The 72,089-nt window shown below is 36.0% G+C and overlaps 1 protein-coding gene and 2 pseudogenes across 6 annotated transcripts; all 3 read right to left on the reverse strand.

Annotated features, from left to right (window-relative positions):
• Positions 1 to 5,376: 5,376 nt before the first annotated feature.
• Positions 5,377 to 20,565, reverse strand: LOC133043065 (NKG2-A/NKG2-B type II integral membrane protein-like; annotated as a pseudogene).
• Positions 20,566 to 35,521: 14,956 nt separating this feature from the next.
• Positions 35,522 to 40,644, reverse strand: LOC133043761 (NKG2-A/NKG2-B type II integral membrane protein-like; annotated as a pseudogene).
• An 8,833-nt stretch (positions 40,645 to 49,477) lies between these two features.
• Positions 49,478 to 55,380, reverse strand: LOC133043762 (NKG2-A/NKG2-B type II integral membrane protein-like). 6 transcript variants are annotated; one of them, XR_009689766.1, is made up of 7 exons: positions 55,108 to 55,380; positions 54,621 to 54,719; positions 54,079 to 54,132; positions 53,104 to 53,255; positions 52,187 to 52,251; positions 51,270 to 51,370; positions 50,924 to 50,950 (listed from the first exon to the last, which is right to left on the reverse strand). XR_009689766.1 is itself a non-coding variant. In XM_061124974.1 (6 exons), the coding sequence occupies exons 1-6, from the start codon at positions 55,292 to 55,294 to the stop codon at positions 50,833 to 50,835; spliced, it is 675 nt and encodes a 224-aa protein (XP_060980957.1). In that variant the 5' UTR covers positions 55,295 to 55,380; the 3' UTR covers positions 49,479 to 50,832. The 6 variants fall into 6 exon arrangements, 5 of the variants coding, with proteins under 5 accessions (XP_060980960.1, XP_060980957.1, XP_060980959.1 ...); XM_061124974.1 differs by lacking the exon at positions 51,270 to 51,370 and having other exon boundaries at positions 49,479 to 50,950; XM_061124976.1 differs by lacking the exon at positions 53,104 to 53,255 and having other exon boundaries at positions 49,480 to 50,950; positions 55,108 to 55,379.
• Between the last annotated feature and the right edge of the window lie 16,709 nt (positions 55,381 to 72,089).

Below are 72,089 nucleotides of genomic sequence, written 5' to 3' on the forward strand. Positions count from 1 at the left end.
CTTACAAGTTAAATGTCTTCAAATTACTATTAGCATTCTAGTTTTTTTCCTTGTTTGATTGCTTGTTTGACATTTAATCTTAAGTTTTCTACCACAATGGTAATCTCCACAGTCACAGAAAAAAGGAAATATGCCATTTACAACTTCTGTGTCTTGAATCCAAACTCACTTTCAATATCAAAGAATACTAGGATTTTGTCAATATCATGAAATGTGGATATTACTTACCCCAGGTACACAAAGAAATAGATCTAGGAATAAGGCAGCACTTTTTCCAAGGAAAATGGGTCATTAGTTGCAGATGTAGGTAGAATCAAAGTCTCTCAAATCACTTTTTAAATGCACCTAATAGCAGTTGGTCAAATTCTAATTTATTTATTGCCTCTTCATTTATTGTTAGCAGATTCATTTACATACACAGGAATAAAAATGCATTGTTTAAACTCTACAGTTCTTACATTATCCTCTTGGAGAGTTTGAAAATATCTACTGAAACCTTGCAGTTTTCCTTCTATGGTAGTAGCCAACCTCCTTGAGCCTCTTTATACTGGCTTATTTTTTCTCCATTATTATATACAGAATTAATAACATCACAGCACAATAGAATATATATATGTACACACACAAATAGGAAACTACTTGTACTTTCATGAAGACTCTATCCTATTTCTTGTTTGAGTTAGTCTTTGTTAAGGATTTCTGTGTGTCAAGTATATTGTTTGGCAACAGATATATATATACAGTTAAAAAAAATAAAAAGCACAGTCCCTATTATCTAATTGTTCACAGTCTGTTTATAGACATAAGCATATGGTTTTAAATGAACATGTAATTTGCAATGGTAAACACAATTGCTAGGTATTATAGAAGAGAGAATTATATCTGACAATTTCATAATGGATTACCAATATCAACTGTGAGGAAATGGTGTTCGGGAGATGTCCTGGATTAGGTGATTTAGAAGGAGTTTATTTAAAAACAATATGTCTCATATCAAACTTCCCTTGTGGCTGAGCTGGTAAAGAATCCGCCTGCAATGCAGGAGACCTGGGTTCAATCCCTGGGTTGGGAAGATGCCCTGGAGAAGGGAAAGGCTACCCACTCCAGGATTCTGGTCTGGAGAATTCCATGGACTACATAGTCCATGGGGTCACAGAGAATCAGACATGACTGAGCAACTCTCATACATACATGTTACATAGAAAGTTGAATGGGGCTAAGATATACCAAGAATTGATTATAGAAAGGATAAAGACTTAGAAGAAAGAGGCATTAAAATGAATAAAGAGAGCTATGTGTAGTCCAGTATTGTTGGTTTAAGTGAGGTTATGAATATCTGGAGATGGATGGAACATGGAACAGTCTAGAATGACAAGAATTGAGTGTGAGTCTTTGTCTCACTCACTTTACTGAGTGTGACAATCTCCAGGTCCATCCATGTTGCAGCAAATGATATTATTTCATTCTTTTTCTGGCAGAGTAATACTCCATTGCATAAATGGACCACATCTTCTCTGTCCATTCATCTGTTAATTGACATTTAGGTTGTTTTCATGTCCTGGTTGTTGTTGTATTATAAATAGTGTTGCAATAGAGTTGGGGTGTATGTATCACTTTGAATTAAATTGGGAGATTGAGATTGACATATAACACTACTATATAAAAATAAATAATTAATAAGAACCACTGTTTAGTACAGGTGGCTCTACTTAATACTCAGGAACGACCTATAAGAGAAACTTAACCTCCTGCCCTCAGTCTTTCCCAGAATCAGGGTCTTTTCCAGTGAGTCGGCTTTTCACATCAGATGGCTTCCAAAGGATATTCAGCATCAGTCCTGATTCAGCTTCAGCATCAGTCCTTCCAATAAATAATCAGGGTTGGTTTCCTTAAGGATTGACAGGTTTGATTTCCTTGCTGTCCAAGGGACTCTCAAGACTTTTCTCCAGCTGTACAACTCAAAAGCATCAATTCTTCAGGGCTCAGCCTTCTTTATGGTCCAGCTCTCACATCCGTACATGACTATTGGAAAAACCATAGTTTGACTTACGGATCTTTGTTGACAAAGTGATGTGATGTCTTTGCTTTTTAATATGGTATCTAGGTTCATCATAGCTTTGCTTCCAAGGAGCAAGAGTCTTAATTTCAGGGCTGCAGTCACCATCGCAGTGATTTTGGAGCCCAAGAAAATTAAGTCTGTCACTGTTTCTATTTTTTCCCATCTATTTGCCGTGAATTGATAAAAGTGTATGCCATGATCTTAGTTTTTTGACTCTTGAATTTTAATCCAGCTTTTTCACTCTCCCCTTTCACTTTCATCAAGAAGCTCTTTAGTTCCTCTTCACTTTCTGTCATAAGGATGGTATATCTTCATATCTCAAGTTACTGAAATTTCTCCCAGCAGTATTGATTCCAGCTTGAGCTTCATCCAGCCTGGCATTTCACATGATGTAATCTGCACACAAGTTAAATAAGCAGGGTGACAATATACAGCCTTGACATACTCCTTTCCCAATTTGGAACCAGTTTGTTGTTCCATGTCTGGTTCTAACTGTTGCTTCTTGACCTGCATACAGGTTTCTCAGGAGGAAGGACAGTTGCTCTGGTATTTCCATCTCTTGAAGAATTTTCTACAGTTTGTTGTGATCAACACAGTCAAATGTTTTAGTGTAGTCAATGAAGCAGACGTAGATTTTTTTTGGAATTCCCTTGCTTTTTCTATGATTCAGCGGACTAGGGCAATTTGTTCTTTGGTTCCTCTGCCTTTTCTAAATCCAGCTTGAACATCTGGAAGTTTTTGGTTCACATACTGTTGAAGTCTAGCTTGAAGGATTTTAAGCATTACCTTGCTAGCATGTGAAATGAGTGCAATTGTGTGGTAGTTTGAACATTTTTTGGTATTGCTCTTTTTTTAGAATGGAATGAAAACTGACCTTTTCCAGTTCTGTTGGCCACTGCTGAGTTTTCCAAATTTGCTGGCATATTGAGTGCAGCACTTTCACAGCATCATCTTTCAGGATTTGAAATAGTTCAACTAGAATTTCATCACCTCCACTAGCTTTGTTTGTAGTGATGCTTCCTAAGGCCCACTTGACTTCACATTCCAGGATGTCTGGCTCTAGGTGAGTGATCACACCATTGTGATTATCTGGGTCATGAAGGTCTTTTTTTGTACAGCTCTTCTGTGTATTCTTACCACCTCTTCTTAATATATTCTCTTTCTGTTAAGTTCATACCATTTCTGTCCTTTATTGTGCCTGTCTTTGCATGAAATATCTCCTTGGTATCTCTAGTTTTTTTTTTAAAGAAATCTCTAGTGTTTCCCATTCTATTGTTCCTCTATTTCTTTGCACTGATCACTTAAAAGGCTTTCTTATCTCTCCTTGCTATTCTTTGGGACTCTGCATTCAGATGGGTATATATTTCTTTGTCTCCTTTGCCTTTCTCTTCTCTTCCTTTCTCAGCTATTTGTAAGGCCTCCTCAGATAATCATTTTGCATTTCTTTTTCTTGGGTTTGATTTTGATCACTACCTCCTGTACAATGTTTTGAACCTCCATCCATAGTTCTTCAGGCACTCTATCAGGTCTAGTCCCTTGAATCTATTTGTCACTTCCACTGTATAATCATAAGGGATTTGATTTAGTTCATACCTGAATGACCTAATGGTTTTCCCTACTTTCTTTAAGTCTGAATTTTGCAATAAGGAGTTCATGATTTGATGAGTGTGAAGTGAGAATTGACAAAGTCAGATTTTCACTCTGTAGGTAAACAATATGACCTGTCCAGAAGATGGGAGATTTGTTATAAATGCAGGTATGATGAAAAAATCTTAAAACAAACCTAACACTTGAAGATGAAATATTGAAATGTTGTCCCGCTAATATAGGAAGGACACATATAGGATCTTTACTGTAACTTCTATTCAATATTGAAGATAAAGCCCTTCCCTGTAAAAATAAGCCAAAAACAAACCAACAATTGCACAGGAGGGAAGAAATGAAGTGCAATTGTTTATAGATGAAATAACTTTTTATATAAGAAATCCAGAGGAATATATATTCAAAATGACAGAATTAATATATAAAATCAGAGAAGTCATTGGAGTTAAGGTCAAGCTGTAAATCTCATTGTATTTCTGTTTGCAACAGCAAAATTACTAAAAATTTAAAAAATAAAGATGACATTTACAAAAACATGACTAGGAAATACCTATATTTCTGTAAGATTTCAATATATAAAAATATAAAATACAAGGGAGAAATGAATGAAAACCTAATTCATGAAAGGATAAAGCATGATATTGACTAGAAGAGTAAATACTGTAACTATGAATCTCTTTACAAAATATTTTAAAGATTAAATGAAGTCCCAAGCATAATTTCAGTTTTTAAAATGGCTTTATTGTGGTATAATTTACACAGCAAAAAATTCATCCAGTTAAAGTATATAAAATAGCGATTTTAAATATATTTACAACTTACAACCATTACCATTATAAAAATCTAGGAAGTATTCATCATTGATCAGTTATCAGTCATTTCCTATTCCCATCTCCAACACAGCTCTAGGTAATCACTAACCTGCTTTTGGTGTCTGTTCTATTTTTGATATTTCATGTAAATGGACTCATACACCATGTGATCGTTTAGAAAGTTTGATTGTCATAAACATGTTGAGCAAAAATGTCAGACACCAAAGGAATGATATCTGTACTTTTTGGTATGTATATTATATTTCAACTGTTTTTGAAAAAAACTTTTATTATTAGAAAAAAGAATGTAATTCATTTTAAACTTTATGCAGTCATAATATTATTTCTAGCATATTAAAAAGCAGAGACATTACTTTGCCAACAAAGGTCTGTCTGGTCAAAGCATTGGTTTTTCCACTAGTCATATATGGATGTAAGAGTTGGACTATAAAGAAAGCTGAGCGCTGAAGAATTGATGCTTTTGAACTGTGGTGTAGGAGAAGACTCTTGAGAGTCCCTTGGACTGCAAGGAGATCCAACCAATCCATCTTAAAGGAAGTCAGTTCTGAATATTCATTGAAAGGACTGATGCTGAAGCTGAAACTCCAATACTTTGGCTACCTGATGCGAAGAGCTGACTCATTTGAAAAGACCCTGATGCTGGGAAAGATTGAAGGCGAGAGGAGAAGGGAATGACAGAGGATGAGGTGGTTAGATGGCATCACCAACTCAGTGGACATGAGTTTGAGTAAACTCTGGGAGCTGGGGATGGACGGGGAAGCCTGGCGTGTTTTAGTCCATGGGGTTTCAAAGAGTTGGGCATGGCTGAGTGACTGAACTGAACTGAATATTATTTCCATTTCACAAGAGCTAAAGTTACCCAATAGCATCCAAACTCACCTTTTAAGTCTCAAGTTTGTTCTTGCAAGTACACTTATTTGGGAATTTATAATCATCTGATTTTAAGCCCCCCCGAGGTTAGCACTGCACAATTTTTTTTTTTTTTTTCAGGTAATAAATCTGTTGTCTTATAATGGAAAAAAATGTATAATTTTGTCATATCACTTAAGAACAACTCATGAAACAATAGCATATTTCATGTAACTGTCATAAAAGATTTTTGAAAACAGGTCATGATTTTAATATAATTTTAGCAAGAATTTGTTGTTTGGAAAATTCTTTAATATTTAAATCATTTCTTTAACATTCAACATCTTCCTTCAGCTTTCTATAATTCAATTTAAACAAATCTTTGATATTATTCTTAAAATTTTTAGTTTTCATATTTCCTTCCTCTATATAGTATTATTTTAAAAGAACTTACTGTACTTTGCAAGTTGAGCCACTTTGCCACACCCATGGAAGATCACTGCCTTCTTGAAAGACTGGAATCCATGACATAATTGAGAGGGACTTCAGGTATTTCTACACAAAAGTAAAGCATTTTCACTTAATGACTATGAAAAATTTTATTATTTCTTAAAATGCAGGTAGTGTGTTCTTTCAGAGGATCCTTAGTTTCCTGAACAAAATGAGAGTGTTAGATCCCTAATCTAATACTGAAGACATAAAGTTGAAAGTTTTAATATAGCCAAGACATTAACTAATATCTGTACTTCTGATTTAAAATTAGCTCAGTTATGCTTAGGATTTTCATTGTTTTTTTATGTAAATAAGGAAAATCTGCTTTACATATTTTGTTACTCATGTTGTAAAAACTCTCATAGCAAGATTTCAAATAAGTTTTTAGATTCTGTGTTTTTTATTTCTCTAGATACTGTCACTCTATCCATGAATTTCTCTACTATATTTTTCAGAGTTTAAGTTTTAGAAGGAAATTAAGGGGTTGAAATTGAGAAAATAAGTGACATGAAAGCCAAATTTTTGGTTGCTGGACTTCACACCATTTGTTAACTAAATAAACCCTGAATCAACCTGTTTCTGTATTGGTGGATTCTAGTGAACCAGACAAGGGGTCAGAGACTCATTTATCTCTGCTACTCCCTACTAAGTACAACTATAAACACTGTTTCTGTATTGGTGGATTCCAGTGAACCAGATAAGGTGTCAGAGACTCATTTCTCTCTGCTAATCCCTACTAAGTACAACTATAAACACTCGAATTAAGGATAGGCACAAGAGTGGAGAATTCTGAAAGAGAAAGGTGAAATGGTTGGAGACCCTGTATTAGGGAACAACAATTAGAAGCATTTTGTGTCTTCCCCCCAAAGAAGAATATGACCTAGGCCTGCTGCTTTCCAACACCCAACACCCAGCTTTTCCGTAGAAGGTGGCCCAGGTAAGCCACTCCTCTGCTGTGTGAATCCTGTAGGCAATACCAGATGAGCCTTAAAGGGGATCCATCAGGACACCTGCTCACACGGAGCAGTCAGAGGAAGTTCTTCTCCTTCCTCCACTGAGAGACACTAGGATTGGGCGGTAAGGGTGGAAATGGGACCAGCAAAGGGAATCCCATGCCTAAAAGTACTGAACCCAGAAAACCTCTTTATCCCTGAGGACATAAGACTCCACTTTTACCCAGAGACATTGCATAGAATTGATCTTAAATGTTACATTTACTTTATGAGCAGTGGAAAATAACAAATTATGCAAAAATTCAGTAGTATGGATGAACTGCAAAAACATCATATGTGAGTGAGCAGAGACAGAAAGAAAACTGCATGATATATGATTCCGTGTATGTATCCATGCGTGCTTAGTTGCTTCAGTCATGACTGACTCTTTGTGACCCCAAGGACCGTAACCTACCAGGCTCCTCAGTCCATGGGATTCTCCAGGCAAGAATACTGGAGTGGGTTACCATGTCCTCCTCCAGGGCATCTTCCTTACCCAGGGATAGAACCTCCACTCCTGCATCACAGATGGATTCTTTACTGCTGAGCCACTGGGGAAGCCCATGATTCCATGTATATGAAATTCAAAAACAAGCAGAGATTCTGTAGTATTAAGTCAAGACAGCAATTAGATAAGGAGGGAGGAGATGTGATGGGAAAATACACAGAATCGGGTACTGGGGCCAGGAAACTTCAATTTGATGCTCTGTTATGTAATCACATGATTCTATACACTTTGTGATCAATATGCTCACCTATATATTTAGTTTCCTTAATGTATGAGAAAATGAAATAACGAAGTTTATTTTAGGAAGAAAATCATTTATTAGGGCTAGATTTCCATGAAAAGCAAGAAATGGAAATTATCAAATGTGCATTAAAGTTGTAAACACAGAAATAAAACATAAAGTCACACAGTGGAGTATTAACAGACTAAAAACTACAACTATGTACAGAACATGAATGAATCCCACAAAAATAACATTGGCTGATTCAAGACTTTAGCAAAGTGTTAGATACCTTTAATGTCTTACCATTTCTTCTTCATTATCTATATAAAGCAGAGTAAAATTCTTAGAAGCGCAGGCCGTCAAACTCTCATTCCATTTTTTTCCCCCCAAAACTAGTGTAATAGCAATTGTTGGACTATGTAAACCAGCTGAGCCACAAGGGAAGCCCATAGAGGAGCTTGGTGGGCTACAGTTGGTGGGGTCGCAAGGAGTCAGACATGCCTGAGTGACTACACAATGGAGGGAAATTACCAACTGACTCTAAGTAAAGGAAATATTTAACATCTTCTAAAGAAGAAATTTAATTTAGGTTAAATTTTGTAAGAAAAGGAGATTTGAAGAAAGGAAATTATGTGACTATATCCAAATAAATATTGAGAGGTAAAATGTTAATGATAAAATTTCAAATTGTAAATATACATTTGTATTCAAATCCAAGAGAACAAATATGGCATGAACAGTGAATAAAAGTAGAGAATAAATGTTTTTTCATTGTTTGAGAAGTAGGTGAAAGCAACTTGTTTTTTGCTGAGTAGAGGATACAAACTGTAAAATGTAGGGCACTAATAAAACTAAGGCATATTAAATGAATAAGTTCCAGTAGAGGAAAGTAAAAAAATATCTATTGTGAAAAATAAGAAAAAGATAAAGCAGAATGCAAAGAAACAATACACTATACTTAAAAATTAATTATATATGCTTATATAAAAATAATATATATAAAGTTTACAGTGATTTTGAAATTAAGTTAAATACATATGGAATAGCTTTCCATTTAAATTTTAAGAATGTTTTAATTTAAAATATTGTACTTAATACAGCTATTATTGTGAGATATAAGAAAAAGATAAAGGACAATGCAAAGAAACAATATATTATATTTAAAAATTAATTATATACACTTACACACAAATAAGTATATAAAGAATACAATAATTTTAAAATTAGGTTAAATATATATGGAATAGCTTTCCACTTAAATTCTAAGAATGCTTGTAATGTAAAACATTTTATTAAATATAGCTATATATATATAAGAATTATTTTAATAACTGCTATCTTAATGACACTTTTTAAAATGAAACATAAAGAGGAAATTTAAGAAGATGAAAAATGATATCATGCAGCCCAAGCTGATAGAACTGCTAAAGTTAACTGTCAGTACATTAACTGTACTGTCAGTACTGTCTGTACATTAACTGTCACAATATAAGGCAAGAATCATGTTAGAAAAGATGAAGCATGTTTCATAACAGTGTATTGAGGATCATACCATTAACAATTAAAAAAAATCTGCATGTCCTTAATAGTACAACTTCAAGAAGGATTTGAGAAAGGTATGTAGGTTAACCTCAAACCAGGGCTCTGTAACAACCAGCAGGGTGGGAAAGGCAGGGAGGTGGGAGGGAGGTCCAAGAGGGAGGGAACACATGTATAGGTATGGCTAATTCATGCTCATACATGGCAGAAATCAAACCAATATTGTAAAACAATCATCAATCAATTAAAAATAAATAAATATAATTTCAGAAATTTTAAAAAAGCAATCATAAATGGAGATTTAAACAATTCCCAGTCACTGCTTATCTGGCAAACAGATATACCAGTAAGATTATAGACAGATCTAAACTAGAAAATTAACCAACACATATGTGCATGCACACATTTATATACTCGTATGGAATACTCACATTTTTAATTATACTTAAATTTTCCAAAAATTCACTATATATTAATATGAACTATATAGAACTGTAGTGTCATTATAATAGCCTTCAGTCAAATTTGGCAGAGGGACACTTGAAGTGTGAGTATTCAAATTTAGTTTTTAATTAATTATAAAGAAATAAAATGTAATAATTCCTCCTCATTCACACCAGCCACATATAATAGAGATATAGATTGTTTCCAGATTCATAGAAATATTCTACAATTTAAACTAGAAGCAAGACGGAGTGGGTAGAGAGGGAGGTGGGAGGGGGGATCGGGATGGGGAATACATGTAAAACCATGGCTGATTCATGTCAATGTATGACAAAACCCACTACAATATTGTAAAGTAATTAGGCTCCAACTAATAAAAATAAATGAAAAAAAATAAAAATAAAAAAATAAACTAGAAGCAATAACCAAAAATGTGAAAATCTTTATCTGGTTTTAAGTTCAGTTAAACATTTCTAAATAACATATGAACCCAAGAAAAATCCAAAGTGAATGTTCTGAATTTTTATATGATTTAAAAGGAAAATATAATAGCAAAAGGCTGTCTTGTGAAATATTGATTGCCTTAAATGTATACACCACAAACAAAAAATAAGAAATAATAAATTTAGTGAGGTTCCCCAAGAAACCAAAAATTAAAAAGTGATTAGGTAAAATTAAATTAAGGTAGTCCAGATAAAGAAATAAAAGGAAAATAAATGAAACAAAATCATGACAAAGAAAGAAACTACATTAGAAAGGAGTAAAATAGCCAAAGTTATTTTCACTTCAAAAGCAATATAATTGATAAAAGATATTTTAAGAAAAAATGAGAAGCCATAAATCTTTTACATCTATACTAAATATGACAATACCATTATGGCTTTTACAGATGTTAAATAGATAATAAGGCCATAGTATGAATTTGTTTGAATATCTGTATTAAATAGAAAATGCATAAAAAATAAAATTACCAAATGTAGTACAACTAGAACTCCAGTTGAGCTATTTCAATCCTAAAAGATGATGCTGTGAAAATGCTCCACTCAATATGCCAGCAAATTTGGAAAACTCAGCAGTAGCCACAGGAATGGAAAAGGAGAGTTTTCATTCCAATCCCAAAGAAAGGCAATGCTAAGGAATGCTCAAACTTCTGCACAATTGCACTCATCTCACACGCTAATAAAGTAATGCTCAAAATTCTCCAAGCCAGGCTTCAGAAACACATGAACCATGAACTTCCAGATGTTCAAGCTGGTTTCAGAAATGGCAGAGGAACCAGAGATCAAATTGCCAACATTCACTGGATCATCAAAAAAGCAAGAGAGTTCTAGAAAAAAACATCTATTTCTGCTTTATTGAATATGACAATGAGTGTGTGGATCACAACAAACTGTGGAAAATTCTCAAAGAGATGTGAATAACAGACCACCTGACCTGCCTCTTGAGAAACCTGTATGCAAGTCAGGAAGCAAGAGTTAGAACTGGACATGGAGAAATGTCTGTTTAGTTCTTTCGCCCATTTTTTGATTGGGTCATTTATTTTTCTGGAATTGAGCTGCAGGAGTTGCTTGTATAGTTTTGAGATTAATCCTTTGTCTGTTGCTTCATTCGCTATTATTTTCTCCCAAACTGAGGGCTGTCTTTTCACCTTGCTTATAGTTTCCTTTGTTGTGCAAAAGCTTTTCAGTTTCATTGGGTCCCATTTGTTTATTTTTGCTTTTATTTCCAATATTCTGGGAGGTGGGTCATAGAGGATCCTGCTCTGATTTATGTTGGAGAGTGTTTTGCCTATGTTCTCCTCTAGGAGTTTTATAGTTTCTTTTCTTACATTTAGATCTTTAATCCATTTTGAGAAGACCTACAGATGGCTAATAAACACATGAAAAGATGCTCAACATCACTCATTATCAGAGAAATGCAAATCAAGACCACAATGAGGTACCATTACCTGCCAGTCAGGATGACTGCTATCCAAAAGTCTACAAGCAATAAATGCTGGAGAGGGTGTGGAGAAAAGGGAACCCTCCTACACTGTTGGTGGGAATGCAAACTAGTACAGCCGCTATGGAGAACAGTGTGGAGATTTCTTAAAAAACTGGAAATAGAACTGCCATATGACCCAGCAATCCCACTTCTGGGCATACACACCGAGGAAACCAGATCTGAAAGAGACACATGCACCCCAATGTTCATCGCAGCACTGTTTATAATAGCCAGGACATGGAAGCAACCTAGATGCCCATCAGCAGACGAATGGATAAGGAAGCTGTGGTACATATACACCATGGAATATTACTCAGCCATTAAAAAGAATTCATTTGAATCAATTCTAATGAGATGGATGAAACTGGAGCCCGTTATACAGACTGAAGTAAGCCAGAAAGGTAAAGAACATTACAGCATACTAACACATATATATGGGATTTAGAAAGATGGTAATGATAACCCTATATGCAAAATAGAAAAAGAGACACAGATGTACAGAACAGACTTTTGGACTCTGTGGGAGAAGGCGAGGGTGGGATGTTTCGAGAGAACAGCATCTAAACATGTATTTTATCTATAGTGAAACAGATCACCAGCCCAGGTTGGATGCATGAGACAAGTGCTCAGGCCTGGTACACTGGGAAGACCCAGAGGAATTGGGTGGAGAGGGAGGTGGGAGGGGGGATCGGGATGGTGAATACGTGTAACTCCATGGCTGATTCATGTCAATGTATGACAAAACCCACTTCAATATTGTAAAGTAATTAGCCTCCAACTAATAAAATAAATGAAAAAAAAAAAAAAAAAAAGAACTGGACATGGAACAACAGACTGGTTCCAAATAGGAAAAGGAGTATGTCAAGGCTGTATATTGTCACCCTGCTTATTTAACTTATTTGCAGAGTACATCATGAGAAATGCTGGATAGATGAAGCCGAAGCTGGAATCAAGATTGCCAGGAAAAATATAAATCACCTCAGATATGCAGATGACACCACCCTGATGGCAGAAAGTGAAGAAGAACTAAAGAGTCTCCTGGTGAAAGGAAAGAGGAGAGTGAAAAAGTTGGCTTAAAGCTCAACATTCAGAAAACTAAGATGATAGCATCCAGTCCCATCACTTCATGGCAAACAGATGGGGAAACAGTGTAAAGAGTGTCAGACTTTATTTTTTGGGGCTCCAGAATCACTGCAGATGATGATTGCAGCCATGAAATTAAAAGACACTTACTCCTTAGGAGGAAAGTTATGACCAACCTAGACAGCATATTAAAAAGCAGAGACATTACTTTGTCAACAAAGGTCCATCTAGTCAAGGCTAAGGTTTTTCCAGTAGTCATGTATGGATGTGAGAGTTGGACTGTAAAGAAAGCTGAGCCCTGAAGAATTGATGCTTTTGAACTGTGGTGTTGGAGAAGACTCTTGAGACTCCCCTGGACTGCAAGGAGATCCAACCAGTCCATCCTAAAGGAAATCAGTCCTGGTGTTCATTGGAAGGAAGGACTGATGTTGAAGCTGAAACTCCAATACTCTGGCCACCTGATGTTAAGACCTGACTCATTTGAAAATAACCTGATGCTCGGAAAGATTGAGGGCAGGAGGAGAAGGGGATGATAGAAGATGAGATGGTTGAATGTCATCATTGATTCAATGGACATGGGTTTGGGTAGACTCCAGGAGTTGGTGATGGACAGGGAAGCCTGGTGTGCTGCAGTTCATGGGGCTGCAAAGAATCAGACACGACTGAGTAACTTAACTGTAGTGAATTACTTTACAATATTGTAGGGGTTTCGGCCATACATTGACATGAATCAGCTGTGGGTGTACATGTGTCCCCCATCCTGATCTCTCCTCCCACCTCCCTCCCCATTCCATCCCTCCAGGTTGCCCTAGTGCACTGGCTTTGTGTGCCCTGTTTCATGTATTGAACTTGGACTGGTGATGTATTTCACATGTGGTAATATACATGTTTCAATGCTATTCTCTCAAATCACCCCACCCTCACCCTATCCTACAGAGTCCAAAAATCTGTTCTTTATATCTGTCTCTTCTGCCGTCTCGCATATAGTGTCATCATTACCATCTTTCTAAATTCCATATGTATGCCTTAATATACTGCATTGGTGTTTTCCTTTCTGACTTACTTCACTCTTTATGATAGGCACCAGTTTCATCCACCTCATTAGAACTGATTCAAATGCATTCTTTCTAATAGCTGAGTAGTAGTCCATTGTGGATATGTACCACAGCTTTTTTATCCATTTGTCTGGCGATGGATATCTAGGTTGCTTCCATGTCCTAGCTATTGTAAACAGTGTTGCAATGAACATTGGGGTGCACGTGTCTCTTTCAATTCTGCTTTTCTGAGTATGTATACTCAGCAGTGGGATTACTGGGTCATATGGCAGTTCTATCTCCCCCCTTCCCCTTTTTTAAGAGGAGGTAGGAGCTGTATATCTTTTTCTTAAAATTAATTTATTGAATTCAATTGGAGGCTAATTACTTTACAATATTGTAGTGGTGCCAAACATCGACATGAATCAGCTATGGGTGCACATGTGTTACCCATCCAGCACCCCTCTCTCACCTCCCTCCCCATCCCATCCCCCAGGGTCATCCCAGTGCACCAGCTGTGAGCAGCCTGTCTCATGCATTGAACCTGGACCGGCGATACACTTCACATATGATAATATACAGGTTTCAACGCTACTCTCTCAAACCATTCCACCCTCGCCTTGTTCCACAGAGTTCAAAATTCCCCACAGACCCGCAGGTGAGAGGTTTTCCTGTTGTTTGGAAACTTCTCCTCTTTCACGACTCCCTCCCCGGGACAGGGCTCCATCCCTAAGTCTTTTGTCTCTCTTTTTATCTTTTATATTTTGTCCTACCTACTTTCGAAGACAATGGGCTGCCTTTCTTGGTGCCTGGTGTCCTCTGCCAGCTTCCAGAAGTTGTTTTGTAGAATTTGCTCAGCGTTCAAATGATCTTTCAATGAATTTGTGGGGGAGAAAGTGGTCTCCCCATCCTAGTCTTCTGTCATCTTAGGACTGCCCCTTATTTCCATTTTTAAAGGAATCTCCACGCTCTTCTCCACAGTAGCTGTACTAGTGTACATTCCCACCAACAGTGTAAGAGGGTTCCTTTTTCTCTGCACCCTCTCCAGCATTTATTTTTTGAGGACTTTTTGATAGCAGCCACTCTGACCAGTGTGAGACGGTGCCTCATTGTGGTTTTGCTTTGCATTTCTCTGCTAGTGAGTGATGTTGAGCATCTATTCATGTGTTTGTTAGCCATCTATATGTCTTCTTTGGAGAAATGTCTGTTTAGTTCTTTGGCCCATTTTTGGTTTGGGTCATTTATTTTTGTGGTATTGAGCTGCAGGAGCTGTTTGTATATTTTTGAGATTAATTCTTTGTCAGTTGCTTCATTTGCTATTATTTTCTCCCATTCTGAAGGTTTCCTTTTCACCTTACTTGTAGTTTCTTTCATTGTGCAAAAACTTTTAAATTTAATTAGGTCCCATTTGTTTATTTTTGCTTTTATTTGCATTACTCTGAAAGGTGGGTCATAGAGAATCCTGCTATGATTTATGTCAGAGAGTGTTTTGCCTATGTTTTCCTCTAGGAGTTTTATAGCTTCTGGCTTTACATTTAGATCTTTAATTCCATTTTGAGTTTATTTTTGTTTATGGTGTTAGAAAGTGTTCTAGTTTCATTCTTTTACAGGTGGTCGACCAGTTTTCCCAGCACCATTTGTTAAAGGGATTGTCTTCTCTCCATTGTATATTCTTGGCTCTTTTGTCAAAGACAAGTTGTCCATAGCTGTGTAGATTTATCCCTGGGCTTTCTATTTTGCTCCATTGACCTATATTTCTGTCTTTATGCCAGTACCATACTGTCTTGATGACTGTAGCTTTGTAGTATAGTCTGAAGTCAGGCTGGTTGATTCCTCCAGTTCCATTCTTCTTTCTCAAAATTGCTTTGGCTATTTAAGATTTTTTTTTTGTATTTCTATACATTTTGTAAAATTATTTGTTTTAGTTCTTTGAAAAATACTGTTAGTAGCTTGATAGGGAGTGCATTGAATCTATAGATTGCTTTCAGTTGTATACTCATTTTTACTATATTGATTCTTCCAATCCATGAATTTTGTATATTTTTCCATCTATTTGTGTCATCTTTGATTTATTTAACATAAAATAGACAACTTGGAAGAAATGGACCAATTCTTAGAAAAATATAACCTTCCAAAACTGAACCAGGAACAAATAGAAAATCTTAACAAACCTATTACAAATATGGAAATCAAAACTGTAATTAGAAATCTTCCAACAAACAAAATCCCAGGACCTGATGGCTTCACAGGTGAATTCTACCAAAAATTTAGAGGAGAGCTAACACCTATCCTGCTCAAACTCTTCCAGAAAATTGCAGCAGAAAGTAAACTTCCAAACTCATTCTATGTGGCCACCATCACCCTAATACCAAAACCAGACAAAGATACCACAAAAAGAGAAAGATACAGGCCAATATCACTGATGAACATAGATGCAAAGATCCTCAACAAAATTCTAACAAACAAAATTCACAATATATTAAAAATATCATGCATCATGACCAAGTGGGCTTTATCCCAGGGATACAAGGATTCTCAATACTCACAATTCAGTCAATGTGATACACCACATTAACAAATTGAGAGATAAAAAGCATATGAAGATGTCAATAGATGCACAGAAAGCTTCTGACAAAATTCAACATCAATTTATGATAGAAACCCTCCAGAAAGCAGGCATAGAAGGAACATACCTCAACATAATAAAAGCCATATATGATAAACCCACAGCAAACATTATCCTCAATGGTGAAAAATTGAAAGCATTTCATCTAGAGTCAGGAACCCACTCTCACCACTACTATTCAACATAGTTTTGAAAGTTTTAGCCACAGCAATCAGAGAAGAAAAAGAAATAAAAGGAATCCAGATTGGAAAAGAAGCAAAACTCTCACTGTTTGCCGATGACATGATCCTCTATATAGGAAGCTGTAAAGACAGTGTAAAGACACCACCAGAAAATTACTAGAGCTAATCAATGAATATAGTAAAGTTACAGGATATGAAACTAATAATTCATAGAAACCCCTTGCATTCCTATACACTAACAATGAGAAAACAGAAAGAGAAATTAATGAAACAATTTCATTCACCATTGTGATGAAAAATAAAATACTTAGATTAAATCTACCTAAAGAAACAAAAGACTCATATATAGAAAACTATAAAACACTGATGAAAGAAATCAAGGATCCTTAGTTTTCTGAACAAGATTAGAGTCAGTCTAATCTCACACTAAAAGTACAAAATTGAAAGTTAATATTTGTCAAAGCATTAACCAATGTCTGTACTTTGGGTTTAAAATAAACTCAAATATTTATGTTTAGCAGTTTCATTGCTTTTCTTATGTTAATAAGGAAAAGTCTGATTCATGTATTTTAATTGTTACCCATGTTGTCAAATTGAATATAGCAAGGTTTTAAATGTTTTCAGATTCTGCAACATTCGTTTTTCCAAATACTGTGATTATATCACTGGATTTCGCTAATATGTTTCTCAGAGTTTCAGTTTTAGAAGAAAATTAAGCAAATGAAATTGAGAAAATAAATGACATGAAAGACAAAGATTTGTTTTCTGGGTCCCGCACCATTCTTTGACTAGGTAAACCTCAAAACAATCTGTTTCTGTATTGGTGAAATCCAGTGGACCAGACAAGGGATCAGAGACTCATTTCTCTCTGCTCCTCCCTGCTAAGTTCAACTGTAAACACAGGAACTAATGAAAGACACAAGAAAGAAAGAAGGGTAGGAAGAGAAAAGTGAAATGGTTTGAGACCCTGAGGTGACGGAAAAATTAGGGGCATTTTATATCCCCTCCCCAACAGAAGAAAGTGATGGAGGCCTGCTGCTTCCCAATACCCAACACCCAGCCTAGCTCTAGGAGGTGGCACAGATAAGCCATTCCTCCTGTGTGAAGGGAATCCTGTGAGCAGCACCCGGTGAGCCTTAGAAGGTGATTGGTCAGAACACCTGCTAACAAGGAGCAATCAGAGGAAGTGCTTGTCCTTTCTCCACCAAGAGGCACTAGAAGCAGGTTGTAGGGGGAAGGATGGGGTCAGCAAAGGTGATTCCATGACTTAAAGTACTGAACCCAGGAAGCCTCTTTATCTCTGAAGGCATAAGACTCCATTTCCAGTCAGAGACATTGGATGGAATGGATTTTACATAATGAGCAGTAGAAAAGAACAAACTCCAGGTAAATGCAAGAATAGGGATGATTTTAAAAGTAGCATACGGCAGTGAGTGGAGACAGAAAGAAAAATGCATACTGTATGATCCCACTTTTATGAAGTGCAAAAACATGCAAAAAGATACTGTAATATCAAAAGTCATGACAGTGGGTAAATAAGGAGGACATAGACGTGATGAGAAATCACAGAGGATGGGGCTGCTGGGCTTCTCTTCTGACTCAGCTGGTAAAGAATCTGCCTACAGTACAGGCAATCGGATTCTATCCTGGGTCAGGAAGAACCCTGGAGAAGGGAATGGCTACTCATTCCAGTATCCTTGCCTGGGAAATTCCATTGACAGAGGAGCCTGGCGGTCTGCGGTCCACTGGATCGCAAAGAGTCCCACACGACTGACCGACTAGCACTTTCAGTTTTCAGGGCAGCTGGGTGTTGAAAATTTGTAATCTATGGTCTGATGTGCAATTACATGGTTCTATTTTTTATCAATATGCAAAATTATGACATGTATACTTTCCTTCATATTTGGGAAAATTAAATAGCACAGTTTATTTTAGAATTTAATAACATTTGTAGAGGCATGGTTTTCAAAAAAAGCAGGAACTGGAAATTATAAAGCATGCATTAATAAGAAAAATATAAATAAAATACCATTAAGTTGTATTCTATTGTTTAATGAAATAAAAAACCTTAAACATACTACAAATATGTACAAAAACACAAATGAATTCTAACAAATATAATATTGACTGAATCAAGCCTTTAGCAAAGTGTTGGAAACATTTAATATATTACCATTTCCTCTTCATTATCTATATAAAGCAGAGTAGAGTTCCTAGAAGTACAGGCTATCAAACTCCTATTCCATGTTTTTTCAAAAGTAATATAATAGCAGTTGTTGGAATATGTAACCAGCCTTTTGGACAATGACCAGAATGACATTCTGAAGAAAGATTATGAATTATTATCCAAAAAAATTATCTTAAAGAAATTAAAATTCACTTACATATTTGCTAAGTATAAAATATATGTATGTAACATAGTTATGCATTCTCACAGGCTGATACATACTCACATACACACTCACAGAGAAAGGTCAACCTCTTAATCCCCAGTGTTCCCATAGGAAGCAAACAGACAAAATATGTACTCTCTACATAACCTGATAATCAATGACACTCCTTTTGTAGAATGCAAAATTATTTATATTGTGGAACTTTAAGCCAATTGGCAGCAGTAGGCATGGTGACTGCAACTGAATATTTCTATGTATTGTCTAAGAAGGAACACTCTTCTATGATCATTTATGAATGTTCATCATTTGATTTTATAATTTATGCTTTCCTGTCAAAGACTATTATTATCTTTGTCTAACCTAAGACAGAGACAAAACTAACTGTATTTAATATCAGAACTTTGAAAATCATTATGTAACTTTTCAGAGCTTTGTTATCATACAGGAATTGTTCTGCTCTGGTATTTTAGTACCTAGAAAACATTGAAATGATCTTTTTAAAAATTAACACTGATCTAAATAAATCATAATAATTTTAGTTTCTTAGTTTAAATGTAGTGTTTTTTAGAATTAGAATTATCTGGAATAAAATTGCTTTTACCAATAAAAATTAATAAAGTAATGAAAATTGGGGGGTATATTAACAAAAGCCTAAAGGAATAGACTTCACCACCTCTTACAGTATTTGGTTTAACCAATCTCAAGAATTAACTTGTATTTATCAATAAGGTCTTTCAACTTCCTAAAGCCTGTGTTTGAGTTATGAAGTCAGAAAAAGATATATATATACATGCACACATATATACATACATATATACATATACATACATACATACATACATATATATGTGTGTATATATATATATATATATATAATGTTCCCTAGAATCATTCTCTTATTTATACTTTGGACAGTCTGAGAATAGCTATTCCACATTTAGGCTGAATGCACATATTAAAATAAGAGTTTTATTTCATCATATGATTTTTGAGAGGCACTGATGATCATTAAAGTGAAAAGTTCAATCACAATTTCAAAAATTGACTTATGTGGAATAAGTTATCACTCTCACTAGAGTATACATCAAGACAAAACAGATAATTCCCAGGATAACGGCAACAACTTCTCTCAAGGTGATGGTAAATCTACAGGGAGAGAAAAGGAAACACTGAGAAAGGAGCGATGGAGACAATTGTTTTAGAAGAACAAAAGATCCCACATCCATGAGAATTCATAGACATCAACTTGGACCCTGAATCCATATGAAACATTGTAATCCTCCTCTCAGAATATATACATTTTCAGCAAAGATAGCACTTCACAAGTTGTAGATCAAAGACTACAAATTAGAACAATGCTGGAATAGATAAGCTCTTCTGTCCATGGGACTTGCCAGGGATCCAACCCGCGTCTCCTGCATTGGCAGGTGGATTCTTTATCACGAAGCCACCAGGAAGCTCATATTAGAGTACTGTATTTCAAAGTCAAACTCTGATCCTCATAAATAAAAAGTGTGTGAGCTACTAAATTCTCACACTTGCACTGGTAGCTCCTGTCATTCCATTGAGGATAGTGAGAAGCATTTTGAAATTTTAATTCCATGTAGGTTTTCTCCTATTCGGTGGCTAAAATGGAACTTTATCTGCTCTGACCTCTCATTTGCTGTTTCCTGGCGTCCTTAGCCAGATTGGGTTCTGGGTAGTTTTTCATTTGATTGTTCATCTCCACAGCTGTGCAATGTCAAGGATGGCGCTCTATGAACACTGTACCTATGTAGTTAATAAATGGTGTATAAAATCACAAGAAGCCTGGAGTGGATGGTGTGCGAAATTAGTGACAGCACTCATTTTACAGTTAAGCAAGGTACATGTTTGGTTCTCATTTCCACAGAGTGTTTGTAAGTGTTTCATGATAGGCTAAGTTTTAAAAATAATATTCTATGTTTGAAATAATGCTATTCATCATTGGAACAATGAAATTAATAAACTGGTGAAAAATAAAGTTCGTAAAGAATAATATCCTTATCAATTTACTGTCTATTTGCATAGAAACATTTTAAAACTATTACAGCAACTGTGTTGAAATTAAAATGCCATACTGGAAAAAACAAATGCACCAATATAACAATTTTTATTATAATTTTAAAGCCCATTAATGTTTAAGGATTGAGTCTTCTAAAGAAGAGAGAATAATACTATTGTCATATGTAATATTTCCTGCACTAAACTACTTTAATTAGTGATATCATCTATTAAAAGAAAATGAAGTGCTATCAAATAATTTTTTAATTTTATTTTGACTTGCAAGTTCTTCAAAATCATTAGAAATTTAGAGAAATATTTTGCATGTTAAAATGTTACATGACATATTAAACTATCCAAAACTTGACAAACAATAAAAGAAAACAATATTAAAAAGATTTTAAAATAAATACTTTTTTACAAAAGTAGTAACTGATAATGGATGAGATATGAAATCATAAAATGACAAATAAAAGTGTCAATCATTTATGGAAGAGCAATTCTGATACAAACTTCCAGAAAGATCATATAGGTTTCAAATCAATGAGAGTAGCTTTATTTGTATCAACAGTTAAATGTCAGATAATGCACATTAATAATTCTGTCTCTGGAGACTGTAGTTAATGAGATCTAGAAATAATTCTGGCTTTGAAGTTTACAATGTGTGACCTTTAAAAATTATTTAGTATCTAACAAACTAGCTTACTAATCTAAAATGAGAATAAAATATGCTTTATATAAATCATATAAAACACTTGACATTAAATTTTGTATTTTTAAAATTATTTTAATATAATAGCCATAATGACATTCATATCAGTTAAAAAATGTAACAATTTATTAGACAGGATCTCTGTATCTGTGTCATTTATCTTTTTTATTCAATGCTTTATTCACATTTTTAAAAGCATATGATTGTTTATAATTACATCTAAATTAGCATTTTACTGAACTACATCAGTCTTATTTTTATTAAAACTAAACTGCTTTTATTGTATCTAAATCTATGAAAAATTACATTGGCCCTTTACAGTTCCATGAATCCCCTTTGAGAATCTATTTTTAAAAGCTGAGTGAAATGTTTAATGACATATATAAATATATCTCTATTGACAAAATATAGTAGTAATTGTTCCTTGTCATGATGTTTATGAGATTTCACTTAAAATCGCATTGATTCACAAGCTCATTTACAAATGCGTATATGAACTTGAATAACAGGCAAGAATTTGAATATCTTAGAAATCCTCCATAATATTTCATATCTTATGCTTACATAATTCTCAGAATTAGTCAAATAAAGCTACCAATATATCCTTAATTTGGCTATATAGCAGTTGTCCATAAACTGAATCACATCTAGGCATGTATAATCTCCTACCAAATGAGATGAGGAATTAGGAAGGAGAGGGAGACACATACCTTCCTCAGGCAAGAGTCCTGCCTCCTCTTGTGGGTGACCAAGTTACTGTAATAAACAGTATCTGTGGTTTTCACAGACTATCCTGTGAAAGCCCATCGTGAAGCAATAGTAGAAAAGGCAGATTTCTCATCAAAATGTCACAAAGTTTAAACAGGAAATTCTTACACTTGAGTATTTTGAAGACGGTTTATCTCATGACAACTCCAGAATGATAGGAGACTTTGGATATGTAATGTGACACTTAGTTTGTCCTTTGGTAAGTGCCCCTGAGAAGTTTTTTTACCTTCTAAAAGATATTGGGGAAAAAAGATGACAACAATACTGTTAACTTGTTTTTATCTCAATCACACATACTACAAACTAAGGCCTTGTTAAGGGTACTTTCAATGTTTAAGTTTTACTTCTACATAAAGTTGCTAAATCTTGGTATTACATTTTTCATTTCCTTATACTCATGATTTCATTTCTGTTGTGGAAAAAATCATAATTCTATTAGCAATATTTGTCACTAGGGCTTCCCAGGTGAACCTAGTGGCAAAGAAACCTCCTGCCAAGGCAGGAGGCAGGAGATGTGGGTTCAATCCCTGGGTCAAGAAGATCCCCTGGAGGAGAGCATGGCAATTCACTCCACTAGAATCCCTATGGAGAGAGGATACCGGTGGGCTACAGTCCATAGTGTTGCAAAGAGCCAGACATGACTGAAGTGACATAGTACATACAAGTCACTAATTCAGAAGATTTACTACTTGGCATTACATATTTCTTTTCCTTATATTATTATTATGTCTTTTCTGCTATAATGAAAAAAAAAACACATAATCCATTAACAATAATTATTTAAGGATTGTAGTTTTTCAGTTGCTAAGTCATGTTCAATAATTCAACACTGTAAGAACTGTAACATTCCAGGCTTCACTGTCCTTCACTATCAACCTTTGCTCATACTCATGCCCATTGAATCAGTGATGCCATCCAACCATCTCATGCTCTGTTTGTTTCCACAGGTTGTTGTGATACACACAGTCAAAGGCTTTGGCATAGTCAATAAGGCAGAAGTAGATGTTTTTATGGAACTCTCTTGTTTTTCGATGATCCAGCGGATGTTGAGCTTTGGTTTCTCTGCCTTTTTTAAATCCAGCTTGAACATCTTGAAGTTCACTGTTCATGTACTGTTGAAGCATTGCTTGGAGAATTTTGAGCATTACTTTACTAGCATGTGAGATGAGTGCAATTGTGCAGTAGCTTGAAAACTCTTTGGCATGCCTTTATTTGAGATTGGAATGAAAACTGACCTTTCTCAGTCCTGTGGCCACTGCTGAATTTTCCATTTTGCTGGCATATTGAGTGCTGCAATTTCACACCATCATCTTTTAGGATTTGAAATAGCTCAACATGAGTCCCACCACCTCCACTAGCTTTGTTCATAGTGATGCTTCCTAAGGTCCACTTGACTTCACACTCCAGGATGTCTGGATTTTGCTGAGTGACCATACCGGTTCAGTTCAGTCCCTCAGTCATGTCCACTCTTTGTGACCCCATGGACTGCAGCACACCAGGCTTCCCTGTCCATCACCAATTTCTGGAGCTTACTTAAACTCATGTCAATCCAACCATGTCATCCTCTGTCATCTCCTTCGCCTTCTGACTTCAATCTTTCCCAGCATTAGGGTCTTTTACAGAGTCAGTTCTCATCAAGTGGCCAAAGTATAGGAGTTTCAGGTTCAGCATCAGTCATTCTAATGAATATTCAGGACTGATTTCCTTTAGGATTGACTGATTTGATTTTCTTGCAGTCCAAGGACTCTCAAGAGTCTTCTCCAGAAGGCGAGGGTGGGATGTTTCGAGAGGAATCGGGTGGAGAGGGAGGTGGGAGCGGGGATTGGGATGGGGAAGACGTGTAAATCCATGGCTGATTCATATCAATGTATGACAAAACCCACTGAAATGTGAAGTAATTAGCCTCCAACTAATAAAAAAATTAAAAAAAAAAAAAAAAAAGAGTCTTCTCCAGCACCACAGTTCAAATGCATCAATTCTGCGGTGCTCAGCTTTCCTTATAGTCCAACTCTCACATCCATACATGACTACTGGAAAAACCATAGCTTTGACTAGACAGACCTTTGTTGGTAATGTCTTTGCTTTTTAATATGCTGTCTAGGTTGGTCATAACTTTTCTTCCAAGGAGCAAGCGTCTTTTAATTTCATGGCTGCAGTCACCATCTGCAGTGATTTTGGAGCCCCCCAAAAGACTGAAAACAGTCTTTCACTGTTTTCATTGTTTCCTCATCTGTTTGCTATGAAGTGGTGGGACTAGCTGCCATGATCTTAGTTTTCTGAATATAGAGTTTTTAGCCAACATTTTCACTCTCCTCTTTCACTTTCATTGTGAGGATTTTTAGTTATTCTTTGCTTTCTGCCAAAGGGTGTTGTCATCTGCATATCTGAGGTTATTGATACTTCTCCCAGCAATCTTGACTCCAGATTGTGTTTCATCCAGCCCAGCATTTCACATGAGGTAATCTGCACACAAGTTAAATAAGCAGGGTGACAATATACAGCCTTGACATACTCCTTTCCTGATTTGGAAGCAGTCTCTTTTTCCATGTCTGGTTCTAACTGTTGCTTCTTGACCAGCATACAGATTACTCAGGAGGCAGGTAAGGTGGTCTAGTATTACAATCAGTTGAAGAATTTTCCACAGTTTGTTGTGATCCACACAGTCAAAGGTTTTGGCATAGTCAATGGAGCAGAAATAGATGTTTATCTGGAACTCTTGCTTTCACAATGATCCAGTGGATGTCGGCAATTTTATCTCGGGTTCCTCTGCCTGTTCTAAATCTATCTTGAACATCTGGAAGTTCACAGTTTACGTACTGTTGAAGCCTGACTTGAAGAATTTTAAGCATTACTTTGCTAGCATATGAGATGAGTAGAATTGTGCAGTAGTTTGAAAATTCTTTGGCATTACCTCTCTTTGGGATTGGGATGAAAACTGACCTTTTCCAATCCTGTGACTACTGCTGAGTTTCCAAATTTGCTGGAATTTTGTGTGCAGCATTTTCACAGCATCATCTTTTAGGATTTGAAAGAGCTCAACTGGAATTCCATCACCTCCACTAGCTTTGTTCATAGTGATGCTTCCTAAGGCCTCATCCTGACTTCACATTCCAGGATACATGAGTTATCAACCAGCATGGCTATCTGGGACATGAAGACCTGTTTTGTATAGTTCTTCTGTGTATTCTTGCCACCTCTTCTTAATATCTTCTGCTTCTGTTATGTCCATACCATTTCTGTCCTTTATTGTGCCCATCTTTGCATGAAGTGTTCCCTTGGTATCTCTAGTTCGCTTGAAGAGATCTCTAGTCTTTCCTATTGCTTTCCTCTATTTCTTTTCATGGATCACTAAGGAAGGCTTTCTTATCTCTCCTTGATATTCTTTGGAACTCTTATTTCAAATGGGTATATCTTTCTATTTCTCCTTTGCCTTTTCTTCTCTACTTTTCTAAGGCCTCTTCAGAGAACCATGTTGCCTTTTTGTATTTCTTTTTCTTGGAGATGGTCATGATCACTGCCTCCTGTACAATGTCATGAACTTCCACTCATAGTTCTTCAGGCAGTCAGTCTATCAGGCTAATCTCTTGAATCTATTTGTCACTTCCACTGTATAGTTGTAGGGGATTTGATTTAGGTCTTACTGAAATGGTCTAGTGGTTTTCCCTACTTTCTTCAATTTAAGTCTGAATTTTGCAATAAGGAGCTCATGATCTGAGCCACATCCAGCTTCCCATCTTGTTTTGATGACTGTATAGAGCTTCTCCATCTTTGGCTACAAAGAATATAATCATTCTGATTTCGGTATTGACCATCTGATGATGTCCATGTTTAGACTCATCTCTTGTGCTGTTGGAAGAAAGTGCTTGTTATGACCAATGTGTTCTCTTGGCAGAACTCTGTGAACCTTTATCCTGCTTCATTTTGTACTCTAATGTCAAATTTCCCCATTATCCAGGTATTTCTTGACTTCCTACTTTGGCATCCAGTTCCCTATGATGAAAAGGGCATCATTTTGGGGTGTTAGTTCTAGAAGGTCTTCATAGAACCATTCAACTTCAGCTTCTTCAACATTACTGGGTGGGATATAGACTTGGATTACAGTGATATTGAATGGTTTGCCTTGGAAACGAACAGAGATCATTCTGTCATTTTTGAGATTGCACCTTAGTACTGCATTTTGGACTCTTTTGTTGACTATGAGGGCTACTCCATACCATTTGTCACTAATTCAGAAGACTTACTACCTTGTCTACATTAAAATAACTGTTACAAAGAGATGAATGCCTAAACTTACTTTTCAACTTTTCACCCCCGTTCTTAAAGAGCTACACATAATTTTATTATTCTTAAATAAGTTATTCAGGTTTCCTCTGATAAAAATAAATGTCTTTGGGAAGGGTAAAACATCAAACAATATCAAGCTGTATCACCATGGCAGAGATTGAAATACTGAATACTCGCTGTATCATTCATTGATGGTCCTTAAATCATAGCTTATTATTTGTATTTTTAACAGGAATATTTGTTGTAAATAACAAAAGCCCAAGTTTCTGTCAGGAGGATGATAAGCATTTAAATTAAATTTTCACTTCACAAGAAAATAGGGAAAGCAGAAGAGTTGACCTTTTAGCAAAACACACGTGAACATCCAAAAACATAAAACATTAAATAAACTATCAAATTTGCCTCAAATGCATTTTTTCATCAATTGTCACTTATATCAAGAAAAGGGTAAATGTTTATCATATCCTTACCATTCCTAAGGATATTCAGTTTCAGCATAACTTCTAGACCATTGAATTCAAACAAGCACTATTTTTTAGCTTTCTAAAATCTAGAAAGATGGAATATAAACTCAGTTATGTCCTTGTAATGAAGATTAATATTTGAGTCTTCTAAAACAATGACTAATGGCTACCTATATGGTTGCATCTATCAATTATATTTTATTTTCATAAACTAAATTGATAATTTTCTGTTACATCCTAGAATTATAGCAATTGAAACATTCATTAGAGATCAATGTAAAATGCACTGATGTTGACTTTTAAAATTTGAAGTACTTATGTCTACTACTGTCATACACTTTGCTGTTTTCAATTAAATAATGTTATACATGTCAGGTTCTTTTTTATATGTCAAAATATGGGTTTACTCTGAAGAATCTGCCTGACATACCAGAGACCCGGGTTTGATCTATGGGTTGGGAAGATCCCCTAGAGAAGGGAATGACTACCCACTCCAGTAATATTGCCTGGAGAATTCCATGGACAGAGGAGCTTGGCAGGCTACAATTGATGGGGTTGCAAAGAGTCAGGTAAGACTGCATGACTACACTTTCATTTTCACTTTCTTTGGCATTTAACTTTAATAAAATCTATGTTCAGACAACATACAGCAAAGATAAAATTATGCAAAATATGATTAGTAGTTTTACTAATAGCAACTTATGTTTTATGATATGAATTTACTTTTTATGATATGAACATATCTATTTGTGACAATGTTTATTAATGGCCATGCCTAGTGAGATAGATAAATTGAAAGTCAATAACAAGTGAAAATGTCCTTTTAACATAATGATAAGATCAATTCATTTTTAAGGCAGTTTTTAAATGGAGGGAAATTACCAACTGACTTTAAGTAAAGGATATATTTATGTTCTTCTGAAGAAGAAACTCTTAATCTAGGTAAAATTTTATAAGAAAAAATTTGAAAAAAAGAACCTGTGTGACTGTATTCAAATAGATATTGAGAGGTAAAATATTAATGATAAATAAATAAAAGTAGAGAATAAATATGTCTTTTCATTGTTTGAGAATGGGTGAAAGTACTAACTTGCACTTTATTGAGTAGAGAATACAAGCTGTAAAATGCAGGGCACTAATAAAACTAAGGCATATTAAATAAATAAGTTCTTCTAGAGGAAAGTGAAAAATATTTATTGTGAAAGATAAGAAAAAGATAATGTAGAATGCAAAGAAGCAATATATTATACTTAAAATTGATTATGTAGGATTACATACAAATAATACATATGAGTTTACAATAATTTTAAAATTAGGTTAAATATATATGGAATAGCTTGCCAGTTATTTTAAGAATGTTTTAATTTAAAATCTTTTATTTAATGCAGCTATTATTGTGAAAGATAAGAAAAAGATAAAGTAGAATGCAATGAAACAATATACTATACTTAAAATTAATTATATATACTTACATACAAATAGAAAGAGCAACATTGCATAGGAACCTGGAATGTTAGGTCCATTGAATCAAGGAAAATTGGAAGTGGCCAAACAGGAGATGGCAAGAGTGAGCATCAACATTTTAGAAATCAATGAACTAATGGACTGGAATGGGTGAATTTAACTCAGATAACCATTATATCTACTACTGTGGGCAAGACTCCCTTAGAAGAAATGGAGTAACCATCATAGTCAACAAAAGAGTCAACAAAAGAGTCTGAAATGCAGTACTTGGATGCAATCTCAAAAACGACAGAATTATATCTGTCCGTTTCCAAGGCAAACCATTCAATATCATGGCAATCCAAGTCTATGCCCTGACCAGTAATGCTGAAGAAGCTGAAGTTGAATAGTTCTGTGAAGACCTACAAGACCTTTTAGAACTAATATCCCCAAAAGATGTCCTTTTCATTATAGGGGACTGGAATGCAAAAGTAGGAGATCAAAACACCTGCAATAACACACAAATTTAGCCTTGGAGTACAGAATGAAACAGGGCAAAGGCTAATAGAGTTTTGCCAAGAGAATGCACTGGTCATAGCAACACTCTCTTCCAACAACACAAGAGAAGACTCTACACATGAACAACACTAGGTGGCCAACACCGAAATCAGATTGATTATACTCTTTGCAGCCAAAGATGGAGAAGCTCTATACATTCAGCAAAAACAAGACCAGGAGTTGACTGTGGCTCAGATCATGAACTCCTTACTGCAAAAATTCAGACTTAAATTGAAGAAAGCACATAAAACCACTAGACCATTCAGGTATGACCTAAATCAAATCCCTTATGATTATACAGTGGGAGTGATGAATAAATTTAAGGGACTAGATCTGATAGACAGAGTGCCTGATTAAGTACGGACAGAGATTCATGACATTGTACAGAGGACAGGGATCAAGATCATCCCCAAGAGAAAGAAATGCAAAAGAGCAAAATGACTGTCTGAGGAGGCATTACAAATAGCTCTGAAAAGAAGAGAAGTGAAAAGCAAAGGAGAAATGGAAAGATATACTCATTTGAATGCAGAGTTCCAAAGAATAGCAAGGAGATATAAGAAAGCCCTCCTCAGAGATCAGTGCAAAAATAGAGGAAAACAACAAAATAGGAAACACTAGAGATCTCTTCAAGAAAATTAGAAATACTAAGGGAACATTTCATGCAAAGAAGGACTTAAAAAAAGGAAAGAAACAGTATGGACCTAATAGAAGCAGAAACTATTAAGAAGAGGTGGCAAGAATACACAGAAGAACTGTACGAAAAAGATCTTCATGACCCAGATAATCACGATGGTGTGATCACTCACCTAGAGCCAGACATCTTGGAACGTGAAGTCAAATGGACCTTCAGTTCAGTCCAGTTCAGTTCAGTTGTCGCTCAGTCATGTCCGACTCTTTGCGACCCCATGAATCGCAGCACGCCAGGCCTCCCTGTCCATCACCAACTCTTGGAGTCCACTCAATCCCATGTCCATTGAGTCGGTGATGCCATCCAACCATCTCATCCTCTGTCGTCCCCTTCTCCTCCTGCCCCCAATCCCTCTTGGCATCAGGGTCTTTTCCAATGAGTCAGTTCTTCGTATGAGGTGGCCAAAGTATTGGAGTTTTAGCTTCATCATCAGTCCTTCCAATGAACACCCAGGACTGATCTCCTTTAGGATGGACTGGTTGGATCTCCTTGTAGTCCAGGGGACTCTCAGGAAGCATCATTAAGAACAAAGCTAGTGGAGGTGATGGAATTCCAGTGGAGCTCTTTCAAATCCTAAAAGATAATGTTGTGAAAGTGCTGCACTCAATATGCCAGCAAATTTGGAAAACTCAGCAGTGGCCACAGGACTGGAAAAGGTCAATTTTCATTCCAATCCCAAAGAAAGGCAATGCTAAGGAATGTTCTAACTCCTGCACAATTGCACTCATCTCACATGCTAGTAAAACCCACTCCAGTGTTCTTGCCTGGAGAATCCCAGGGGCAGGGGAGCCTTGATGGGCTGCTGTCTATGGGGTTGCACAGAGTCGGACATGACTGAAGCGACTTAGCAGCAGCAGCAGCAGCACATGCTAGTAAAGTGATGCTTAAAATTCTCCAAGCCAGGCTTCAGCAATATGTGAACCATGAACTTTCAGATGATGTTCAAGCTAGTTTTAGAAAAGGCAGAGGAGCTAGAGATCAAATTGCCAACATCCACTGGATCATCAAAAAAGCAAGAGAATTCCAGAAAAACATCTATTTCTGCTTTATTGACTATGCCAAAGCCTTTGACTGTGTGGATCACAATAAACTGGAAAATTCTTAAAGAGATGGGAATACCACACCACCTGACCTGCCTCTTGAGAAATCTGTATGCAGGTCAGGAAGCAACAGTTAGAACTGGACATGGAACAACAGACTGGTTCCAAAAGGAAAAGGAGTATGTCAAGGCTGTATATTGTCACCCTGCTTATTTAACTTATATGCAGAGTACATCATGAGAAATGCTGGGCTGGAGGAAGCACAAGCTGGAATCAAGATTGCCGGGACAAATATCAATAACCTCAGATATGCAGATGACACCACACTTATGACAGAAAGTGAAGAAGAACTAAAGAGCCTCTTGATGAAAGTGAAAGAAGAGAGTGAAAAAGTTGGCTTAAAGCTCAACATTCAGAAAACTAAGATCATGGCATCGGGTCCCATCACTTCATGGCAAATAGATGGAGAAACAGTGGAAACAGTGGCTGACTTTATTTTTCTGGGCTCCAAAATCACTGCAGATGGTGACTGCAGCCATGAAATTAAAAGATGCTTACTCCTTGGAAGGAAAGTTATGACCAAGCTAGACAGCATATTAAAAAACAGAGACATTACTTTGCCAACAAATGTCCATCTAGTCAAGGTTATGGTTTTTTCCGGTGGTCATGTATGGATGTGAGAGTTGGACTATAAAGAAAGTTGAGTGCCAAATAATTGATGCTTTTGAACTGTGGTGTTGAAGAAGACTCTTGAGAGTCCCTTGAACCACAAGGAGATCCAACCAGTCAGTCCAATCTAAAGGAGGTCAATCCTGGGCGTTCTTTGGAAGGACTGATGTTGAAGCCGAAACTCCAATATTTTGGCCACCTGATGTGAAGAACTGACTCATTTGAAAAGACACTGATTCTGGGAAAGATTGAGGGCAGTAGAAGAAGGGAACGACAGAGGATGAGATGGTTGGATGGCATCACCGACTCAATCGACATGGGTTTGGGTGGACTCCGGGAGTTAATGATGAACAGGGAGGCCTGGTGTGCTGCAGTTCATTGGATCACAAAGAGTCGGACACGACTGAGTGACTGAACTGAACTAAATTCTAAAAACATGTATAATTTAAAACATGTTGTTTAATGCAGCCATATATATAGAAAAGTTACTTTAATAACTGCTGTCTTGGTGAGACTTTTTTTAAATGAACAAATAAAGAGGAAATTTAAAAAGATGAAAAATGGTATCATGCAACACAAGATGATAAAACTGAGAAAGTTAATATACTGTCACAATACAAGGCAAGAACTATGTTAGAAAAGATGAAGCATGTTTCATAACTAAATACTGAGCATCCAAACCATTAGCAATTACAAAAAAAACCCTGCATGTACTTAATACTAAAAGTTCAACAAAGATTTGAGAAAAGTATGTAGGTTAAACAATCATAATTGGAGATTTAAACAATTACCTCTCATTGCTTATCTGGCAAGCAGATATACCAGTAAGGCTATAAACATTTTTAAACTAGACAATTAACCAACACATAGATGAACATGCACACTTATATACTCATATAGAAATACTCATATTTTTAATTACACTTAAATTTTCCAAAAATTCACTATATTTTCATAATCCTGATTATATTAATATGAAATATATAGAACTGTAGTGTTACTATAATAGCCTTCAGTCAAGTTTGGCAAATGGACACTTGAAATGTAAGCATTAAAATTTAATTTTTATTAGTTATAAAGAAATAAAAATTTAAGATATCTTCCTCATTCACATCAGATATAATCTATATAGTATATCACATATAGTAGAGATATAAATTGCTTTCATATTCATAGAAATTCTCTACAATTTAAGCTAAAAGGCAATAAGCAAAAATGTGAAAACTTTTATCTGGTTTTAAGTTAAGTTACACATTTCTAAATGACATACAAACCCAAGAAAAATCCACAGTGAAAATTCTGTTTTTATATGATTTAAAAGGAAAATGCAATAGCAAAATCTGTCTTGTGAAATATTGATTGCCCTAATTGCATACATCACAAACAAAAAATAAGAAAGAATAGATTTGAGGAGGTGCCACAAGAAACTAAAAATTAAAAAGTGGTTTCAGTTCAGTTCAGTCACTCAGTCGTGTCCGATTCTTTGCTGCCCCATAAATCGCAGCATACCATGCCTCCCTGTCCATCACAAACTCCCAGAGTCTACTCAAACTCATGTCCATCGAGTCGGTGATGCCATCCAGTCATCTCATCCTCTGTCGTCCCCTTCTCCTGCCCCCAGCCCCTCCCAGCATCAGGGTCTTTTCCAATGAGTCAGCTCTTCGCATGAGGTGGCCAAAGTATTGGAGTTTCAGCTTCAGCATCAGTCCTTCCAATGAACACCCAGGACTGATCTCTTCTAGGATGAACCAGCTGGATCTCCTTGCAGTCCAAGGGATTCTCAAGAGTCTTCTCCAACACCACAGTTGAAAAGTATCAATTTTTCAGCGCTCAGCTTTCTACTAAATATGACAACAACATTATGGTTTTTACAGATGTTAAATAGATAATAAAGCCATACTATGAATATATATTTTACTATCTATATGAAATAGAGAATGCCTAAAAAACGCAAATCTCCAAATGCAGTGTAACTAGGAACCTGAATAAACTTAACATGTGTTAAAGATATGGAGTTCATTGTATAAACTTCCTACAGAAAGAGTTCTAGAAGCTATAATGGAAACAATAGTGAATCAATTCAGTTCAGCTCAGTCGCTCATTCATGTACGACTCCTTGCTACTCCATGGAATGTAGCCCGCCAGGCCTCCCTGTCCATCACCACCTCCCAGTGTTTACTCGAACTCATGTCTTTTGAGTCAGTGATGACATTCAACCATCTCATCCTCTGTTGGCCCCTTTTTCTCCCACCTTCAATCTTTCCAGCATCAGGGTCTTTTCATAAGTGTCAGTTCTTCGCATCAGGTGTCCAAAGTATTGGTGTTTCAGCTTCAACATTTGTCTTTCCAATGAATATTCAGTACTGATCTCCTTTAGGATGGACTGGTTGAATCTCCTTGCTGTCCAAGGGACTCTCAAGAGTCTTCTCCAACACCACAGTTCAAAAGCATCAGTTCTTTGGCACTCAGCTTACTTTATAGCCCAACTCTCACATCCATACATGACTTCTGGAAAACCCATAGCTTTGACTAGGGAGACCTTCACTGGCAAAGTAATTTTTCTGCTTTTTAATGTGCTATTTGGTTGGTCATAACGTTTCTTCCAAGGAGCAATTGTCTTTTAATTTCATGGGCACAGTCACCATCTGCAGTGATTTTGAAGCCCCGAAAAAATGACATTTGTCACTGTTTCCACTGTTTCCCATCTATTTACCTTGAAGTGATGGGACCAGATGCCATGATCTTAGTTTTCTGAATGTTGAGTTTTAAGCCAACTTGTTCACTCTTCTCTTTCACTTTTTTTAAGAGGCTCCTTAGTGAATAATAACATTTAAAAATTTACCAGGTCTTTCACAAAGTCACCAGGTAATATGAAAAAAGGAATGCTTCCCAATAGAGCCTTGATAACAAAACTTGTCAGCTTACATAATGTTAAGGAACTCTGTCCTGTCTCTTTGTGAAAATGAAGAAAATATTTTAATCTAAATATGATATGAGCAGTGATTTTTAAGAGAAGGAAATACAGAATGATCATTGTGGTTTCATTTCAGGAATTCTTGACTGGTTAATATTTGAAGGAAATAGGAATATTTGAAAGAAAACTTCATAAACATTATTTTTAATTAATTTGTTTATTTTAATTGGAGGTTAATTACTTTGCAATATTGTGGTAGCTTTTGCCATATAGAAACATTATTTTTAAAAACATTTCTCATTCTATGGAAGAAAAATTAAAATGTAACACTACTGAGTGTTTACAAACTCTATGAGAAAAATATGAATAATATGGAAGTGCTTTCATAGAAAAAAGTGTGATGAAAAAACTCCTTAAACCTCATACTTGAAGATAAAGTATTCAAATATATTCCCATAATATAGGAATGATTCATATAGGACCTTTACTGTAAATTCTATTCAACATTGGAAGTAAAAGCCTGCCCTGTAAAAATAAGTCATAAAAAAACCAACAACAACAACACGCCATTGCACCTGGAGAGAAGAAATAAAATGTGACTATTTATAGTTGCAATAGGTCTTTTTATTTTAAAAATCTAGAGGAATATATGTTTGAAACAATAGAATTAATATATAATATCAGGGAAGTCATTGAACATAAGATACACCTGTAAACCTCTGAGTTTTATTTTATTTATTTCTGCTTCAGAGCAAAAATTATTAAAAATTTAAAAAACAAAGATGACATTTACAAAAGCATGGCTATGAAATACCCATATTCCTCTAAGATTTCAATATTGAAAAATGTAAAACATGATAAGTGGATTTCTTTGGCAGTTCAATGGTTGGGACTGTGCTTCCCAGTGTGGGGGGTGCAGGTTGGATTCTTGGTTGGGAAACTAAGATTCCACCCACATGTAACCTGGCATGGCCAAAAATAAATAAATTTTAAAAAATAGAAAGAAAGAGAAAACCTGAATTATTGGAAAGATAAAGCATAGTACTGATTGGAAGAGTCAATATTGCAAAGATGACTCTCTATGCAATTTATTTTAAAGATTAAATGCAGTTCCAAGCAGTTTTTTAAAACAGCTTTATTGAGGTGTAACTTACACAGCCTAAAATCCATCCATTTAAAGTGTATAAACAGTTATTTTAGATACATTTTTAATTTGCAATGATCACCACTATCAAAATCTAGAAAGTATTCATTACTGTTCTGTTAGCAATAATTTCCTATCCCCACCTCCCCACTGCTCTTGGTCATCACTAATCTGCTTCTGGTCTCTCTTTTCTTATTTTTGATATTTCATGTAAATGATGTACCATGCGATCCTTTAGAAAGTTTGATTGCTGTAAATATATAGTTGAGCAAAAAAAGCCAGACACCAAAGGAATGATATCTGTACTTTCTGGTGTGCATATTAAATTCCAATAATTTTTGAAAAAACTCCCACTTTTAGAAAAAAGAATACAATGCATTTGGAAGTTTATGCAATCATACTATTATTTCCATTTCATAGAGATGAAGCTACCCAACAGCAGCCAAACTTACTTTTTAATTCTCAAGCTTGTGCTTGCAAGTATACATATTTGGGAATTCACAGTCATCTGATACTATCATCTCCGAAGATAGCACTGCAGTTTCTTTTCTCAGGTGATACGTCTGATATCCTGTAATGGAAAGTATTGCATAATTCTGTTATGACATACAAGGACAGCTCATGAAGTTATAGCATTTCTGTATAACTGTAATAGAAAGATATTTTGAAAGTAGGTAATGGTGTTTTAATATAATTGAAATAAGAGTTTGTTATTAGCAAAATGGGCTACTGAGTAGCCCATTTTTTTATATTTCTATCAACATTTTATTAACCTTCAACATCTTCCTTCATCATTGTGTAATTCAACCAAATGTTTTAATAATATTCTTAAAATATTTATTTTTAATATTGTCCTCTGGGTCAGATGGTAAAGTGTCTGCCTGCAATGCGGGAGACAAGGGTTCGATCCCTGGATTGGGAAGATCTCCTGGAGAAGGAAAAGGCAACCCACTCCAGAATTCTTGCCTAGAGAATCCCACAGATGGAGGAGCCTGGTAGGCTACAGTCCATGGGGTTGCAAAGAGTCAAACACGCCTGAGCGACTTCACTTCCTCTATATAGTATTGTTTTTAAAAACTTACTGTAGTTTGCAAGTTGAGCCATTTTGCCACATCCACGGATGACCATGGCCTTCACGAAAGACTGGAATCCATGACATAACTGATAGGGACTTCAGAAATTTCTACACAAAAGTATTTTCATTTAATCATTATGAAAGAATTTATTAATTCTTAAAATGCAGTGTGCTCTTTCATAGGATCCTGAGTTTTCTGCACAAGACGAGTGTTAGAATCTAATCTAACTCTAAAAATACAAAGGTGAAAGTTTTAATATTTGTCAAACATTAACCAATGTCTGTACTTTTGATTAAAAATAAACTCAAACATTTATGTTTATCAGTTTCATTGCTTTTCTTATGTTAATAAGGAAAAGTCTGATTCATGCAGTTTAGTTGCTACCCATGTTGTCAAATTGAACATAGCAAGGTTTTAAATGTTTTCAGATTCTGTGACATTCGTTTTTCCAGATACTGTGATTATACCACTGGATTTTGCTACTATGTTTCTCAGAGTTTCAGCTTTAGAAGGAAATTAAGGGATTGAAATTGAGAAAATAAATGACACGAAAGACAAAGATTGATTTTCTGGGACCCACACCATTCCTTGCCTAGATAAACCCCAAATCAATCTTCTTCTGTATCGCTAGAATCCAGCAGATAAGATAGAGTGTCAGAGACTCATTTCTCTCTGCTCCTCCCTGCTAAGTACAACTGTAAACACAGGAACTAATGAAAGACACAAGAACGGAGAACTCTGAAAGGTGGAAAGGGAAGGGTGATGTGCTTGGAGACTTAACAGCAGCTTGACTTCTGTAATCTCTCATCACTTCTCCAGGATGGGAGAACAAGGTGAGGTTAGGGAACCACAATTAGGGGCATCTTATAACTTCCCCAAAAGAAGAAAATGACCTAGACCTTCTAAATGACTTACCCAGCCAAGCTGTAGGAGGGGGCACAGATAAGGCATTCCATTCTTCCTGTGTGTTGAGCGGAATCCTGTCGACAATACCATGCGAGCCTTACAAAGTGTCCATCAGGACACCTGCTAACAAGGAGAAGTTAGAGGAGGTTCTTCTGCCTCCACAAAGAGAAGTAGAGTTGGGAGGCCAAGATGGAGGTGGGGCCAGCAAAGAGGATCCCATGTCTAAAAGTGCTGAACCCAGGAAGCCTCTTTTCCTTGAGGGCATAAGACTCTATCTCCACTCAGAGACATTGGATAGAGTGGACTTTAAATGTTTTATTTACATAATGAGCAATGGAAATTAACAAATTCCACATAAATGCAAGAATATGGATGAATTGCAAAACTAGTATATGGAGGGTGCAGAGACTGAACAAGAATGCATATGGTTTGAGTCTATGTACATGAAAAGCAAAACATGCAAAGAGATTCTATAACATCAAAAGTCATGACAGTGGGTAAATAAGGAGGACACAGGATGATGAGAAATTACAGAGAATAGGCTGCTGGAAAGTGAAAGCTTCTAATCCATGATCTGATGTGTAATTACACGGTTCTACTTATTTTGTGATCTATGTGAAAATTTGTGATATGTATACCTTCCTTGATATATGGTAAAATTAAATAGCACAGTTTAACTTAGAATATAATAGCACTTGGAGAAGCATGGTTTTCAGTGAAAAGCAAGTGGAAATAATTACGTGTGCATTAGTAGGATAAAAATATAAATAAAATCACAAATTTGTATTTGTGAAATTGTATTGTATTGTATTATAAATTGTAAATTGTATTGTATTGTAAAATATCAAATTTGTATTCCATTGTTTATGAAATAATAGGCCTTAAACAAACTGCAAATACAAACAAAAACACAAGTGAATTCTAACAAATATAATATTGACTGAATCAAGCCTTTAACAAAGTATTGGAAACATTTGATATCTTACCAGTTCCTCTTCATTATCTAAATAAAGCAGAGTAGAGTTCCTAGAAGCACAGGCTGTCAAACTCTTATTCCATGTTTTTTCTTCAAAAGTAATATGATAGCAGTTGTTGGAATATGTAAACCAGTCTTTTGGACAATGACCACAATGGCATTCTGAAGAAAGATTGTGAATTACTAGCCAAAAAATATTGAATTTTATACAATAAAAGAAACTATATATATGCATAGATATAAACATATCTATGTATATACATGTTTATACAACATATCTATGCACCCTCAAGGCTGGTACATATTAAACAAACCAACACATACATTCACAGAAAGGATCAGTCTCTCATTAGCCAATTTATGTCTCCATGTAAAGCAAACACACACAGAAATACCCACTCTTTACATGTCCTGAGGACCAAGAAATGAAACCTCTGTTTTAGAATACCAAACTTATTTGTTTTTTATCATATTATAGCAAAAGGAAATTAGAACCAATTTTCACCAATGCATATGGTGATCATATTGTGGCACAGACAGAAGCATTCTCCTATAATCATTACTTATAAATATATGTTGCTCCATTTTACAATTTATGTTCTACCTTATAATCTATTCTTATTTTCATTAGCCTAAGACAGAGACAAAATACCAACTGTACATATGCCAGAGCTTTAAAATCATTATGTACCTTTCTGGAGCCTTGTTGTCCGAGAGGAGTTATTCTGTTCCTGTATTAGAGTAGCTACAAAAGTAATTATTATTAAAGTTAATATTGCTCTAAATAAATCATAATGATTTTAGCTTCTGAGTCTAAAATTTGCTTAATTGTTTAAGATTAAAATAATCTAAAATAAAACTGACTTTACCAAGAAAAATCAATTAAGCAATGAAGATTTGATGGGAAAAAAAAATTCAAAAACCAAAAGGAACAGATGCCACCACCTCTTACAGTATTTGGTTTAGCCAATCTCAAGAATTAATTTTTGTTTCTCAATAAGGTCTTTCAGCTTCCTAAAGCCTGTGTTTGAGTTATGATATCAGAAAAGCATATATATACATGTAAACCTATATACATATATATATATATATATATATAGTATTCTCTAGAATCATTGTGTTATTTATACTTTGGACAACCTGAGAACAGCTATTCCACATTTAGGCTGAATGCACATATTAAAATAAGAGTTTTATTTCATCATATGATTTTTGAGAGGCACTGATGATCATTAAAGTGAAAAGTTCAATCACAATTTCAAAAATACACTTACGTGGAATAAAAGTTATCACTCTCACTAGAGTATACACCAAGACAAAACAGATGATTCCCAGGATCACAGCAACAAACTTCTCTCGAGGTGATGGTAAATCTACAGGGAGAGAAAAGGAAACACTGAGAAAGGAGCGATGGAGACAATTGTTTTAGAAGAACAAAAGATCCCACATCCATGAGAATTCATAGACATCAACTTGGACCCTGAATCCATATGAAACATTGTAATCCTCCTCTCAGAATATATACATTTTCAGCAAAGATAGCACTTCACAAGTTGTAGATCAAAGACTGCAAATTACAACAATGCTGGAATAGATAGGCTCCTCTGTCCGTGGGATTTTCCAGGGATCCAACCCGCGTCTCCTGCATTGGCAGGTGGATTCCTTATCAGGAAGCCACCAATATTAGAGTACTGTATTTCAAAGTCAAACTCTGATCCTCATAAATAAAAAGTGTGTGAGCTATGAAAGTCTCACACTTGCACTGGCAGCTCCTGTCATTCCATTGAGGATAGTGAGAAGCATTTTGAAATTTTATTTCCATGTAGGTTTTCTCCTGTTCAGTGACTAAAATGGAACTTTGTCTGTTCTTACCTCTCATTTGCTGTTTCCTGGCTTCTTTAGCCAGATTGGGTTCTGGGTAGCTTTTCATTGGAGAAGGCAATGGCACCCCACTCCAGTGTTCTTGCCTGGAGAATCCCAGGGACGGGGGCCTGGTGGGCTGCCGTCTACAGGGTCGCACAGAGTCGGACACGACTGACGCGACTTAGCAGCAGCAGCAGTTTTTCGTTTGATTGTTCATCTCCGCAGCTGTGTAATGTCAAGGATGGCGCTCTATGAAAACTACTTAGGTAGTTAATAAATGGTGTATAAAATCACAAGAAGCCTGGAGGGGGTGGTGTGTAAGATGAGTGACAGCACTCATTTTGCAGTTAAGCAAGGTACATGTTTGGTTCTCATTTTCACAGAGTGTTAGTAAGTGTTTCAAGATAGACTAAGTTTTATTTATTTTTTTCTTTTTTAATTTTTATTATTATTATTTTTTTTCCCAGTGGGTTTTGTCATACATTGATATGAATCAGCCATGGATTTACATGTATTCCCAATCCCGATCCCCCCTCCCACCTCCCTCTCCACCCGATTCCTCTGGGTCTTCCCAGTGCACCAGGCCTGAGCACTTGTCTCGTGCATCCCACCTGGGCTGGTGATCTGTTTCACCATAGATAGTATACATGCTGTTCTTTTCAAATATCCCACCCTCACATTCTCCCACAAAGTTCAAAAGTCTGTTCTGTGTTTCTGTGTCTCTTTTTCTGTTCTGCATATAGGGTTATCGTTATCACCTTTCTAAATTCCATATACATGTGTCAGTATGCTGTAATGTTCTTTATCTTTCTGGCTTACTTCACTCTGTATAAGGGGCTCCAGCTTCATCCATCTCATTAGGACTGGTTCAAATGAATTCTTTTTAATGGCTGAGTAATATTCCATGGTGTATATGTACCACAGCTTCCTTATCCATTCATCTGCTGATGGGCATCTAGGTTGCTTCCATGTCCTGGCTATTATAAACAGTGCTGCGATGAACATTGGGGTGCACGTCAAGATAGACTAAGTTTTAAAAACAATATTCTAAGTTTGAAATAATGCTATTCATCATTGGAACAATGAAATTAATAAATTGGTGAAAAACAAAGCTCATAAAGAATAACATCCTTATCAATTTACAGTTAATTTGCAAAGAAACATTTTAAAACTGTTACAGTAACTGTGCTTAAATTAAAATGCCATACTGGAAAAAACAGATGCACCAATATACCAGTTTTTATTATAACTTTAAAACCTATTAACGGTTAAGATTGAGCCTTCTAAAGAAGAAAGAATAATAGTATTGGTATATGAAATATTTCCTGCACTAAACTACTTTAATTAGTGGTATCATTTATTAAAAGAAAATGAATTGATATCAAATTTTTTTTAATATTTTTGATTGACTGCAAGTTTGAAATCATTAGAAATTTAGAGAAATATTTTGCATATTAAAAATGTTACATGACATATTAAACTATCCAAAGCTTAGTAAACAATAAAAAGAAAATAATATTAAAAAGATTTTACAATAAATACTTACTTTACAAAAGCAATTAGCAATTTATAGTGACTGAGATATGAAATCATAAAATGATAAATAAAAGTATTGATCATTTATGGAGGAGGGATACTGACACAAACTTCCAGAAAAAATCCTATAGGTGTCAAATCAATGAGGGAGCTTTAGTTGTATCAGCAATTAAATGTCAGATAGTGCACAATAATAATTCTGTCACTGAAGTCAGTAGTTAGTGAGAGCTAGAATTATTTCTGGCTTTGAAATGTACAATGTGTGACCTTTAAAAATTATTTAGTATATAAAAACTAGTTTGCAAATCCAAAATTTTAATAAAATATGTATTATATAGATCATATAAAAGTCATATTAAATTTTGCATTTTATTATTTTAATATAATTGCCATAATGCCATTCATATCAGTCAGAAAAATGTAACATAATTTCTTAGACAGAATCTCTGTATCTGTGTCATTTATCTTTTTTATTCAATGTTTTGCTCAAGGTTTTAAAAAGCATTTGGTTGTTTATAATTGGATTTAAATTAGGATTTTACTGAAGCTGCATCAGTCTTATTTTTATTAAAACTCAACTGCTTTTATTCTATCTAGATCTACGAAGAATTACACTGGCCCTTCACAATTTCATGAATCCCCTTTAAGAATCTATTCTTAAAAGCTGAGTGAAATGCTTAATGATATATAAATATATCTCTATTGATGACAAAATTCAGCAGTAACTGCTCCTTGTCATGGTGCTTATGAGATTTCACTTTAAATTGCATTGATTTAGAAACTCATTTACACATGTGTATATGCACTTGAATAATAAACAGGCAAGAATTTGAATATTTTACAAAATCCTCCATAATATTTCATATTTATGCTTACATAATTCTCAGAATTATTCAAATAAAGCTACCAATATATCCTTGATTTGGCTACATATCAGTTGTCCCTAAATTGAACCATATCTAGGCGTGGGTAATCTCCTACCAAATGAGATGAGGAATTAGGAAGGAGAGAGACACATACCTTCTGTAGGCTAGAGTCCTGCCTCCTCTTGTGGGTGACCAAGTTACTGTAGTAAACAGTATTTGTGGTCTTCACAGACTGCCCTGTGAAGGCCCACAGTGAGGCAATAGTGGAAAAGCTAGGTTTCTCATCAACATGTCACAAAGTTTAAACAGGAAATTCTTACACTTGAGTATTATGAAGACAGTTTATCTCATGACACAACTCCAGAATATAGGAGACTTTGGGTATGTAGTGTGTCTCATAGTTAGTCCTTTCTCAAGTGTCTCTGGGAATTTTTTTATTTTCTAAAAGATACGGGGGAGAAGATGACTACAATACTATTAAATTGTTTTTATCTCAATCACACATACAACAAACTTAGGTTTTGCTAAGGGTGCCTTCAATGTTTTAAGTTCTACGTTTATATAAAGTTGCTAAATCTTGGCATTACATTTTTCATTTCCTTATAGTCTCATGTTTTCATTCCTGTTGTGGAATATTCATAATTCTATTAACAGTATTTGTCACTAGGGCTTCCCAGTTATAGTTAGTGGTAAAGAACCCTCCTGCCAATACAGGAGACAAAAGATATGTGGTTTCAATCCCTGGGAAGATCCCCTGGAGCAGGTCATGGCAATCCACTTCACTATTCTTGCCTGAGAATCCCTATGGAGACAGGAACCTGGTGGCTACAGTCCATAGTGTCGCAAAGAGTCAGACATGACTAAACCGACTTAGCACATACAGTTCAGTTCAGTAGCTCAGTCATGTCCGACTCTTTGCGACCCCATGAATCGCAGCACACCAGGCCTCCCTGTTCATTACAAACTCCCGGGGTTTACTCAAACACATGTCCATCGAGTCGGTGATGCCATCCAGCCTTCTCATCCTCTGTCGTCCCCTTCTCCTCCTGCCCCCAATCCCTCCCAGCATCAGGGTCTTTTCCATTGAGTCATCTCTTCGCATGAGGTGGCCAAAGAACTGGAGTTTCAGCTTCAGCATCAGTCCTTCCAATGAACACCCAGGCCTGATCTTTAAGGTGGACTGGTTGGATCTCCTTGCAGTCCAAGGGATTCTCAAGAATATTCTCCAGCACATACAACATATCACTAATTCAGAAGATTTACTACATGGCATTACATACTTCTTTTCCTTATATTAGCATTATGTCTTTTTGGTGATAATGAAAACAATCATAATCCATTAACAGTAGTTATTTAAGGATTGTTGTTTTTCAGTCGCTAAGTTCGATAATTCACCGCCCCCCACCCCCAAGATGAACTGTAACATTCCAGGCTTCCCTGTTCTTCACTATCAACCTTTGCTCAAACTCATGCCCACTGAGTCAATGATGCCATCCAACCATCTCTTGCTCTGTTTGTTTCCATGGTTTGTTGTGATCCACACAGTCAAAGACTTTTGCATAGTCAATAAAGCAGAAGTAGACGGTTTTATAGAACTCTCTTGCTTTTTGATGATCCAGCAGATGTTGGCAAATTGGTCTCTGGTTCCTCTGCCTTTTCTAAATTCAGCTTGAACATCTGGAAGTTCACAGTTCACATACTGTTGAAGCCTGGCTTGGAGAATTTTGATGATTACTTTGCTAGCATGTGAGATGAGTGCAACTGTGCAGTTGTTTGAACAGTCCTTGGCATTGCTTTTCTTTGGAATTGGAATGAAACCTGACCTTTTCCAGTCCTGTGGCCACTGCTGAGTTTTCTAAATTTGTTGGCATTTTGAGTGCAGCACTTTCACACCATCATCTTTTAGGATTTGAAATAGCTCAACTAGAATTCCATCACCTCCACTGGAATTCCATCACCTCCACTAACTTTGTTCGTAATGATGCTCCGTAGGCCCACTTGACTTGATATTCCAGGATGTCTGGCTCTAGGTGAGGGATCAACCATCATGGTTATCTGGGTCATGAAGATCTTTTTTGTATAGTTGTTTTGTGTATTCTGCCACCTCTTCTTAATATCTTCTGCTTCTATTAAGTCCATACCATTTTTGTCATTTATTGTGCCCATCTTTGCATGAAATGTTCCCTTGGTATCTCTAATTTTCTTGAAGAGATCTCTAGTCTTTCCCATTCTGTTGTTTTCCTCTATTTCTTTTCATTGATTGCTGAGAAAGGCTTTCTTATCTCTCCCTGCTATTCCTTGAAACTCTGTTTTCAAATGGGTAAATCTTTTTCTCTTTTGCCTTTAGCTTCTCTTCTTTTCTCAGCTATTTGTAAAGCCTCCTCAGACAACCATTTTGCATTTTCTACTTGGGGATGTTCTTGATCACTGCCTCCAGTACCATGTCATGAACCTCTGTCCATAGTTCTTCAAGCACTGTGGCTATCAGATTTAATGCCTTCGATCTATTTGCCACTTCCTCTGTATGATGGTTTTTGCTGACTGTATAGAGCTTCTCCATCTTTGGCTGCAAAGATTATAATCAATCTGAGTTCGGTATTGAGCATCTGGTGGTGTCCCTGTGTAGAGTCATCTCTTGTGTTGTTGGAAGAGGGTGTTTGCTATGACCAGTGAGTTCTCTTGAAAAAACTCCGTTAGCTTTTGCCATGCTTCATTTTGTACTCCAAGGCCAAACTTGCCTGTTCATCCAGGTATCTCTTGACTTTCTCCTTTTGAATTCCAGTTCCCTATAATGAAAAGGACATCTTTTTTTGAGTGTTAGTTCTAGAAGGTCTTGTAGGTCTTCATAGAACCATTCAGCTTCAGCTTCTTCAGCATTACTGGTTGGGATATAGACTTGGATTACTGTGATATTGAATGGTTTGCCTTGGAAATGAACAGAGATCATTCTGTTGTTTTTGAGATTGCACCCTAGCACTGCATTTTGGACTCTTTTGTTGACTATGAGGGCTACTCCATACATTGTCACTAATTCAGAAGAATTACTACCTTGTCTACATTAAAATAACTGTTACAAAGAGATGAATGCCTAAAGTTACTTTTTTATTTTTCTGCCAGAGTACTTAAAATAGCTGCATCTAATTATATTATTCCTAAATAAGGTATTTAGGTTTCCTCTGATAAAATAAATGTCTTTGGGAAGCAGAAAACATCAAACAATATCAAACTATATCACCATGGCAGAGATTGAAATATTGAATACTCACTATATCATTCATTGATGATCCTCAAATCATAACTTGTTATCTATATTTTTAATAAGAATATTTGCAGTAAATAACAAAAGCCCAAATTTCCATGGGGGAAAAATAAGCTTTTAAATTTTCACTTCACAAGAAAATGGGAAGACAGAAAATGTTGATCTTTTAACAAAACACACATGCATATCCAAAAACATAAGACATTATATAAACTATCAAATTTGCCTCAAATACATTTTTTTCATCAATTGTCACTTGTATCAAGAAAAGGATAAATGTTTATCTACCATTCCTAAGGATATTCCCTTTCAGCATCACTTCTAGAACACTGAAGTCAGGGAAACACTATTTTTAGCTTTCTGAAATCTAGAAAAATGTAATGCAAACTCAGTTATGTCCTTGTAATGGAGACTAATACTTGAGTCTTATAAAACAGTGACTAATGGCTACCTATATGGTTGAATCTATCCATTATATTTTATTCTCATAAACTGATAACTTTCTCTATTACTCACATCCTAGAATTATAAGAATTGAAACATTCATTAGAGATGTCACACAATATAAAATATACTAATGTTTAATTTTAAAATTTGAAGTAGTTGTACCTACTGCTGTCATACACTTTGCTGTTTTCAATTAAATAATGCTATACATGTCAGGTTCTTTGTTATATGTCAAAATATGAGTTTAATTTGAAGAAACTGCCCTCCATGCAGGAGACATGGGTTCGGTCCTTGGGTTGGGAAGATCCCCTAGAGAAGGGAACGATTACCCACTCCAGTAATCTTGCCCCGAGAATTCTGTGGACAGAGGAGTTTGACAGGCTACAGTTAATGGGGTTGCAAAGAGTCGGATACAACTGAGTGAGTACATTTTCATTTTCACTTTCTCTGGCATTTAACTTTAATAAAATCTATGTTCAGACAACACACGGCAAAGATAAATTTACTCAAAACACTGAAAGTAGTTTGAATTTGCTTTTTATGATATGAATATATCGATTTGTAACTATGTTTATTAATGGCCATACTTAGTGACCTAAAAGAGAGAGATAAATTGGAAGTCAATAACAAGTGAAAATGTTCCTTTGAACATAATGACAAGATCAATTCATTTTCAAGGAAGTTTTTTAAATGGAGGGAAATTACCAACTGACTCTAAATAAAGGAAATATTGAGGGTCTTCTAAAGAAGAAACTCTTAATTTAGGTAAAATTTTACAAGAAAAGAAGGTTTGAAGAAAAGAACTTGTGTGACTATATCCAAATAGATATTGAGAAGTGAAATATTAATGATAAAATTTCAAATTGTAAATATACATTTGTATTAGAATTCAAGGGAGCCAATACAGCATGAGCAGTAAATAAGAGTGGAGAATAAATACATCCTTTCATTGTTTGAGAGGTGGGTAAAAGTGCTAACGTGGACTTTATTGAGTAAAGAATGCAAGCTGCAAAATGTAGGGCGCTAATTAAACTAAGGCATATTAAATGAATAAATTCTTATAGATGAGTGTAAAAAATATTTATTTTGAAAAATAAGATAAAGATAAAGTAGAATTCAAAGAAACAATGTATTATACTTAAAATTAATTATATATACTTACATACAAATAAAATATATAAAGTTTACAATAATTCTAAAATTAGGTTAAATATATATGAAATAGCCTTCCTCTTCTAAGAATGTTCATAATTTAAAACATTTTGTTTAATACAGCTATATATGTAGAAGAGATATTTTAATAACTGTTATCCTAGTTAGAATTTGTTAATGAAAAAATAAAGAGGAATTTTAAATTGATGAAAAATGATTTGATGCAGCACCAGATGATGAAACTAATGAAGTTAATGAACTGTCACAATACAAGGGAAGAATCTTGTCAGAAAAGATGAAGCATGTTTCATAACAATATACTGAGGATCCAAACCTTTAGCAATTACAAAAAAAAACACATGTACTTAATAGTACAAGTTTAACAAGAATTTGAGAAAAGTATGTAGGTTAAATAATCATAAATAGAGATTTAAACAATTACCTCTCACTGCTCATCTGGCAGGCAGATATACCAGTCAGGCTACAGACAGATCTAAACTAGACAATTAACCAACACATTTGTGCACACACACACTTATATAGTCATATAGAATACTCACATGTTTAATTACACTAAAATTTTCCAAAAATTCACTATATATTCATAATCCTGATTACATTGATATGAAATATATAGAACTGTGGTGTCACTATAACAGCCTTAAGTCAAGTTTGGCAGATGGACACTTGAAATGTGAGTATTCAAATTTAATTTTTTAATTAATTATAAAAAATTAAAAATTTAAGATTTCCTTCTCGTTCACACCAGCCACATATAATAAAGATATAGATTGCTTCCAGATTCATAGAAATTCTTTACAACTTAACTAGAAGGTAATAACCAAAAATGTGAAAACCTTTATCTAGTTTTAAGTTCAGTTACACATTTATAAATAACATATGAACCAAAGAAAAATCCACAAAATTCTCAATTTTATATGATTTAAAAGGAAAATACAATAGTAAAATCTGCCTTGTGAAATATTGATTGCCTTAAATGCACACATCACAAACAAAAAAGTAAGAAAAAATAAATTTGAGGAGGTGCCACTAGAAACTAAAAGTTAAAAAGCAATCTGGGTGAAATTAAATTCAAGTATATTCCAAATAAAGAAATAAAAGGAAAATAAATGATGCAAAATCATGACAAAGAAAGCAAGTACATTAGAAAGGAATAAAATGGTCAACGTCATTTTCACTTGAAAGGCAGTATAATTGATAAAAGACATTTAAAGAAAAAATGAGAAGACATAAATCTCTTACATCTATAATAAATATGACAACACCATTCTTGTTTTTACAGGTGTTATATAGGATAATAAAACCATACTATGAATATATTCTACCATCTATATCAAATAGAGAATGCCTAAAAAATGCAATTTACCAAATGTAGTACAACTCGGATCCTGAATAAATTTAACATGTGTTAAAGATATGGCGTTCATTATATAAACTTCCTCCAAAAAATGTTCTAGAAACTCTAATGGTAACAGTAGTGAATAATAACACCTAAAATTATACCAGGTCTTTCACAAAGTCTCCAGGTGAGATTAAAAAAAAAAAAGGAATGATTCCCAAAAGAGCCTTGAGAACAAAACTTGCCAGCTTACATAATATTAAGGAACTCAGTCCTGTCTCTTTGTGAAAATAGATGAAGAAAATATTTTAATCTAAGTATGATATATGTACTGATTTTAAGAGAAAGAAAATACAGAATGATCATTGTGGTTTAACTTCAGGAATGCTTGACTGTTTAATATTTGAAGTAAATAGGAATATTTGGAGGAAAAAATTTTATAAACTTTATTTTTTTAATTAATTAATTTATTTTAATTGGAGGCTAATTGCAATATTGTGGTAGTTTTTGCCATACATAAGCATTATTTAAAAAAACATTTCTCATTCTATTGAAGAAAAAAGAAAAATGAAGCACTACTGATTGGTTACAAAATTTAAAAGAAAAAATTAAATAATATGGAATTGCTTTCATAGTAAAAAAAAGTATGATAAAAAAATCCTTAAACCTCATACTTGAAGATAAAGTATTGGCATATATTCCCATAATATAGGAATGATACATACAGGATCTTTACAGTACCTTCTATTCGACATTGAAGATAAAAGCCTGCAGCGTAAAAATAAGTCAAGAAAAAAACAAAGCAATTGCACCCGGAGAGAAGAAATAAAATGTGATTATTCATAGTTGCAATATCTGTTTTTATTTTAAAATCCAGAGGAATATAAATTTGAAACCATAGAATTAATACATAAAATCAGAGAGGTCATTGGACATAAGATCAGCCTGTAAACCTCTTTTTTTTGTTTATTTCTGCTGCAGCAGCAGAAATTACTAAAAATTTAAAAAGCAAAGATGACATTTACAAAAGCATGGCTACGAAATACCCATATTTCTCTAAGATTTCAATATTGAAAAATTTAAAACATGCAAGGTGAATTTCCTTGAGAGTTCAGTGGATGGGACTCTGCGCTCCCCAGCGTGGGGGGTGCAGGTCAGATTCCTGGCTGGGAAACCAAGATCCCACATGCCACCTGGAGTGGCCAAAAATAATTAAATAAATAAAATACAAAGAAATTAAGAAAAAACCTAAATTATTGGAAGGATAAAGCATGGTACTGATTGGAAGAGTCAACATTGCAAAGATGACTCTCTTTACAATTTACTTTAAAGATTAAATGCAGTCCCAAGCAGTTTTTTAAAACAGCTTTATTGAGGTGTGATTTACATAGCATAAAATTCATCCATTTAAAGTGTATAAGCAGTTTATTTTATATACATTTGCAATTTTCAACTATCACCACTATCAAAATCTAGAAAGTATTCATCACAGTTCAATTAGCAGTCATTTTCTATCCCCACCTCCCCACAGCTCTTGGTCATCACTAATCCGCTTCTGGTCTCTCTTTTCTTATCTTTGATATTTCATGTAAACAGTCCTATACACCGTGCAATCCTTTAGAAAGTTTGATTGCCGTAAATATATTATTGAGCAAAAAACGTCAGACACCAATGGAATGATATCTGTACTTTCTTCTGTGCATATTAAATTTCAACAGTTTTTTTTTTAAAAAACTGCTGTTATTAGAAAAAGGAATATAATGCATTTTGAAGTTTATGCAATCATACTATTATTTCCATTTCATAAGAGATGGCGTTACCCAACAGCAGCCAAACTTCCTTTTTAATTCTCAAGCTTGTGCTTGCAAGTATACATATTTGGGATTTCACAGTCATCTGAGTTTATGTCCCCTGAGGACAGCACTGCACAGTTTCTTTCCTCAGGTGATATGTCTGATATCCTGTAATAAAGTATTGCATAATTCTGTTACGATATATGAAGACAGCTCACGAAGTTATAACATTTCTGTATAACAATAATAAAAAGATATTTTGAAAGTGGATAATGGTGTTTTTAACATAATTTCAGGAAGAGTTTGTTATTAGGAAAATGGAATACTGAGTATCCCATTTTTAAATATTTCTATCAACATTTTATTAACTTTCAACAGAATCCTTCATCATTGTGTAACTCAACCAAAACAAATGTTTTAATAATATTCTTAAAATATATTTTTTAATATGTTCCTTCTCTATATAGTATTGTTTTTAAAAACTTACTGTAGTTTGCAAGTTGAGCCATTTTGCCACATCCACGGATGACCATGGCCTTCACGAAAGACTGGAATCCATGACATAACTGATAGGGACTTCAGAAATTTCTACACAAAAGTATTTTCATTTAATCACTATGAAAGAATTTATTAATTCTTAAAATGCAAACAGTGTGCTCTTTCATAGGATCCTGAGTTTTCTGAACAAGATGACAGTGTTAGAATCTAATCTAACTCTAAAAATACAAAGGTGAAAGTTTTAATATTTGTCAAACATTAACCAATGTCTGTACTTCTGATTAAAAATAAACTCAAACATTTATGTTTATCAGTTTCATTGCTTTTCTTATGTTAATAAGGAGAAGTCTAATTCATGCAGTTTAATTGCTACCCATGTTGTCAAATTGAACATAGCAAGGTTTTAAATATTTTCAGATTCTGTGACATTTGTTTTTCCAGATACTGTAACTATATCACTGAATTTCGCTACTATGTTTCTCAGAGTTTCAGTTTTAGAAGGAAATTAAGGGACTGAAATTGAGAAAATAAATGACACGAAAGACAAAGTTTTGATTTTCTGGGACCCACACCATTCTTTGCCTAGATAAACCCCAAATCAATCTTTTTTCTGTATTGCTAGAATCCAGTGGACAAGACAAAGGGTCAGAGACTCATTTCTCTCTGCTCCTCCCTGCTAAGTACAACTGTAAACACAGGAACTAATGAAAGACAAGAGAAGAGAGAACCTTGAAAGGTGGAAAGAGAAGGGTGATGTGCTTGGAGACTTAACAGCAGCTTGACTTCTGTAATCTCTCATCACTTCTCCAGGATGGGAGAACAAGGTGAGGTTAGGGAACCACAATTAGGGGCATCTTATATCTTCCCTAAAAGAAGAAAATGACCTAGACCTTCTAAATGACTTACCCAGCCAAGCTGTAGGAGGGGGCACAGATAAGGCAGTCCATTCTTCCTGTGTGTTGAGGGGAATCCTGTCGATAATACCATGCGAGCCTTACAAAGTGTCCGTCAGGACACCTGCTAACAAGGAGCAGTTAGAGGAGGTTCTTCTGCCTCCACAAAGAGAAGTAGAGTTGGGAGGCCAAGATGGAGGTGGGGCCAGCAAAGAGGATCCCATGCCTGAAAGTTCTGAACCTAGGAAGCCTCTTTTCCCTGAAGTTATTGCATAAGACTCCATCTCCACTCAAAGACATTGGATAGAATGGATTTTAAATGCTATATTAACATAATGAGCAATAGTCAGTAACAAACACCATGTAAATGCAAGAATACGGATGAATTGCAAAACTAGTACACGGGAGTGTGTGGAGAATGAAAGAAGAATGCATACTGTTTGATTCTATGGACATGAAGAGCAAAAACATGCAAAGAGATTCTATGACATCAAACGCCACGAAAGTGGGTAAATAAGGAGGAAATACAGGTAATGAGAAGTTACAGACGATGGGGTGCTGGAAAGTTGAAACTTCTAATCCACAATCTGATGTGTAATTACATGGTTCTATTTATTTTGTGATCTATATGAAAATGTATGATATGTATACTTTCCTTGATATATATTAAAATCAAATAACACAGTTTATCTTAGAATATAATAGCAATTGGAGAAGTGTGATTTTCAGTGAAAAGCAAGAATGGAAATAATCAAGCATGCATTCATAGGATAAAATATTAATAAAATATCATTAAGTTGTACTCCACTAATAAAATAACAGACCTTAAACAAACTACAAATACATACAAAAACACAAGTGAATTCTAACAAATATAATATTGACTGAATCAAGCATTTAGCAAAGTGTTGGAAACATCTGATATCTTACCATTTCCTCTTCATTATCTATATAAAGTAGAGTAGAGTTCCTAGAAGCACAGGCTGTCAAACTCCCACTCCATGTTTTTTCTTCAAAAGTAATATAATAGCAGTTGTTGGAAAATGTAAACCAGTCTTTTGGACAACGACCACAATGACATTCTGAAGAAAGATTGTGAATTACTAGCCAAAAAATATTGAATTTTAGAAAATAAAAGTCAATTTACATATATGTATGCTGCTGCTGCTGCTGCTAAGTCGCTTCAGTCGTGTCCGACTCTGTGCGACCCCATAGATGGCAGCCCACCAGTCTCCCCTGACCCTGGGATTCTCCAGGCAAGAATACTGGAGTGGGTTGCCCTTTCCTTCTCCAATGCATGAAAGTGAAAAGTGAAAGTGAAGTCGCTCAGTCATGTCTGACTCCTAGTGACCCCATGGACTGCAGCCTACCAAGCTCCTCCATCCATGGGATTTTCTAGGCAAGAGTACTGGAGTGGGTTGCCATTGCCTTCTCCGACATATATATGTAGATATAGACATATATATGTATATACATGTTTATACAAAGTATCTATGCATCCTCAAGGCCGGTACATATTAAACCAACACATACATTCACAGAAAGGGTTAGTCTCTCATAACCCAATTTATGTCTCCATATAAAGCAAACACATGGAAATTCCCACTCTTTACACATCCTGATAATCAAGAAATGAAACCTCTGTTTTAGAATAATAAACTTATTTGTCTCATCATATTATAACAGAAGGAAATTAGAACCAATTTTCAACAATTGTTGTATTGTTCATATTGATCATATTGTTGTATAGGCAGAAGCATTCTCCTATAATCATTGCTTATAAATATTTGTTGCTCTATTTTGTAATTTATGTTCTACCTTATAATCTATTCTTATTTTCATTAGCCTAAGATAGAGACAAAATACCAACTGTATATATGCCAGAGCTTTAAAATCATTATGTACCTTTCTGAAGCCTTGTTATCCGAGAGGAGTTATTCTGTTCCTGTATTAGAGTAGCTACAAAAGTAATTATTATTAAAGTTAATATTGCTCTAAATAAATCATAATGATTTTAGTTTCTGAGTTTAAAATTTGGTTTATTGTTTAGGAATAGAGTAATTTAAAATAAAACTGATTTTACCAAGAAAAATTAATTAAGCAATAAAGAGTTGGTGGAAAAACATATTTCAAAAACCAAAAGGAACAGATGCTACCACCTCTTACAGTATTTATTTTAACTAATTTTAACAATTAATTTGTGTTTATCAGTAAGTTCTTTCAATCTGCTAATAAATGTTTTTGAGTTATGAAATCAGAATATACAAATATGTACCCCCTATATTCTGTGTTGTATATTTTTGACAGATTCAGAATTACCATTCCACATTTAGTCTAAATGCATATATTTTAATGATAGGCACATTCTATAATATTATGAAATGTTTAGAGGACTGAGCATCATTAAAGTGAAAAGTTGCCTTACAGTTTTTAAAAAATGTACTTACAGGGAGTAACAACAATCATTGTTACCACAGTGGACATCAGGACTAGGCAGATGATTCCGAGGATCCCAGCAATGAGCTTCTCTGGAGGTGATGGTGAATCTGCAGGGAGGGAAATGGAACTACTGAGAAGGGAGTGATGGGGGCAATTGTTTAGAGACTAGACACACACTAGAACCCAAGAAAACAGAGAGTTATGTACATCAACTTGGACCCCAAGCAATTTCTGCCACTCTAGTCTTTCTCTCAGAATATACCATTTCATTTTCAGCAAATATAATGCTGCATTAGTTGTTGATTAAAGACTACAAATTTCAGCAATGCCAGAATGAAAGTAGTTCTCTGATTTCACATTAGATACCATACCCAATTTTAAGCTCTCTTCCTCAAATGAAAAATATGTGAGCTTATCCCCTACTCTTTCTCCACATCTTTGCACCCCAACCTCATATCCTAGAACAGTTTCACCTAGTGACTGGTAATGTTTTACCTTTGGAGTGGTAGTTCTCCTCATTCCCTTGAAGATTCTGAGAAGCATTTTGAAGATTTAATTCTGCATATATTAATTCCTGCTGAGCTATTGAAATGAGATCTTTAGAGCCCTTAGGTTTTATTCCCTGTCTTTCTGAGTTCTTGACTCCCTTCAGTTCTGCATAGATTACTCCTTGGTTATTCATCTCTGAAGCTGAGTGATGTCAAAGACTGTGTTCTAAGTGAACTGAGGAATGAGTGGTGTATATGAGACAAGAATCCTACTGCAATAACACGGGCGGGGCAAAGAGCTTAGTGTTCACTTTGCAGGTGAACAAACTTAAAGCCTGATTCTAAATTCCTTGGAACTTCAAACAAGGATTTCATGATAGAACACATTTTTTTTAAAAAAAGATATTTTATATTTGACAATATATTATTGTTTAAACAATGAAAAGCAATAAATCAGGGAATAATGAAGTTCATGACTGATAATAGCCTCATGAAGTTAAGTCAGATTCCACAGAAATATTTTAACAGCATTACAGTGCTTGTATTAAAATGAAAATATTGTGTATTGCAACAGAAAGATTCAACTATAATTTTGATTATTTTGAAATCCAACACTGGTTATAGACTAAGTACTTTAAAGATGAGGATAAAGTTAGTATTTCCTGCACTAAATTACAGTATATGGTGACTTACATTTATTTATTAAAAAGGGTACCAAATGCTCATTATTTTGAATGGTTGAGGAATTCTGAGAAAACTTTAAAATTTGAGGTACTATTTCATATATTGAAAAATATTATGTGACAAAATAAACATAACCTAAACAGTATTAAAAAAAAGCAATAGAAAAAGACTGAAAAATATTTATTTTACAAACGTAATTGATAATTTAGTGGCTAAGGTCTGAATCCACAAAATGATTAACAAATATAGGTCATTCATGGAAGAACACTGTTGGTTCAAACTTCCACAAAGATCTGATAGATGTCAGAGTTAGTAACGGTCATTTTATTTGTATGTGATGATAATTGCTTATAAAATGCAGAAAACATAGCTTAATAATTCAGTCAAAGGATGCATTAGTCAGAAAGATCTAGAAATTAATTATGGATTTGAAACTTAAAGAAGTGTGTTCTTTAAAAGTTATTTAGTGCCTAGTAGCCTATATTATTAATCTAAAATGGAAATAATATGTAATATATAATGCATGTTACACTGAGCACTCAATCTGGTACCTATATGTTCTATAAATATTAGTTTTTAACTACTGTTTAAGTTACAATTTCTGTGTTACTATTTCTGATTTATCAGTTAGAGCCTGGCGAGTAATTTATTAAATGAGAGTGTCTTTAATTAGTATAGTACATCTTTTTTGAAATGTTTGTTCAATATTTTTAAAAATCCTTTCATTACTTACAGTTAAGTTTATATTAGCATTTAGGAAGCTACTTCATCTTGATTTTTATTAAAAATAAAACTGATTTTATTCAATCTAAGTGCATATATAAAGATTTATGTTTGGCCTTTTTATGCAATGAATTCTTTCCCAAGAATCTATTTATAGAAGTTGAGAGAAATATATATTAACAAATTATTATACAAGAAACCTACCTTCTACTGATTATAAAATCCCAAACTAGTTGTTCTCTGTCAAGATGCCTGCAGATTTCACTTAAGATTATATACAAATCCAAATATGCACTTGACTAGCATTCTACAGACACTAATTTGAATACTTGGAGAAATCTTCCATTATATTTGATATTTTATGGTTGTTTTTTACCCTGAGTTATTTTTTTAGAAAAACTAATATACTTTGATTTTGTTGTATATTAACTATACCTCAGTTGTTTCACATCTAACATTTGCTAGTTCCCACTAAGTGAGATGGTCTAGTAGAGAGACAGGCGAGAAGGGACACATACCTTCTGTTGGCCAGAAAGTCGTGCATCCTTTAGTGGGGAGGTCAGATTACTCTCACAAAAGAGGCCTGTTATAGCTGGGTAATAAAAGGAGAAATTTAAAAACATAAATCCAAGACAAGCATTAACAATGTCTGTGACCTTTACATACTACCCCGTGAAGGCTCAGAGTGAAGTGAGAGTGGAAAAAGTTGATTTCTCATCAATGTGTCACTTCAGGTTTGGACAGGAAATTCTCACATTTGGCCTATTCTCATATTTAGGTCACCACACACCTCCAGAAAATAGGAAAGTTTGGACTCCAGTTGAAAGGACAGATGGACCTCTAAGTGTGCTATTTATATTTTCAATTTTCAAATGCCTCTGAGAAATTATTTCCATATTCTGTAAGATCTGAGGAGACTGAGGTTTAACCACCCATGCAGTTATCTTGCTTCCATCTCAATCAAATATAGTGCAAACTTAAAGTACTTCAAGTTTTCCTTTTAAAACTAGATTGCTAAATCTTGGCAGTACATATGCCTTTTCCTCACATCCATTATTACTTCATTTCCATTGTCATTAAAGAAGTTCTATGAATCATAATCCCATTTTCAATAAATATTTAAAGATAATTGTCCCAATTATTCTGAGAAATTACTGCTTTGCCAACCATAGTGTACCTGGCACAGAGTCCATTACTTTCAAAATACCATCTCTCTTTCTCTGCCTTAGTTCTTACATTCAGCTTTGATCTTATTAAATAAATGTTTTAATGTATAAATTTCCTCTGATAAAAATAAATTCCCCTTGAAAGGATAAATGTAAACAATATTAAATGCATCATCATGACATAGGTTGAGATATTAAATAACTACTCATCATATCAGATAACTCATCACTTCCCAGCTACTCACCTTCAAACTTTATATTCTCATCTTTCCTTCTCTTTTTGTTATAATGAAAGAAGTATTAGTACCTTTACTTTCTATCCACCCATTCCTACCTTTAGAGACTAAATGAGTCACCACAGGCATGTCCACTGTTGATCACCATCAGTTTGTTTTACTTTCCTAGTTTCTTCCCACTTCTGTTTTCTCCTTAGGATTCACTTTGTTAGTCCTTTACAACATGAAAAGTGTCAGTTCTTACCCCCAAACTGAACCATCTTCGAACTACTTGCAATCCAGCATTTTCCTGAGTGCTCAAACCAGAAACCTAGGATGAAATTGAGGCTGGGTCATAGAGGTTTGTGATGTGACTAAGATTGGAAGAAAACTATTGGCAATGTCAAGAGATGTCCAATATGCTGTCAGAGTAGGAAATGGAAACTCACTCCAGTATTCTTGCCTGGAGAATTCCATGGACAAAGGAGACTGGTGGGCTACAGTCCATAGGGTCACAAAGAGTCAGACACAACTGAGCGACTAACACACACATCAAATCAGTTGTGAATTCATCCTCCAATCCTCAATCATGCCTAGTTGTATATATTTTACTAGGAATATTTATATCATAATATAAACCCAAGTCAAACTTTAAAGCTCAAGAAAAGGTAATTTTTAAACATATCTAACAAAACAGTGGGAAGGGGAAGAAAAGAAGACATAAGCCACAAGATGAATGGCACATGCAAATGAGAATGAGAGGAAAACAGGTATAACAGTACTCGGATCAGATAAAATAGTCTTTAAAGCAAATTTCATAATGAAAGACAAAGGACACTATGGGATGATAAACAGATCAATATAAGAAAATGATATTATACTTGTTAGCATATATCCACACAATATATTTAGGAGGACCTAAATACATAAAACAAACACTAAAGACATAAAAATAGTAATTGAAGGGAATACAATAATAGTAGGAGTTTTAAACACTGCACTGACATCACTGGACAGATCTTCTGGACATAAAATCAGTAAGGCAGCAGAGAATCTAAGTGACACAATAGAATTGATGGACTTAATTGATATCTACAGGACATTACATACAAAAACCCCAGACTATCCTTTTAAGTGCACATGGAACATTCTCAAGGATAGACCACATACTAGGACATAAAATATGCCTTAAGAAATGTAAGGGGTAGAAATTATTTCACACATCTTTTCTGACCACAACTCTATGCAAATAGTAATAAAATGAGAAATAAAATAAAATGAAAAAAGAATGATTACATGGAAGCTAAAAACACAATACTAAAACCCAATGGGTCAGCAATGAAATGAAAGAGGAAAATCAGAAAATACCTAGAGACAAATGATGATGAAAAGACAACCTTATAAAACCTATGGAATTGAGCAAAAGCAATTCTAAAATGGAAGGTCATAGGGATACAGGACTTTCTCAAAGAAGAAAATCTCAAATATACAACCTAACCTACTACTTAAAAAAATTAGAAAAAGAGTAACAAACAGACCCAAAAGTCATCAGAAGGAAGGAAATAACAAGGATCAGAGAGGAAATAAATAAGAGATTAAAAACAATAGAGGAAATAAAAGAAAGATAAATTTTTTTTGAGAATGTAAAGAAAATCAAGCCAAGTTCACCAAGAAGAAAAGAGAGCTCGAATTTTTTAAAAAAGTTAAAAAATAAAAATGAAAAATAACAACCAATACCAGAGAAATTTTTGAAAAATAAGAAAATACTATGAATCCTTATGTCAACAAACTGAACAACCTAGAAGAAATGAACAAGTTTCTAGAAATGTACAACCTTCCAAAGTGAGGCAAGAAAAAAAGATAATTTGAACAGAATGATCACTGGAAGTGAAATAGAATCTGTCATCTTAGAAAACTCCCTATGAGCAAAAGTTCAGGTCTGGATGGCTTCACGGGGAAATTTTACCAAATATACAAAGAAAAAAAATTTATATTAGTTCTTCTTGCACTATTCTCAAAGACTGAAAAGAAAGAAACACTCCTAAAGACATTCTAAGAAGCTACCAGCATCCTGATATCAAATCAGGCAAAGATACGACCAAAAAAGAAAAAAGAAAGAAAAGAAAGAGAAAATTATTAAAGGTCAGTATCCCTGATTAATGTAAATGGAAAATTCCTCACAAAATGTTAGAAAAATGAATGCAGCAGTAAGTAAAGAGATCATATTCTATGATCAAATTAAATTCATTCCAGGGTCCCAAGAATGGTTCATCATATACAAATCAATTAACATGATACACCACAATAAAAAAAGACAACAAACACTGATCATCTCAATAGATGAAGAAAAAGTCTTTGATAAAATTCAGCATCTATTCATGATAAAAACTTTCACCAAAGTGGCAAAGGGGGAACATGTCTCAGCATAAACTTTTTATGTCAAATCCACAGTCAGTATAATACTCAACAATGAAAAACTGAAAACCATTCAGTTAAAATCTAGGACAAGGGTGCCCATTCTCACCAATTCTATTCAATATAGTATTCAAAGTACTGCTGATAGCAGTCAGACAGGAAAAGAAAATAAATGGTATCTAAATTGGGAGCTTAGCAGGTGGTGCACAAGACATAAGAGAAGCAATTTTGCTTCTTGGGTTGGGAAGATCCCCTGGAAAGAGCATGGCAAGTCATTTCCTAGGCAGGTTGATAAGAAGTCTAGGGCTCCTCAAGGAGAGAGGGGTCTGGAATTCTCAAAGAGGAAGAAAGGGCAAACTTTATTCCGCTCTACATTCCTTCAGTTCAGTTCAGTCACTCAGTCATGTCCGACTCTTTGCGACCCCATGAATCGCAGCACGCCAGGCCTCCCTGTCCATCACCAACTCCCAGAGTCTACTCAAACTCATGCCCATCGAGTCGGTGATGCCATCCAGCCATCTCATCCTCTGTAGTCCCCTTCTCCTCCTGCCACCAATGCCTCCCAGCATCAGGGTCTTTTCCAATGAGTCAACTCTTCAGATGAGGTGGCCAAAGTACTGGAGTTTCAGCTTCAGCATCAGTCCTTCCAATGAACACCCAGGACTGATCTCCTCTAGGATGGACTGGTTGGATCTCCTTGCAGTCCAAGGGACTCTCAAGAGTCTTCTCCAACACCACAGTTCAAAAGCATCAATTTTTTGGCGCTCAGATTTCTCCACAGTCCAACTCTCACATCCATACATGACCGCAGGAAAAACCACAGCCTTGATGAGACGGACCTTTGTTGGCAAAGTGATGTCTCTGCTTTTTAATATGCTATCTAGGTTGGTCATAACTTTCTTCCCAAGGAGTAAGCATCTTTTAATTTCATGGCTACAGTCATCATCTGCAGTGATTTTGGAGCCCCCCAAAATAAAGTGTGACACTGTTTCCACTGTTTCCCCATCTATTTCCCGTGAGGTGATGGGACCAGATGCCATGATCTTAGTTTTCTGAATGTTAAGCTTTAAGCCAACTTTTTCACTCTCCTCTTTCACTTTCTTCAACACGCTCTTTAGTTCGTCTTCACTTTCTGCCATCAGGGTGGTGTCATCTGCATATCTGAGGTTATTGATATTTTTCTCAGCAATCTTAATTCTGGCTTGTGCTTCATCCAGCCCAGCATTTCTCATGATGTGCTCTGCATATAAGTTAAATAAGCAGGGTGACAATATACAGCCTTGACGTACTCCTTTTCCTATTTGGAACCAGTCTGTTGTTCCATGTCCAGTTCTAACTGTTGCTTCCTGACCTGCATACAGGTTTATCAAGAGGCAGGTCAGGTGGTCTGGTATTCTCATCTCTTTCAGAATTTTCCACAGTTTATTGTGATCCACACAGTCGAAGGCTTTGGTATAGTCAATAAAGCAGAAATAGATGTTTTTCTGGAACTCTTGCTTTTTTGATGATCCAGCGGATATTGGCAATTTGATCTCTGGTTCCTCTGCCTTTTCTAAAACCAGCTTGAACATCTGGAAGTTCACAGTTCATGTATTGCTGAAGCCTGGCTTGGAGAATTTTGAGCATTACTTTGGTAATGTGTGAGATGAGTGCAACTGTGCAGTAGTTTGAGCATTCTTTAGGATTGCCTTTCTTAGGGATTGGAATGAAAGCTGACCTTTTCCAGTCCTGTGGCCACTGCTGAGTTTCCCAAATTTGCTGGCATATTGAGTGCAGAACCTTCACAGCATCATCTTTCAGGATTTGAAATAACTCAACTGGAATTCCATCACATCCACTAGCTTTGTTGGTAGTGATGCTTTCTAAGGCCTACTTGACTTCACATTCCAGGATGTCTGGCTCTAGGTGAGTGATCACACCATTGTGATTATCTGGGTCATGAAGATCTTTTTTGTACAGTTCTTCTGTGTATTCTTGCCACCTCTTCTTAATATCTTCTGCTTCTGTTAGATCCATACCATTTCTGTCCTTTATCGAACTCGTCTTTGCCTGAAATGTTCCCTTGGTATCTCTAATTTTCTTGAAGAGATCTCTAGTCTTTCCCATTCTGTTGTTTTCCTCTATTTCTTTGCATTGATCGCTGAGGAAGGCTTTCTTATCTCTCCTGGCTATTGTTTGGAACCCTGTATTCAAATGGGAATATCTTTCCTTTTCTCTTTTGCTTTTCGCTTCTCTTCTTTTCACAGCTATTTGTAAGGCCTCCTCAGACAATCATTTTGCCTTTTTGCATTTTTTTTTCCATCGGGATGCTCTTGATCCCTGTCTCCTGTACAATGTCATGAACCTCTGTCCATAGTTCATCAGGCTCTCTGTCTATCAGATCCAGTTCCTTAAATCTATTTCTTACTTCCACTGTATAGTCATAAGGGATTTGATTTAGGTCATACGTGAATAGTCTAGTGGTTTTCCCTACTTCAGTTTAAGTCTGAATTTGGCAATAAGGAGTTCATGATCTGAGCCACAGTCAACTCCTGGTCTGTTTTTGCTGACTGTATAGAGCTTCTCTGTCTTTGGCTGCAAAGAATATAATTAATATGATTTTGGTGTTGACCATCTGGTGATATCCACGTATAGAGTCTTCTCTTGTGTTGTTGGAAGAGGGTGTTTTCTATGACCAATGCGTTCTCTTGGGAAAATTCTATTAGACTTTACCCTGCTTCATTCCATACTCCAAGGCCAAATTTGCCTGTTACTCCAGGAGTTTCTTGACTTCCTACTTTTGCATTATAGTCCCCTATAATGAAAAGGACATCATTTTTGGGTGTTAGTTCTAAAAGGTCTTGTAGGTCTTCATAGAACTGTTCAACTTCAGCTTCTTCAGCATTACTGGTTGGGGCATAGGCTTGGATTACCATGATATTGAATGATTTGCCTTGGAAACTAACAGAGATCATTCTGTCATTTTTGAGATTGTATCCAAGTACTGCATTTCGGACTCTTCTGTTGACCATGATGAGTACTCCATTTCTTCTAAGGGATTCCTGCCCACAGTAGTGGATATAATGGTCATCTGAGTTAATTTCACCCATTCCAGTCCATTTTAGTTCACTGATTCCTAGAATGTCAACATTCACTCTTGCCATCTCCTGTTTGACCACGTCCAATTTGTCTTGATTCATGGACCTAACATTCCAGGTTCCTATGCAATATTGCTCTTAACAATAATGTATCCTGCCTGAAGACAGTCTCTGGATTAAACCTTCTGGCTAGTCCTGTTATCTTAAAATGTAAATTATGGCAGTAGGTCTGGTGAGGCCTTTACAACCTCCAGACATTCTTTGGATTCATTGAAGAGTACGTAACTCCATTGCTAACACTAGCAAGGGGGTACTCTTTCTATCCCCTTCTGATGTCTATGTCAGAAGCTTTCTCTATCTCCTTTATACTTTAATAAAACTTTATTACATGAAAGCTCTGAGTGATCAAGCCTCATCTCTGGCCCCAGATTGAATTCTTCTCCAGAGGCCAAGAATCCTGGCGTCTTTTCGAGGTTCAGCAACAACCTTTCATCTTGGAGGCTCATTTGGGATTCTTCAGTACAAGGTAAGGATGCTTGGAGCTCTAGTGCTTTGTTCTCCTAGCAAACACATTTTCTGCTGTACATTACTAACTCTATGGTGTGCTTGCGTGAATGAATGAAATGCCCTGCAGGAAGCAAGTGAGGAGCCCTGCTCTGCGGTTCCGCAGTGACCTCATACGGCTTATGGCAGAAACCTGTTGGGGGTGTATACCGACCTGCCAATGCCAAGAGGCACCCAATGGCTCCTTTGGGGACCGACCAGAAATGGGCAAAGTGTGTGGACCAAACTCTCCTTTCTCGGTCATACTTTTTGGTCTCTTTGACCATTTCATAACTCCTTGGAAATTAGAAGTACTAACCTGATCTGTCGGATCATAGACTTTCAAGGGACTTGTGATCTATGCTGTTACTGTGTACTATGACTTAGATCCCAAATTTGGATTAGTAGTCAGGAAGCACCTAGCCTCGCTAGGAATTGAAAGTTCGGAAGTTAGATGGAACTTTAGCTCCAAGAGCATCTCTGAGGTTAAAAGTTACTCAGATTGGAACTACAGTGTTTTATTTTTATTTTTTTCCCCTTTGGTAATACTGGCTCTTAGCGGACAAGAGGAGACTCTTATACTGGTGTGGTGATGCTTGGAAGGAACATCTTAGTTTTATGTTAGTATCGGTCTTACTGTGCTCAGGAGTATACTCAGGGTTGTGCACAAGCACTCAGGTGACAAATGTTTCCCCCAGCAGTCTTAGCCTGGGCGGCACTCCAGAAGGTTACTCTGATCGCACCCCGGGTGGCATCAAAGGCAAGTAAGGTTTTAATGGTGAGGAGCTGGACGTCAGTCAGGGATGCCATCAGGTCTACCCCTGGTGCATCTCCACCCCGTCTCAGTGGTAGAACCAGGAGAGATGTGCCAGTAAGGGACAAAGTCCGACCAGGAAAGAAAAGCTTTGGTGTAATGTCTGTCTACACCCCCATCTAGAGCAGGGAGGGATGCCTCCGGTAGAAAGAGGGCGCTGGTTGCTTTTTTTCTCTCTTACAGATGGGAGCTAACAATTCCAGCCTCAGTCCTTTGAACTGTATCCTGAAAAACTGGGATAGATTTGATCATCAGGGCTTAAAGAAGACACACCTGATCTTCCTATATGATACTGCATGGCCATGGTATCCATTGGAGGATGGCAAATTGTGGCTGGTTGGAGGGTCTCTTAAGTATAATACTGTTTTTCAATTAGACTGGTTCTGTAGAAAACAAGGGAAATGGGTAGAAGTAGCATATGTGTTGCCCTTTTTCTCTCTGCAAAATATGCCAGACTTGCGTCCTAAGGGTATAGATTTGGGTGTGATTCCTTCAGCTCCCTCCTGTCCTCCTACTTTGCTAAATGAGATGGAGGACAGGAGACAAAGAGATAAAGAAAAGCAGGTTTCTCCAATCTATCCTGGGGATCATATGTGCAGAGCAGCCAGAGAGACTAAGGAACAGCCACACAAGCTGTTGCCTCTTCATGAAGCACCCATCGGGAGAAAGTCTATGAGAGTTAATAAACTTTTTTCTTATCATGAAATACAAAGAATCAAGGAAGATCTGGGAGACTATTTAGAGGACCCAGAAAAATGTATTAGTGCTTTTAAAGGTGTTACTCTGCTTTATGACCTTACTTGGAAGGATGTGATGTATATCTTGGGACAAACACTGACTCCCGACTCAAAAACTCGAGTTTTGGGGAAAGTGTTGCTTATGGAGATGAATGGCTTGGTAATAAATCAGTAGTAAAGAGGGGGGACGAGATAACCACCCTCCCCACTGGGAATCAGGTGGTCACAATTACAGAACCAGATTGGGACTACAACACAGCTAAAGGAAGATGGGATCAGAGTCATTTTGTCAGATATATTCTTGAAAGACTCAGGCAGGCACATGCTAAGCCTCTAAACTATGGCAAATGGGCAACATAGAACAGGAGGAGAAGGAAGCTCCTGGTAAATTCCTAGATAGACTGAGAGAAGCCCTTCGCAGATTCACTGAGATTGATCCCGAAAGTGAAGAGGGAAAAGTGATCTTAAAGGATAGATTTCCCACTCAGTCGGCTCCAGATACCCGCTGTAAAAGGGTGTATGGATCAAATCAGTCTTTAGATAATCCGTTACAACTGTCTCAGACAGTCTATTATGGTAAGGAATATGAGGAAAAGAAAGAAAGGCAGAAAAGGACAAAGGAACAGGCGAAAGCTCTCTCAATGGCTATGAGAACCATTCTTAAACAGCCTGAGAAAAATGCCCAGAGGGACCCAGGTGAAAAGAGATGGGTTTGCTATTACTGTGGAAAGTAGGGGAACCTCAAGCAGGATTGCCCTCAGGCATCTAAGCCGCCCCCGGCTCCATGTCTGATCTGCAAAGGACCACACTGGAAGAGAGACTGCCCCTAGAGGTGTAGGTTTCAGGGGCCGGACTCTCAAGACAATCAGGACTGAAGGTGCCCAGGGGTCCCCACACAAGCTCCTGTCCTAATTACACCTGAGGAACCCCGGGTATTAATAACTGTGGGGGGCCTATCCATCAATTTCCTTTTAGATACTGGGGCAACTTACTCTGTGCTTACTGAAGCCCCTGGCTCACTTTCTTCCTGATTCGCTTCCGTAATGGGACTGTCTGGCTGAGCCAAAAGGTATTACTTCATTTCTTCTGTAAGCTGTGATTTCTTCTGTGCTATTTTCACACGAGTTTCTGATTGTGCCAGAGTCTCCCTCATCCCTTTTGGGGAGGGATATACTGAGCAAGGTCCATGCCTCTGTTTTCATGAATATAGAGCCTTCCCTTTCTCTCCCTTTTATTGAACAAAATGTAAATCCTAGAGTACGGTCTGATGGAAAATCTTTGAGTCAAGCACAAAATGATATTTCTATAGTTGTCAAGCTCAAAGACCCATACTTATTTCCACATAAGAAGCAGAATCCACTGAAACCTGAGGTTAAGGAAAGGTTAAAACCCATTATCGAAAATTTAAAGTAGCAGGGACTGTTAATTCCCTGTAACACTCCTATTTTGGGTATAAAGAAATCAAATGGCAAATGGAGACTAGTTCAAGATTTACAAATAATAAATAAGGTTGTAGTTCCTTTACACCCCGTAGTGCCTAATCCTTACACTCTACTGTCTGAAATTCCTGAATGAGCCAAATATTTCTCAGTAATTGATTTGAAAGATGCCTTCTATTCAGTGCCTTTGGCGGAGGGAAGTTAATTTCTATTTGCCTCTGAGGACCCTACGCAGCCAGCTTCTCAGTTAACCTGGACAGTTTTGTGCCAGAAATTTTGTGACAGTCCTCACTAATTTGGACAAAGTTTGTCACGGAATCTACAAAACTTTAATAGCTCCGAAGCGGTGGTGTTACAATATGCAGATGATATTTTGCTCTGTGCTGAGGCAGAGGAAGCTTGTTCACGAACCTCAGAAGATTTCTTAAACTTTCTGGCAGGCTTCGGCTACAGGGCATCAAGAGAAAACGCTCAGCTTTGTCAACAATCTGTTAGATATCTGGGCCTAATTATATCGGAAGGGATAGGGCCATAGGCACCGAGAGAATCAAACCTATACTAAATCAGCAACCCATTCCAGTATTTTTACCTGGAGAATCCCATGGAAAAAGGAGCCTGGCAGGCTACAGCTCATAGGATTGCAAAGTTGGACACAACTGAAGCAACTGGGTGAACATGCATTCAAACTGGAAAGGAAGAGGGAAAATGTCATTATATGCAGATGACATGACACTGTATATAGAAAACCCTAATAACTGTGCACAAAATCCACTAGAACTAATAAATTCAGCAAAGTAGGAGGATGCAAAATTAATACATAGGAATCTGTTGCATTTCTTTACACTAACAATGAACTATCAGAAAGGGAAAGTAAAAATGATTCTGCTTTAAATGCATTAAAAAAAATACCAAAGAATAAATATAACCATGGATGTGAAAGATCTAAAGGCTGAGAACTGTAAAATATTGATAAAAGAAACATGATTTAAAGAAGTGGAAAGGTGTTCTTGTATTGGAAGAATTAATACTGTTAAAATGGCCATACTACCCCAAAGCAATCGACAGATTTAATGCAATTCCTGTCAAATTACCCACGACATTTTTCACAAAATTATAGCAAATAATTCTAAAATTTGTATGGAACCAGGAAAGATCCAGTAATCCAGAGGAAAAAGAACAAATCTAGAGATAGATCCTTCTCAGGACTCAAACAATACTACAAAGCTACAGTAATTAGTGTGATACTGGCACAAAAGAAGATATATGGATGAATGGAGATATATATGAAGCAGAGAGCATGGAATCAAACCCTCAAACCTACAGTTAATTAATCTTTCACAAAGGGGGCAAGAGTAAACAACAGAGAAAAAGTCTCTTCAGCAAGTGGCATTGGGAATCCGGACTTCTGAACGTAAATCAATGAAGTTAAAAAACACTCCCCTTGAACCATTTGTTGTGTTGTTCAGTCATTCAGTCGTATTCAACTCTTTCCAACCCCATGTACTGCAGCATGCCAGACTTTCCTGTCCTTCAGCATCCCTTTGAGCTTTCCCAAATTCATGTTCATTGAGCCAGTGATGCCATCCAACCATCTCATCCTCTGTCGTCCCCTTTTCCTCCTTCCTTCAATCTTTCCCAGCATCAGGGTCTTTTCATATGAGTCAGTTCTTTGCATTAGGCAGCCAAAGTATCGGAGCTTCAGTTTCAGCATCAGTCCTTCCAATGAATATTCATGATTGATTTCCTTTAGGATTGACTGGCTTGCTCTCCTCGCAGTCCAAGGGACTCTCAAGAGCCTTATCCAACACCACAGTTAAAAAACATCAATTCTTCAGTGCTCAACTTTCTTTATAGTCCAACTCTCACATCCGTATGTGACTACTGGAAAAACCATAGCTTTGACCAGACACACCTTTGTTGGTAAAGTAATGTCTCTGCTTTTTAATATGCTGTCTAGGTTGGTCATAAGATAAGAAAGCCTTCCTTAATGAACAGTGCAAAGAAATAGAAGAAAATAATAGATCTCTTTCTTGAGATCTCTTCAAGAAAATTAGAGATACCAAAGGAACATTTCATGCAAAGATGGGCACAATAAAGGACAGAAATGGTGTGGACCTAACAGAAGCAGGAGATATTAAGAAGAGGTGGCAATCCCAAAGAAAGGCAATGCCAAAGAATGCTCAAACTACCGCACAATTGCACTCATCTCACACGCTAGTAAAGTAATGCTCAAAATTCGCCAAGCCAGGCTTCAACAGTACGTGAACTGTGAATTTCCAGATGTTCAGCTGGATTTAGAAACAGCAGAGGAACCAGAGATCAAATTGCCAACATCTGCTGGATCATCAAAAAAGCAAGAGTTCCAGAAAAACATCTATTTCTGCTTTATTGGCTATGCCAAAGCCTTTGACTGTGTGGATTACCATAAACTGTGGAAAATTCTGAAAGAGATGGGCATATCAGACCACCTGACCTGCCTCTTGAGAAACCTGTATGCAGGTCAGGAAGCAACAGTTAGAACTGGACATGGAACAACAGACTGGTTCCAAATAGGAAAAGGAGTACATCAAGATTGTATATTGTCACCCTACTTATTTAACTTATATGCAGAGTACATCATGATAAATGCTGGGCTGGATGAAGCACAAGCTGGCATCAAGATTGCCAGGAGAAATATCAATAACCTGAAACACCACGATATGACACCACCCTTATGGCAGAAAGCGAAGAAGATTTAAAGAGCCTATTGAAGAAAGTTAAAGAGGAGAGTGAAAAAATTGGCTTAAAACTCAAAAATCAGAAAACTAAGATCATGGCACCTGGTCCCATCACTTCATGACAAACAGATGGGGAAACAGTGACAGACTTTATTTTTTTGGGCCCAAAATCAGTGCAGATGGTGACTGCAGCCATGAAATTTTAATTTCATGTGTCCTTTAAGACACTTACTCCTTGAAAGAAAAGTTATGACCAACCTAGACAGCATATTAAAAGGCAGAGACATTACTTTGCCAACAAAGTTCTGTCTAGTCAAAGCTATGGTTTTTTAAGTAATCTTGTATGGATGTGAGAGCTGGACTATAAGGAAAGGTGAATGTTAATGAATTGATGCTTATGAACTGTGGTGTTGAAGAAGACTCTTGAGAGTCCCTTGGATTGCAAGGAGATTGAACCAGTCCATCCTAAAGGAAATCAATCCTGAATATTCATTGGAAGGACTGACGCTGAAGCTGAAACTCCAAAAGTTTGGCTGCCCGTTGAGGAGAAGTGACTCATTTGAAAAGACCCTGATGCTGTGAGTGATTGAAGGTGGGAGAAGGGCACAACAGAGGATGAGATGGTTGGGTGGCATCACGGACTCAATGGACATGAGTTTGAGTAAGCTCTGGGAGTTGGTGATGGACAGAGAGGCCTGGTGTGCTGCATTCCATGGAGTCGCAAAGAGTCAGACACAACTGAGTGACTGAACTGAGGTTGATCATAGTTTTTCTTCCAAGGAGCAAGTATCTTTTAATTTCATGGCTACAGTTCACCATCTGCAGTGATTTTTGAGCCCAAGAAAAAAAACTGTCACTATTCCCATTGTTTCCTCATCTATTTGCCATGAAGTGATGGGACTGGATGCCATGATCTTAATTTTTTGAATGTTGAGTTTTAAGCCAGCTGTTTTACTCTCCTCTTTCACTTTCATCAAGAGGCTCTTTAGTTCCTCTTCACCTTCTTCCATAAGGGTAGTGTCATCCACATATCTGTGGTTATTGATATTTCTCCTAGCAATCTTGATTCCAGCTTATGCTTCCTCCAATCTGACATCTCACATGATGTACTCTGCATATAAGTTAAATAAGCAGGGTGACAGTAAAAAGTCTTGATGTACTCCTTTCCCTATCTGGAACCTGTCTGTTGTTCCATGTCCAGTTCTAACCATTTCTTCCTAACCTACATACAGATTTTTCAGGAGACAGGTCAGGTGGTCTGGTATTCCCATCTCCTGAAGAATTTTCCACAGTTTATTGTGATCCACAGTCAAAGGCTTTGGCATAGTCTATAAAGCAGAAATAGATATTTTCCTGGAACTCTCTTGCTTTTTCAATGATCCAATGGATGTTGGCAATTTGATCTCTGGTACCTCTGCCTTTTCTAACTCCTGCTTGAATATCTGGAAGTTTATGGTTCATGTACTGTTGAAGCCTGGCTTGGAGAATTTTGAGCATTACTTTCCTAGTGTGCAATTGTGTGGTAGTTTGAACATTTTTGGCATTGCCTTTCTTTGGGATTGAAATGAAAACTGACCTTTTCCAGCCCTGTGGTCACTGCTGAATTTTCCAAATTTGCTGGCATATTGAGTTGAGCACTTTCCCAGCACCATCTTTTAGGATTTGAAATAGCTCAACTAGAATTCCATCAGCTCCATTAGCTTTGTTTGTAGTGATGCTTCCTAAGGCCCACTTGACTTTGCCTTCTAGGCTGTCTGGGGTATGTTTAGGGGTATAGGGAGTATGAATTGGGACATGAAGTATCTAGTACAGTCATCTAGGTGAGAGATGATAGTGGCTTGATGAGCAATGATGAACATTAAGGAGAAGGGGATGACAGAGGATGAGATAGTTGGATGGACATGAGTTAGCGTAAACTTCAGGAGTTGGTGATGGACAGGGAGGCCTGGTGTGCTGCAGTCCATGGGGTTGCAAGAGTCAGACACAACTGAGCAACTGAACTGAACTGAACTGATGAACATTGGTTGAGTTGGTCTGCTGACAGATTCCAAATGTATTTAAAGATGTGTGAGTCAGAGATGTCAGGGATGCTTCCAAGGTTTTTGGTCAGTAATTGTAAGAATATTTGCCATTGACTCTGATGGGGCATATTTGGAATTTGGTTTTAGATATGTTAGATAAACATATTAAACATTTAGCTATCCACAAGATATCACATGATGGTTTTTGTACATGGTTATGAAGTTCAAATGAGAGGTCTGTGCCGGGGATGCAAGTGTAGCATGAATCATTGCAGAGACGTTGTCAATGCTATGAAGCTGCGAGTGACCTTCAGGAAATCTAAACCTGAACTTTTTCAAAATGTTTAAGATAATGGGGAGAAGAGGATGATGAGGAGAAACTACTAGGAAGAGTGGTGAAAGAGACATAAGGAAAACAGTGAGGCAGGTAGGATCATG

Source organism: Dama dama, chromosome 22 (genome assembly GCF_033118175.1).
Source record: "Dama dama isolate Ldn47 chromosome 22, ASM3311817v1, whole genome shotgun sequence".
Lineage (NCBI taxonomy): Eukaryota > Metazoa > Chordata > Mammalia > Artiodactyla > Cervidae > Dama > Dama dama.

Coding starts and splice junctions, on each gene's coding strand:
- LOC133043762 (XM_061124973.1), bottom strand. CDS start 55,294: ATGAATAACCAAGGAGTAATCTATGCAGAACTGAAGGGAGTCAAGAAC. Junction 54,720..55,107: donor GGAGAACTACCACTCCAAAG/GTAAAACATTAC, acceptor CCCTCCCTGCAG/ATTCACCATCACCTCCAGAG. Junction 50,951..51,269: donor GGCTCAACTTGCAAACTACA/GTAAGTTTTTAA, acceptor ACTTTATTACAG/GATATCAGACATATCACCTG.